The sequence below is a fragment of the Lolium rigidum genome, chromosome 5 (genome assembly GCF_022539505.1).
Source record: "Lolium rigidum isolate FL_2022 chromosome 5, APGP_CSIRO_Lrig_0.1, whole genome shotgun sequence".
Classification (NCBI taxonomy): domain Eukaryota; kingdom Viridiplantae; phylum Streptophyta; class Magnoliopsida; order Poales; family Poaceae; genus Lolium; species Lolium rigidum.
Window position 1 is genome coordinate 135,776,311 of NC_061512.1, and position 68,278 is coordinate 135,844,588.

A 68,278-nucleotide genomic window follows, 5' to 3' on the forward strand; every position below is an offset into this window, starting at 1 on the left:
CGTCCTCGAGCTGGTAGTCTGGATAATGCTGCTGGAACTCATCACGCGGTTCCCAAGTTGCCTCTTCGGCCGGAAGTCTCTCCCATTGCACCAACAACTACCAAGCATCACGACGCAGCTGGGCGCGCAGCACCTTGGCCGGGCTGGGGAGCAAACGGCCATCTGCAGTCGGCGGAGGTGGTGGCGTGACATCCGGCGGTGTGCCACGGTAGGGCTTGAGCAGCCCCACGTGGAAGACATCGTGAATGCGCGCCCCGGCGGGCAGCTGAAGGCGATATGCCAGGGTCCCAATACGCTCCAAGATGATGAAGGGCCCCGCATAGCGAGGACCAAGCTTGCGCTTCGCCCGCGGGTCCAGGGACTGGTGGGAGCGGTGCAGTAGGCGCAACCACACCCAGTCGCCCACCGCGTACTACACCTCGCGGTGGCGGCCATCATAGTAGTGCTTGGCGAGCTGCTGGGCCTGGATGAGACGCTGCCGTACCTCGGCGAGCATCTCGTCGCGGGTGCGGAGGAGCTCGCCTGCAGCCTCCGTTCGCGCCGTCGCCGGGTCCACCGGAATGGGTGGAGGTGGCCTGCCGTAGACCACCTCGAATGGCATGGCGCGCAGGGTGGAGTGGTATGAAGTGTTGTACCAGTACTCCGCCCACGCAAGCCAATCCACCCAAGCACGAGGGCGATCAACTGTAACACAGCGCAAATACATGGCGATCACCTTATTGACCACCTCAGACTAGCCGTCCGTCTGGGGGTGGAACGCCGTGCTGAACCGGAGTTTGACCCCCGCCATGCGGAAGAGATCCCGCCACACATGCCCCGTGAACACCGGGTCCCGATCATAGACATCGACGAGGGGAACCCGTGGAGGCGGACGATGCCGTCGAAGAAGGCGCGGGCCACCGATGAGGCCGTGTAGGGATGGCCGAGCGGGATGAAGTGGGCGTACTTGGAGAAGCGGTCGACCACCGTGAGGATGATGGACTTGCCCCCCACCTTAGGGAGGCCCTCGATGAAGTCCATGGAGATGTCGGCCCACATCTGCGAAGGCACATCGAGCGGCTGCAACACGCCGGCTGGTCGCAAAGTCTCCGTCTTGTTGCGCTGGTACGTCTCACACGAACGCACCCAGTCCTGGACCATGGCCCGATCACCAGGGTCACAGAAGTCGGCGCGGAGGCGGTGGAGGGTCTTTTGGAAACCCTCATGACCCGCGGAGTGAGCCATCAGCAGCACCTGATGACGGAGGTCGTCGTGGTCGAGCACGAACAACCGGCGCCCATGGAGGAGGAGACCGTCGACGAGGTGCCATGGGTCGTCCAGCTCACCCGCATCAAGCTGCTGCCGCAGAAGCTGGGAATCCGGCGCGGTCGTGGTAGCCTGACGGATGAGGTCGAAGAGGGCGAAGGAGGGTCGCGCGCGGATGCATAGCAGCCGCCCCTCCGAGGCGACCTCAGCAGTGTCAGGCTCGGCGTCGCTGCGAGACAGGGCGTCGGACACGGTGTTGAGGCGCCCAGGGCGGTACTCCACCGTGAAGTCGAAGCCGAAGAGCTTGGTGATCCACTGGTGCTGTGGCACCGTCGACAGCGGCTGGTCCAGGAGGAACTTAAGGCTGTAGTGGTCCGTGCGCACACGGAACGAGCGCCCCCATAGGTAGGGTCGCCAGTGGCGCACTGCCTGTACCAAGCCAATGAGTTCCTGCTCGTACGCCGCGAGCTTGAGGTGACGTGCAGCGAACGGCCGGCTGAAGTAGGCGAGCGGCCCGTTGCCCTGGTGTAGGACATCACCGAACCCCGCTCCCGAGGCGTCGCAGTCGACGATAAATGGCCTGTCGAAGTCCGGCATCTGGAGCATGGGGCCCATCGTGAGGGCCCCCTTCAGGGCCTTGAAGGCAGCGGTAGCCTCGTCGTCCCAAGCGAAGGCATTGCGCCGCAACAGGCGCGTGAGCGGCGAGGCGATGAGGCCAAAATCCCGGATGAACTTCCGGTAGTACCCGGCGAGGACCAGGAACCCGCGTAGGGCGTGCAGTGAGTGCGGCGTCGGCCAGGCGGCGACGGCCGCCACCTTGTCCGCATCTATCGCCACCCCGTCGGCGGAGATGACGTGGCCGAGGTAGGCCACCGAGGTCGTCCCGAACGAGCACTTCGAGCGCTTAAGGTGAAGACGATGCGCTCGAAGCTCGTTGAAGACGATGGCGATATGCTGGAGGTGCTCCGCCCATGATGTGATGTAGATTAATATGTCATCAAAAAAGACCAGCACAAACCGGCGTAAGTATGGGCGGAGGACGTCGTTCATCAGGGCCTGAAAGGTCGCTGGCGCGTTGGTGAGGCCGAAGGGCATCACCACGAACTTGAAGTGGCCATGATGGGTCCGGAACACCGTCTTGGAGATGTCCTCCGGGTGCATGCGCACCTGATGATAGCCCGACCGGAGGTCGAGCTTGGTGAAGAACCGCGCTCCGTGGAGCTCGTCGAAAAGCTCGTCGACCACCAGGATCGGGAACTTGTCCTTGAGTGTCAGGGCGTTGAGGGCGCGGTAGTCGATGCAGAAATGCCACGTGCCATCCGACTTGCGCACGAGCAGCACCGGCGCCGAGAACGGCGACGTGGAGATCCTGATGATGCCCGCGGCAAGCATGAGCACGCACTGACGCTCCAGCTTGTCCTTCTGCAGCTGCGGGTAGCGGTACGGTCGCACCGCCACCGGTGTCGAACCCGGCAGGAGGTGGATACGGTGGTCACACTCCCGTGGGGGCGGCAGGGCTTGAGGCTCCTCGAAGATGTCACCGTGCTGCTGCAGGAGGTGGGTCAGCAGGGGGTGCTCGGCGTCGTCGTCCCCAGAGACGAGCTGAAGCTGAGGGGCTGGAGCGACGCCCCGAGGCCCTCCCAACGGATGCGGCGGCCCTGGCGCCAGAACGTCATCGTCAAGGCGTCGAAGTCCCATAGGATGGGACCGAGCATCCGCAGAAAATCGACGCCAAGGATGAAGTCGAAGCAGCCCAAGTCGATGCCGGCGCACGTGATGGTGAAGTGCTCGTCGCCGATGGTGAGGGGCACATGCTGGGTCAAGCCGTGGCAGTGAAGGCGGTCACCATTGGCCACGGTCACGCGAAGGTGATCCCCACCTGTCGGCTGTAGAGCGAGGCGGCGCATGGTGGCGGCGGGCAGGAAGTTATGCGTGGAGCACGTGTCCAACAACGCCACCAGGGTCTCGCCGTGGATCGTGACCGGCAGTAGCATCGTGCGCTCGTGGCGGATGTCGGCGAGCGCGTGCAGGGAGACAACGAAAGCCTTGGCAGCCGCGGGAGTCGACTCGGCCGGCTCTGGTGGAGCCGTCGCATCGGCTGTCTCGGGTGTCCCGTCCGCGTCCGCGTCGACTGTCTCCAGGTAGAAGAGGCGCGGGCACACGTGACCGGGCGCGTAGGGCTCGTCGCAGTTGAAGCAGAGCCCAAGGCGGCGGCGTTCGACCTGCTCCGCCGGGGTAAGTCGGCGGAACGTGCGAGTAGCCGCTGGTGCGGGGCTTGCCGGCCCGGTCGGGATGGAGCGGTTGGCGGCCGCGGTCGTAGGTGGAGGACGAGTGGTGCGTCCTCCATGGGCCGGGGGCGCCTGCTGAACCGCCTGGGCGCGAAGCGCGCGCGTAGTGCATCGCCGTCTGAAGGTCATGTGGGGCCTGGAGTTCCACGTCCACACGGATGTGGCCGGGGAGGCCGCCAACGAAGAGCTCGGCGCGCTGCTGCCCTGTCACCCCGGGAGCGTGGCACGCGAGGGCCTGGAAGCGGTCGGCGAAGTCCTGCACCGTGGTGGTGAAGGCCAAACGCCCAAGTTCCGCCAAGCGACTGCCGCGAATCGGAGGACCGAAGCGTAGAAGGCAGAGCTCGCGGAAGCGGTCCCATGGGGGCATGCTGCCCTCGTCCTGCTAGAGGGAGTAGTACCATGTCTGGGCGGCGCTGCAGAGGTGGTACGAGGCGAGCCAAGTACGGTCCGAGGCGAGGGTGCGCTGCCCGCAGAAGAACTGCTCGCATTGGTTGAGCCAGTTGAGGGGGTCCTCTACGCCGTCGTACGTGGCGAAGTCGATCTTGGCGTAGCGTGGGGGGTTGGTGCGGCGGTGCCCTGTCCGGGGTACTCCGCACGACAGGCGTAGGGCTCCGCAAAGCGCGAGTATGCCGGCTCCGGGAAGGAGGGCCTCGGAGGGTCCCCTGCGGTCGTGTAGACGGGAGGAGGCACCGACACGGTCGGGTAGACGGGTGGGGCGCCGTCGCGGTCACCCAAGCCGAGAGCCGCGAGGGCGATGGCGGGAACGGCACCTGCTGGATGGGTACGCCCTGGGGAAACGAGGCGGGCCCGGCGCTGGGGGTTGGCTGCCACGGCGACCACGGCGCTGGGGGCGACGAGGCCGGGGGCGGGGCGGACACGCCTTGGAAGGGTGGAAACGCCGACGCGGCCGAGTAGGCGGCGATGGCCGGTGGCTGCGGCGGCGTGGTCATCCCCTGGGTGCCGATCAGGTACAGGCGGATGCCTTGGACCGCAGTGGCGAGATCTCGGATGGCCTCCGAGAGGAGGGGAGCGACGTCGAAAGCCTCCGCCATGGATGCCGCGACTCCCATGGAGGGAGGCGGCTGTGAGGGCGGCGGTGCAGAAGTGGGCGGTTTGGGCGGTGAGGTGGTGGTGGTGGCTGGAGAAGATGACATGACCGAACGAGGACAATCTGATACCAAATTGGTAGAATCAGATAATCTACCCGGTCTAGGACGGAGGTTATAGGGGAAGGAAGGGATTGTGTGCGTGCGGAGGCGAGAGCGCCGGCGGCAGGGCGCCGGCGTGCGAGCGTGAGGGAGGCGGCGGCGGCTGAACAGAGGCGGCGGCTAGGGTTGTAAGTCCGACTCCTTGAGGAGTCGGCAACAAATATATGTTTATTGCTTAATCTTAGAAATCCAATTACAACTCTTATTTATAATGGAAATAGATAATTGGGCTAAGCCCCTAACTAGGCCTGGCCGGTGGGCCTCCTCCGGCGGTAGACCAGGCCGGTCATAACAGCGTGCTTCTATTTCTTTGGTGTATCGATATCCAGTGTCCTTTCTGTTTACGCAAATACATCCTCTTGATCCAAAGAATTGATTTTATTTGTTCTAAAATGCCTTTCCCTTTTTGTATTGATACAGGTGCTAAAAAATAGTAAACATTGTGGAAGCTGTGACAAGTGCGTTGATAGTTTTGATCATCATTGCCGTGTAGGTGTCCTATTGAAGCTTGTGTAGAATTTTGTCCCTTTTTACTCTAACTTAGTTCTTGGTGTGGGCTTTTCCATTCTTTGATTTGATACTTTTGATGCAGTGGATGAACAACTGTGTTGGAAGGAAAAACTACGCCACATTTTTTTGCCTTTTGTTTATGACACTTGGTTGGGTATGTAGAAATGATGATAATCATATGTTGACTGTGAATTTGATGTTTCGAAAGCATTCTCATGTTACTAATTGTATTTTTTCATTATGTATAAAGTTTGCAGTTGAGTGTGGGGTTGGCATAGCTGTGTTTGTCCGTTGCTTCACCGATAAAACAGCCATTGAAGACAAGATAGGGGAAAAGCTTGGTCATGATATTTCAGGAGCACCCTTTGAAGTCATTGTGGTATGTTTAACCTTCTTGTTGATCTTGTTTTGAGGCATATCTCTGCAGTACTCCAGACTATTTTAACTTATCTAGCACAATCTTAACTCAATACATCCTTGACTTCAGGCCTTGGGTATAGCTCTTTCTGGGCTAGGTTTCTGTTTTGTGGGGCAGCTGTTCATCTTTCATATCTTATTAATCCGGAAGGTTGGTCACTTTGTCAGCCTTTGTCAAAATTGTACTCTCATTTTTACAAGGAATGGATTATGATATTGCATAGTTGCACCATTTTTCAGGGCATCACAACTTATGAGTATATGGTGGCAATGAGGGCTGAGAGTGAGAGTGAATCTCCTGGTCACAGCCTGGCATCTTCTTCCATGGGTTCTGCAGCGACTGCTTTCAGCGGGAGCTCACGACACTACAAAGGTGCATGGTGCAGTCCATCAGGCATCCTCCTTGACCAGGTATGTTTTGCATTTCCAAAGAGAAAGTTTCAGGTTCTGCATAACATGGTGACAAATAATGTGACCAGAATTTTGGAAAGCACCTTCACAAATCTTTGCTCATGTGCTGAAGATGAATTATGGCAATGCTCCTTTGCTCTCGCAACACATGCCCGCTGTATTATCAGCTAAGTATGTTTAGTAGGAGTGCCATTCCAAAGCATAGATTGTAATGAAATCAAGTTTCCAAACATGTCGAACTTGACAGAATAATTAGTAAGTCAGAAAATGTAACGATTTAATGGAAGACATAAAATAGATATAGTCTGGATTATAAACTGATGAACGCCATGTTTACCGAAAGTATACCACTTGTAGAGGGCAATCTATCACTACATGTCACTAATAAGTGGAAATCTCTAGCACCAGCCTTGACGGACATACATTTGAAATTCGTTAACCTGCTTGTAATAAATTTAGAAATTGAACTGCATACTTGTTTTATCAACTAATTACAAGAAATTTGCAATCTAGAAGCACAAAACATAAGCATCAGATATGAGGCGTTCACCTCTGGTGCTTTCCCACCTTTTTTCCATGTAGATCACACCACAACTTCCTAGAATACAGCAATGGAATTTATTAAATACGCCATATTTAATTCAGGAAGTTTAGTAGCAGCCAAGAGAGTGAGAGCGATAGAGTGATAGAACCCACCTGTAGTCGAAGACGGAACAGCTCTGTGATAGGGCAGCCGGACCTGATCCTGGAGCCGAGGTTGATGAGACCAAGCAGCACCCCAACCTGAAATCCAAAAACAGAGAGCAAATTAGAATTTCGAGATGTAACTAAATGGAAATATTAGAGGATATGTTCAAGAGAGAGGAGGATTCAACTTCAAGAGACAGTAGTAGCATTAACCCGTGGACCGTGGTTGCTGGCGGCGTGCTGGATGAAGGGGACCTAGGCAAGAAGAAGCAAGGAGCTTGTGTTGTGCGTGTGTGCCTTGTGTTCCCTCCGCCAGATAAGCCGGCGGATAATCTTGAGAGGCGAGGCTGGCCTCATAACCCTGTCTGTGCTCTCTGCCAATCAGCCAGGGAGAACTGTACCCACTGTCGGTTCACACATCAGGTGTGGCATAGGTTCAGGGATTGGTCCAAAGCCGACTTCCCCATTATTTTCGCGATCGTGCTAAGTCTAAATCATCAACCGCCTAATTTATCGTGGCTCACGCTTATTAAACTCTTTATTGGATCCCGAAAAAAACTCTTTTATCAGAGTTTTACTGAACCTAGTAAGGGAAGTTTCTAGACATGTTTTTGGCATATGCAACAGAACATTGTTGCTAGATGTTTTACATTTTACATTTTCACCTATTTCTCGGGATTTATCTTATGAAAGTTTCTTCTACATCACATAACTTTACTTGGCAAACTTACACCATCATATATTTGAAACTTCCAAATTTTTCTTCATGATTGTCTTATACTGCATTTCACTTTCAAGGCATTATGCAATGTGTCCATATCAGTAAAAGAAACACACATATTTGTTTCATTTTTAATTTGAATCTTATCTACCTATATTTGATCTTGTCCGCATCACATCGCAGGATGAAATTACTCCGTACTTGGGACCTGAGAGATTGCGCTCTACTGTTGATCCTGACCTGGTGGAAAGAACCAGACATGCTAAGCGCCAAGTTGGTATTAACCCATGGAAGCTTGCAAAGCTGGATTCCAATGAGGCCATGAAGGCAGCAGCCAAACACAAGGCCTCTTCATCCATACTGAAACCGATCAGTAGAGTGTAATCTACAATTGGAATGTCATGATTAGTATTAGACTGAGAATTTAGTCGGTGAGGTCTTATCTTGCTCTGCTCAGTGATTGGATAAAAATACTTGATGTTGCAATATGGGGACAAACTAAAACATCAGATTTTCTAGTGCTTGTGTGGAGTTTGAGTTGCTGTTGTTCTCTACATTAAAAACATCTGCAGGTTGACCAGCAATGAGAAGGCACAATGCTCGCAAAGGTGACCCAGATATAAAGCGGCAGTGAGCCACTTTTTCACAGTATCCACATAGAACTGCACCACCAGTCAAATGGAGGATTAAGAAAACTGATTTAGGGAACGAAAACCTGGCAGTTAGATCAAGTGAACTGTTACAAACAAAAGAAAGAATTTTAATTAATTTTAAGCATACCTGATCACCAAGTTGTAAAGTGTGGAGATCAAGGAGAGTTGAGAGCTGATGGGAAAGGTTGGTTATTAGAGTAGTTAGGACAGGTCCTATATCACAAGTCGATGGATGTTTGGTTGCTTGTAGTATTTTTAAACAGCCAATAGTGCATCCTTCTACTAATTAGTAATTTTGCAAAAAAAATCTTTTCACTGGTGATATATTTCTGTTTAAGCTTAGTACATTGAGTAGTTATATACTTATATGGTCCTTGCACCTGTGGTTTGGTAGCTGACGAAACTTCATTTTTTTTCTTTTCTTTTGCAAATGTGAAAATAGAGAACTATATGCCTGCTAGTATATCCTTCTACAAAGTAGCCCTTTTTTTGGAAAATAATTCTTTTCATTGATGATATGTTTATTACATTAATATGGACCGGAGGGAGTACACGCTATAACTCCTATACCACAAGCTTATTACATCAGATGACGCATTTATTACAACAGAAGTTCTTTTGGATTGGATAGAGAAATACTACTCCCTCCATTCACTAATGTAAGACTGTTTAGATATTTTAAAGTGGACTAGATACTAACCAAAATGAGTAAATCTACACACCAAAAGTAGACTAGATAAGAAACAAAATGAGTGAATCTACAAAACGCTAAAAAGTCTTATATTAGTGAATGAAGGGAGTATTGCAATCTTCTGGTTTTCTTATCATTCTGATGCAAAATGGTATAACCGTATAAGGTCTTTAGTTTCTGTTATATAAATGGACATTTTCCAGTTGAAGTTGTTTTGGTGATGGGGAGTTGTTTGAGAACTACGAAGTACTCATGGTGCTAGGTACATACAGAACATATGCTGGAGTTACAGCGGTATAAAAGTTCGATCACTAATTTTCTTTGTGCTTTTTTAAGTGTACAGGTACAATGCTAAATTGATGGGAAGTATATATGCCTATACTGAGGTTTTTTATAGATGCCTATACTAGTTAATGACTCAGCAAACACTTTATCTACACTTTACTTCACATGAATAGCTCGTGGTATGAGCTTGTGGTATATACTAGTTAATGGCTCAGTAAGACTACCCATGGTCACACTTTCTATTTGGCCAAGGGGATCCATTATCATTGGATGGATAATCCATATCTTACACTATATATGGAATGCATTATGATGCATTCCAATGTATTGGAGCATAACCGGATAACCCCAGAGAAAAATCATTATGATGCATTTTGGCAGTTGCACCAATGATAACCCAGGGATACTGGCCAGAGAAATAACACTTGAGACACCTGCATCTGATCAAACAGCATGTTGGGGAAATCATGAGATATGTTCACACGAGGTTCTCCGGGACGAAGTTCCTTTATCTAGCCGAAGATGTAGTCACAAGATGGTGGGGATAAAAATTAACATCGCTCAAACTTTCATGGGGATGCAATGGCAACAAAAACGGCAGAACGAGCAATAAACAGGTTGAGATTCTCCTTCTGTTTGTTTCATTTTGAAATACTCCGTGTCTCTCTTTCCATGACAATCACTTGGCCAAATAATTTGACATTTTTCTCCATGTCTCTCTTTCCATGACAATGGAATGGATACCTTGGTTTCAGATCTTACTGAAGTGGTAATCCCGGCCACAAACAGTACAGTACTTTTCATAACCAAACCTAACTCCAACTCAGTTCGTGTTCTTTGTGCTGAAATGGTCAGGTGCGTTCTCTTCTGTCTCGCGGCACTAGTTGCTAATCTTACTTCCATGTTTATGTGACTCTTATCTGTGAACATGTTCAAGAAGAATGTACTGCATCTTTCTGAACATCGAGGTTATGTTATTATTTATTCACCAGTACAAGAAGCACTTGTCTTCAGTTATGCATTTACTCATCCAAATTATCCAGTTAAGACTGATACAAGCGCTGATTAGATAGTACTAAGGTTTTGTTCCTTTTTATGTAGTGGACACATTTAGTTATACGTTGGTTCAGAATGGCTAAAACTACTTAGCAAACTTGAGAACCATGGAACCATGCAAATTGTAGATATGTTAAACCGTGAAGTGATTAAGATGTTTCTAGGGAGTAGTCATCAGTAGTTCTGTGCATATTTTCCTCTTCGTATGCAATATCTTCTTAGTATTTCACTCTAAGATCTTCCCACTTTTTATCTCCTTTTATTTATTCCAGAGTTGATACATGTTGGACAAAAGCAGGCAGCGCTGCATGATCTCATTACATCAAAAAGATACAGGTCATTGCCATGTCTTTCTCTTCTGTAGTCTGTCTAATGAGAGTAAGAGGTCTAATAGTCTGTCTACTACAGTTTGAAAATATTTCAGCAAAGCAGCACATTGTGTGAATCTGATCTCTTCAGAAATCATTTTCTTCTTGCAGAGGTCATGCCCCTATGTAACCGCGATGCATTCTTTTTTTCGAGAGTGATTTAAAAAAATTCGAGAGTGAACTGCCATGCATTCTGATCCAGGGAAGAGCTTTTCAAAGATTTAGTAGCAGATGTAGCCTTTGGTTTCTTCATATAATGGAAGGATTCCAATTCTCTCAATTTTTGGTCTATTTTTGACCTCTCACATGGTGACACGTACATAAGATGGTGCTAGGTGTCTTCACCCGGTTGGTTGCAGCTTTTTTTGACTTGATCTATTTGACTTCTTCCTCAATCTTTTTTTTTTCCTTTACTTGTTTGGGAAACCGGTTGCCTATTTGTGTTTAGTTCTAGGTAGGACCGGACACGCTCCTTGTGCTTTTTTTTCCTTGCATCGGTTGGTTTCCATTGGTATTCCTATTTTATGTTTCCTCTGCTGCAGCCGGTTGTGAGTTGGTCTTCCAGTCACTCATTGTATTTTTTTTCTTCTTATCTTTCTTTGATAGCTTGGCCCTTACGTTTGCATACTATATTAGGTTTTTGTTGTTCTTATCTTCTTTCTTTGAACTTGAGCCCTACGTTCCTTCTTCTATGAAGCTTGGCAACCACGGTTTCTATTCTTCTCTCTATATCTATATATGTTTCTCAGCTGAGTTTCTTGTCTATTTTCCCTTCCATGATCACTTACCAGTTTTCTTCTTTGATTCTTTCTTTTTTTTAAAATAGAAGGCCCTCCGGCCCAGCTTTATATATAAAGCCACACACATGGTAAGGTTTGATACAACTCCACACCCACAAATGATATCAAATGTTCTGAGACAAGACCACACATAAAGCTCCCAGCAGTACATAACATGACAAAGCACACACATCCCGGACCCCTCGCATGCCCCAAGGGTCGTCGTAGATGATCAAGGTCGAGATGTCGTCCTCATGTCGACTCAGACCGCGTCCGAGCGTAGAGCCTCCTGACGTCGCCCACCGCCAAATCCAGCAAGTTCCTGTCCCTCGGTCTGACCAACCCTCCAACACTGCATATGTAAAGATAATTGGTAGAAGATGATCAAGGTCTTTGATTCTTTCCAGGAAGCTGAGCTCCACTGCAGTGAGAGAGGAATCTCAAGGCGGCTTGCCTGTGCCTCCGAGACGGCGGAGGCCATGGTGGTGGACTGATGGATCCGGAGACGCTCCAGGAGGCTTGAAGTTGGGCATGTAAGGGAGCGGCGACGATGAGGAATGCTCAGGTAAGCTGGCTCCAGTCACGTCCAAGTTCATGACGACCCACCTATTCCCCCGCCACCATCCAGCACGCCACACTGGGATGCACCTGGAGTAGGCTCCGGAGCTGACTCCTGTGGCAGCCGAGCTGTGCAGTTCGATTTTTGTTCTGCGGCACCATGAGTGTTTCCTGCCAGGGGATCGGAGTATCGGAGCAGACCACGGGATGTCCTATCGTGGCAGCGCAACAAGTGGCGGGTATACCATGTGATCTTTTACTGTCTCCTTCGTCATCGGATAATATATATGTTATAATTGATAGTGTATGCAACAATTTCTTGCAATATTATGGTCACAGATCAGACTGAGAGTGACCTACAATTGTTCTTCCTACTAATACTGCAGTGGAGAATATTAATATTGTTGTATTTGCTCGTGTCCTGGTTAGCTTACAGAATATATCAGCTACTACACTATCTCAAAGTGTTGGATTATGTTGCTGATGCTTATCCTTGTATACTCCTGAATGTTTGCACACCATTGTGCTCATCAATTTTCCTCAACAGAATCAGAAAATCCAATGGAAGATTGGTGTGGCCATCATGTTGCTGAGGAATATCAACGAAATCTATGGGTCTCTGTAATGGAACATGCCTGATTGTAACAAGGTAAGGAGAATGCGTACTAGAAGACTATCTCAAAGTGTATGGGTTATGTTGCTGATGCTTATCCTTGTATACTCCTGAATGTTTGCACACTACTGTGCTCATCAATTTTCGTCAACAGAAAATCCAATGGAAGATTGGTGTGGCCATCATGTTGTTGATGAATATCAACCAACCTAGGGGTCTCTGTAATGGAACACGCCTGATTGTAACAAGGTAAGGAGAATACCTACTAGAGGCTCGAGTTCTTACTGGCAACACAATACTGAAGCGTTTTTCTAGGGTTCCCCGGGCTCCGGCGACGGCGGCTCCCAAGAAGCGATTCAACAGTGAGGTATCGATCTAGATCGATTCCCCGTGTTTTCCGGCGCGTTTTCTCCTCCTTGTGCTCGCCCTCTCCTCTCTGCCGAGGTAGCATCCTTCCTTCCTTGTCTGGTTCGGGGTGACTAAGGGGATCTCGAGCAGATCAGCCCACCCTTGGCCTGACTCGGTGAGGAAGTGCTGCTGGCGGCAATGGCGGGGCAAAAGGAGGACGCGGGGAAGAAAATGGCGGCGGCTGAGTCGGCCCTGGAGCAGGGGCAGGTGCCGGCGTCGAAGGGCGACGGCGGGGTCTCAAGCTCGTCCAAATCGGGCGAGAAAGTGGAGCAGATGATGGCGAGGCTGCGGCTTACGGCCGCGGAATCGACCGCGGTGGTCATCGACGACAGGGAGGATCTGGATCTTGTCGACCCGGATCGCGCGCTCGTGGGCAAGGTGCTGGCCCCGAACAAGCTCCATGTCCAGACGATCTCGTCGGCACTGCGGCCGGCGTGGGGAAATCCTAAAGGTTTAACTTTTAACCCTTCTGGTGATAACCTCTTTGTTGCTGAGTTTGACTCTAAGGCGGACCGCGACCGAGTGATGGAGGGCTCGCCGTGGACAGTGGGAAGGCATGCTGTGCTGATGAAGAAGTATGACACGGAGGTACAGCCGCAGATGGTCGTCTTTGACCGTTTTGCTATCTGGGCACGAATCCTGGCTCTACCAAACAGACTGATGAACTCGACACATGGCCTGGAGATTGCTAAACCAATTGGGCTGGTAAGAAGGGTGGAATGCGATGCTCTGGGGAGGTGCTGGGGAACTTTCATGCGGCTGAGAGTGGAAGTCAAGGTGGACGAACCGCTAGTCCGCATTGTTACGGTTTTCTCGAGCAAATTGCAAGCTTCGGAGTGCTTTGCTGTGCAGTATGAAAAACTGCCTATCTACTGCTTCTCGTGTGGGTTACTGGGACACTCTACTTTGTTGTGCTCGACTCCGGCTGAGCGTGATGAAAATGACGACCTCCCGTACTCTGCAAAGAAGGTGATGGCCCCGGAAGAACACAAGAAATCCGGGGGTTCGTGGTCTGGTAATGCATCCGCCGGGGGTGCTCAGTCTGCTTCAGGCTCCAAAAATTCCACTGCTGGGTCTGTGTCGGCTGGCAGGGGCCGCCCCAGGGGAGGCTCGTCGGGACAGCGTCATGGCGAGGAGCAGGAAGTCTCCTCCCCATCCAAGGGTGGGCAAGGAACGGGCCGTGGAGGTGGCCGTGCGAGCCGTGGTCGTGGAAGGGGGAGGTCGACGGCTCCAGGGCGTGAGCTCTTCCCGACCAATACGCCTGGCAAGCACATGTCTGGACTGAAGCGCAAGGCTGCGAAGGCTCAAGGGGTGCAGCTCCCTCCTACCCCTGTTGCGGAGGAAACCGTGGACAACTCCCGTGCCCTGGTTGTTTCGGAGCATGGGGGCAAAAACCCAGAAGTGGATGAAGACTCTCTCAGCACTGACTCAGTCAAGAAGCAGAGGCTCACTTCATCGCGATCGGCGGATCAGGCGGCGGCTGCAGAGCAGCCCCGCCAAACGCAATGAGTTTCTTGTTCTGGAACTGTCGCGGTCTCGGGTCTGACGCGACAGTTGGAGAGCTTCGCTACCTGGTGAAGAAGTTCAGACCCGCCATCCTATTTTTGTCTGAGACAAAGATGGAGGATGGAAAGGCTAGGGGTTTTATGTGGTCCTTGGGATTCACAGGCTCCTATGCGGTGAGTTGCGTAGGCCGCAGTGGCGGCCTTGCGCTTTTCTGGAGGCAGCCATACTCTGTTTCGGTCCGCGGCTACAACTCACATTGCATCGATGTGAGTGTTAACGAGGGGGAGGCGGAGGCATGGAATGCCACCTTTGTCTATGGGGAACCAAGAAGAGAGCTGAGGCACATTTTCTGGGACCTCCTGCGTCGTCTGAAACAGAACAAAGACGGGGCGTGGCTGTGTGGTGGAGATTTCAATGAAGTTCTCTGCTTTGATGAGCATGTTGGCGCCAGGGACAGAACATCCAGTCAGATAGAGCTATTTCGAAGCTGTATGGAAGAATGCGGCCTATCGGACATGGGCTTTTCCGGCCCTAAGTTCACGTGGAGTAACAGGCAGGATGCCCAGTCAAATGTGCGAGTTCGCCTCGACCGAGCTATGTGCAATAATCTCTTCGCAACTCGCTTCACCAATTCCTATGTGGAGAATGTCATCACGACATCGTCAGACCACTATGCTGTTGTTCTCGCTTTCGAGAACCAAAGTGACCAGGTCCACCGGCTGCCAGTTCAAATGGCTTTCCGCTACGAGGCTATGTGGTGCAGGGCGGAGGACTATGGTGCCACCGTGGAACATGCGTGGGATGCCAGGCCGGCGGGAGCTAAGCCGATCCACTCGGCTTGGGATGCTATGCTCCATATGGCTGGCTCCTTGCAAAAGTGGAGCAAAAGCTCTTTCGGTGCTGTCCGCCGCAATATTCAGAGGTTAGAGAGAAGCCTCAAAATGCTGCGCCAGTCAGCTATATGTCAGGAGGTCCTAGAGAGGGAGAGGGACCTGGAAAGACAACTCTGTGAGCTCTTTGAGAGGGAGGAGATCATGGCTAGGCAGAGGTCGCGTGTGGAGTGGTTAAAAGAGGGCGACCGAAACACTGCCTTCTTCCATGCCCGCGCCTCTGCAAGGAAAAAGAACAACCGCATTGATTCCCTCGTCCGCGATGATGGCTCTAAGTGTGATGACGCAGAGGGCATCAAAGGGATGGTCCATGAGTTTTATGAGCAGCTTTTTACCTCGGAGGTGATCCCCTCGATGGAGGAGGTGCTGGAGGCTATCCCAGCCAAGGTCAGCGACCAGATGAATGAGCATTTGTGCTCACCCTATTCTGATGAGGAGATCCGGTTAGCTCTGTTCCAGATGGGACCAACCAAGGCTCCAGGGCCCGATGGCTTCCCGGCTCTTTTCTACCAGAAGCACTGGGACCTGATCAAAAAGGAGATTTGCGATGCGGTGCGGGGTTTTCTCAATGGTGCTGAGATCCCGGAGGGTTTCTGCGACTCCGTTGTGGTCCTAATCCCCAAGGTGTCGCGAGCCAAGCACTTGTCTAAATTTAGACCCATTAGCCTTTGCAACGTGTTGTACAAACTGGCTTCTAAAGTTCTTGCCAACAGGCTCAAAATTCTGTTGCCAGAGATCATCTCGGAGTACCAAAGTGCCTTTGTTCCCGGAAGGCTGATCACGGATAGTGCACTCATTGCCTACGAGTGCATCCATACGGTCCGACGCCAGCAGAATAAAAGCCCCTTCTTTGCTCTAAAGCTTGATATGATGAAGGCCTACGACCGCATTGAGTGGGAATACTTGCATGGCTGCTTGTCTAAACTGGGCTTCTCGGATATCTGGATCCAATCGGTCATGAGATGTGTGACTACGGCTAGATATGCTGTCAAGGTCAATGGGGAGTTGACCCCTCCGGTGGTTCCATCCCGGGGCATCCGTCAAGGGGACCCTATCAGCCCCTATCTATTTCTTCTTTGCACTGAAGGACTGTCATGTTTACTGCAGAAAAAGGAGGGCCTTGGCGAGCTACAAGGTCTAAAAAACGGGAAGCAAGGCCCTCCTATATCCCACTTACTGTTTGCAGATGACAGCATCTTCTTTTGCCGGAGCGATGATAGGAGCGTGGGCACTCTTAAGGGAGTGCTGAGCAAATACTGTAATGCATCGGGACAGAGGATAAATCTCCAAAAATCCTCTATCTTCTTTGGCAACAAATGCCTGCTGAGTGTGAAGGAGGCTGTCAAGGGGACACTGGATGTGCATAATGAGATCCTCCAGGACTCCTATCTGGGGATGCCCACCGAGATTGCTAGGGCAGCCTCCTCCTCCTTCAATTTTTTGGCAGATCGTGTGTGGCGAAGTGTGGCAGTTGGGGCAGACCGCCCTTTGTCTCGTGCGGGCAAGGCTGTCAAGCTCAAATCCGTCACCCAGGCCATTCCAAACTATGTGATGAGTTGCTTCCAAGTGCCAGTTGGGGTCTGCAACAAAATGAAGACCTCTGTGGCTAATGACTGGTGGGGTCTCGAGGACGGTAAGCGCAAGCTGCACTGGAGGTCTTGGGACTGGCTCTCAGCCCCAAAGGGCCTCGGTGGTTTGGGTTTCAGGGATTTTGTCCTCTTCAACCAAGCTATGTTGGGCAAACAATGCTGGCGTCTGTTGACAGAGCCGGATTCCCTATGCGCCAGGGTGCTGAAAGGGAGATATTACCCCAACTCTGACTTCATCTCGGCGGTGAAGCCCCGGAGTTCGTCCTACACTTGGAGATCCATCCTCTTTGGCAGGGAACTCCTGCTGAAAGGCATTCGCTGGTGTGTGGGGAATGGAGAGCGTATAAATGTCCTCATGGACAACTGGATACCGGGGCTGCTTCCCGGTACTTTCAAACTTGTGGAGGAGCTGCCAATGGACACAAAGGTGTGCTTCTTCCTCAACACTGAGTCCAACTCATGGAATGTGGACAAGGTTTATTCTTTCTTCACGAATGAGATGGCTGCGGTGATCTTGCAGATTCCTGTGAGCCGCCATGGGGGCGACGACTTCATCGCGTGGCCGGCTGACAAGTCTGGCATCTACTCGGTGCGATCAGCCTATTATCTTGCAAGAACAGGGTCCTTCTTTGCCAAGCGCTGCGCCAAGGCTCGGGGGAGCTCCTCCGATGGTGCGGCCCAGGAAAAATGGTGGAAGATGATCTGGGCAATCAACTGCCCAGAGAAAATGAAATTTGTCATCTGGAGGATGACACACGATTGCCTCCCTACCGGAGTCCAGCTGCGGCAGCGATGCATACCGGCGGAGGACGCCTGCGTCTTCTGTGGGAGGTCGGAGGGGGTGGAGCACATCTTCCTGTTCTGCCCCTTTGCGAGATCGATTTGGGATGCTGTGAAGACCAAGGTGCACCTCACACTCTCCCTCAAATCCTTCTCCAACATGAAGCTTTGGGTTTTTGCTTTCCTTGAAAGAGCCTCAGCTATTCAAGCCACCACCTTTGCTGTCACATGTTGGCAGATTTGGGAGGCTAGAAATGATGCCAGAAATGGGCGTGTTTGTCTCCAGCCGGCTCGCCTGACCTCTAACATTTTGGTCTATGTTGACAGCATTGTCAAGTTCTGCTACAAGTCGTCGCCGTCCAAAAGGTGTGTGTCTCCTTCTGCCCCTACTTGGAGTCCGCCACCGGTCGGCACCGTTTGTGTGAACGTCGATGCTGCTGTGTTCAAGGCGGAGAATCTGGACGGCTGGGGCGCTGTGTTCCGAGACCACCTGGGCAGCGTCTTGCTCGCCGGCCATGGCACAGTGCGTGGCGGGGCAAGCCCGGAGATCGCGGAAGCCTTCGCGATGCGGCAGGCGCTGGAGATCGCGCGTGAGGGCGGATTCCAGAAGATCGTCATGGCGTCTGACTGTCAATCCCTTGTCCGGAAGGTTCAGGCCACGGCTCTGGATCGATCGCCGGTGGGTTCTCTGGTTGCTGATATCAGGAAGCTGGCCTCCGTTTTTAGTGGCTGTACCTTTACTTATGTGAATCGTGTGTTTAATTTTGGGGCTCATAATCTTGCTCGAGCTAAGGAGCCGTCTGTTTGTAAGCTGTACCTTGCTGAGATCCCAGACTTTGTTAGGGATGGACTTGCCTTTGATGTTCAGTAATCAATAAAGTGTAGTGATTATCAAAAAAAAAAAATACTGGAGACGTAGTGTGTATTACATGAATTGTATTTTTTTTTCGAAATGGGGTGTACCCCGGCCTCTGCATCGGTTGATGCACACAGCCTTTTATTGAAACATTCCAAATTCAAAGTTTACAACTCATGGATCAACGAGGGTCGATACAAAAATCAACCATCGGAAAAAAGAAAAAGTACTAAGCGAACTATGCATCATGTAATCTCTTAACATGCCGCCAAGTAGCCTGGTAGAAAATATCCTGGGCAACCATGCGAAGGCGGTTGCATCCGAAACCATGCATTCCCGCTGATCCTCCGGGAGCAAGAAACGCCAAAGCTGGATCCAGTGGACCATAGTGTGGATAACCTGCAAAAAATTGGTAGAGTCTTTTTGTTAAAAATCATATCATTCCTGCAATTCCAAATTGACCAACATAAAGCCGAAATGCCAATACGAATTCTAGCTTTATCATCTTTGTCAACTCCATTAAGCCAATTTCCAAACATATTTGTTATATTGGATGGAGATGGAATATTATACGCAGCGAAAAGAACCCGCCAAATAAGTTTAGCAAACGGACAAGAAATAAACAAATGTTCAACTGATTCCTCGGCATCACAGAAAGAGCATTTTGTATTTCCATTCCAATTCCTCTTTGCTAAATTATCACGGGTTAACAAAACTTTCTTACTAAGGAACCACATAAAGATTTTTATTTTAGTGGGATTTTTATTTTCCAAAGATACTTGCAGAGATATCGTGTGTGTCCATTTAACATATCATTATACATCGATTTAACCGTGAATTTCCCTGTGGAGGTTAGACCCCAAACAAATTTGTCAATATCATCATTTAAATTTATCATCATTAAGCGTTGACAAAGGTGTGTCCATTGATCCCACTTATCCCCAATTAGTCTTCTCCGAAAACCAATATTTAAAGGAGTTGACCCCATAACATTCGCCACAGTATCATGTTTACGGTGGACAATATCGTATAGTTGCGGATACTGGGTTACATGAATTGTATTAAATGCCTTCCAGTTCAAAATGAACTTTCACATTGTAGTGTTGGCAATATCCTATTCGTGTATGTTACGCAATGACCATCAGCAAAAGTTAAGGTCAGACTCCTTATTAAATTAAGATGACATTAAAAGGCCATATGCTTTAATTTACAAGCCATGGCAATCCTACATGATTATTAAGGTAACCACCAACATGTGCATCATAGAATCCAACAAGCCTTTTCTATTCCTGGGAAGCGTTCAAAACATTAAAGGAAGCAGATTGCCAAGACCCAAGTATTAGCCTAACATCAAAATATTGCTTAGCCCATACAAAAAGCAGGTTACAAGATCCGATGAAAGATAACCTAGCACCAATAAATTGGGATGGAACACATGAAGATAAAAACAATCATAGGTTAATATCCAAACGATACGAACCGTGCACATTCTAGACCAAGAAGAATGGGTAGGGTACTGACGAGAGAGATTAATTATACCTTGAAGTCTCCAATGCGGTGGACAGAAATGGAAGGTGATGTAGAGCCCCAACGAGGATGGCAAAGTCAGGTCCTGGTTAAGCTCAACTTTCGGCAAACGATATGTCCCAAGATCCGCCGCCATGAGCCTCCAGATTCGATTTGCTGCTGCTAGCAAACCATTCAACACTCCTGATTGCGGATGCTGCTGCCAGTGAACAACACACCTAGGTGTGTCAACCTATCTACTTTTTGTGCACACTATAAAACTGTGTGATGCCCCTGGGTTGCCAAACTATCCCTGGATCAGCTATCCGTTTAGTGCACCAAACAAGTAGCTCCACTCCACCAGTCCACTGGTTCCTATTAACATCTTGGCTTGCTAAGATTTTATAGCACCTGCACAAAACGTGAAGAGTGGCTCGAATCAGTCACAACATCCTCTGCATATACCATAACAAAAATACTAACACAAACAATGTAATCTCCCACTATATTCCACAGCTAACCTCCAGTAGAGAGAATTAATATGAAGGCAAATTATCAAAAAAAATAACATGGACAATGGTGTCAATGCGGCAATATAATATTTTGATGTTAGGCTAATACTTGGGTCTTGGCAATCTGCTTCCTTTAATGTTTTGAACGCTTCCCAGGAATAGAAAAGGCTTGTTGGATTCTATGATGCACATGTTGGTGGTTACCTTAATAATCATGTAGGATTACCATGGCTTGTAAATTGGAGAGGTCAAACTAATGTTGTGAGCTTGTAATGGTGAGGTTTTATAGGAGGTCGTGTGTTGTTTCTTCCCAATACACACTACATGTTTGTCTTTGTTGTATATCCTTCTGCCCTTCAATATTAAACGAAGGTATGCTGCCTATACTATGAAATTATAAATCTTTGCCCACATTCAGGTTATATAAATTCCCTATGTTTCTTCAATTCAATTGTGTACAAATTATTTTTGGAAGATCTGGTATTGTGATCAGATTTAAGAACTGTAGCCCATGCAAAATTAAACCAGATGAGTATTTGAGCTATTGAAATTCGACACAAAAATGTTCAGATGTGTTTCTATATTGGTATTCTCCTGGTTTTTAATCCATAAAGTGAGTCACTATGATAAATCATGCAATATTTTTTATATTATGAACCTTCGTTTCTAAATGATATTGTTTCTATAATGAAGGGTGTTTGTTCCTTAGCTTTGTCCTTGATTTCCATTATTGGTAAGATCAATTGAAACAAAGGTATTGTTCATGTTTGGTAAGTTCAGATCAAACTGCTTCATGTTTCTAATAATGTCTTTCCAATTTTCATTGCATGTTCATTTTCTCTACTATGCAGGTTCCTCAGGGAATATCAGAAATGATTCTTTCCATGCTCTTTGAATGACACATAAATTCCTCGATGTTATTCATCTCAATGCATATCCATCCGATGCAACAAGAGAATAAACCCTACTATAATAAAGTTGGAAGTTTTCCAATTCTCTTAGTTTTTTGCCTTTTTTGACCTCTTGCCTGGTGACACGTACATACCATGGCGCTAGGTGTCTTGAGCAGGTTGGTTGGACCCTTTTGACTTGTTCTGTTTGACTTCTTACTTAATATTTTCTTTTTCTTCCTTGTTTGGGCAACTGGTTGGCTATGTGTGTTTAGTTTTCTACATGAGCGGACGAGCTGTCAGCCTTCCGCTGTTTTTTTCTTGCATCCGGTCACGGCTAGCTCCCCGTTGTTTTCTTATTTTGTTTCTCTCTGTAGCATGTGATGAGTTAGCCTTTAGCCGTTGATGAGTTAGCCTCCCGGTGACACCTTGTTTTTGTTTTGTTCTTATCCCTATTTGACAACTTGGACTCTACATTTGCATATTATAGCACTAGATCTTTGTTGTTCTTATCTTCCTTTTCTGAACTTGGCCTCTGCATTCCATCTTACCTCTAGGAAGCTTGGCTGCCATGGCTCCTCTCCTTGTCTATATATATGTCGGTTCCCTCGGTCTCCTAAGTTTCTTGTCAAATCACACCAAGAACTTCAGTGCATACTACCTTTGATATTATAGTTGCTTCTCTCATATCCATGATCGTCGAGTTTATTTTCTCACAGGTCAGATTTATTGTCATGATTGTTTTTTTGGCTTCCTGCTTCTGTTCTTAATCGGTGCGTGCAAGCAGAACTTTCCTATGGGATTGGAGCTACCTTATGTCAACATACTGCAAGCACAAAGTCTAATGCTTAAGTTTCAGATACCGAGTGGTATTTTCTCATATTTTTCTTCATTGTGGATATTGGTTGGCGTTTAGAATATATGTAATTCATCTGCTTCCCATTTTTGTGTTTATAGTTCAACTGGAAGGGTGATTGATGTATTTCAAGTGTATCTATGATGGACTGAGATCAACTAATTTTGCTGCGTAAACCAAATCAAAGGAGAGGATAGGTAGAAGATAAAATTGTGCACCTTTTTCACTCTCTTTGCTGCTACATGCTATCATCACAGACTGGAAAAGAACTTGCAACTTGAGGACGCCAGCGGTGCAGTTAGAAACAACTTGCTCGCGTGGTTGCCGTGAGCGCCCTGCCAATGCACCTACCTTTGAGCTTCATTGTCCTGGGCGAGATAGCCACACCATTGCTTGGCACTCCAGGTACATCATTACTGCAAAACGAAAGTTCAGGTTTGATCACTAAAAAAATCATATTGAAGATATAAGTTCGTGGTTTACTTATATTTCTCATGAAAAATTGTATTCAGTTCAACCTGTATGGGGAGATCTTGTATTTCTCATGAAATATTCTATTCAATTCAACCTTTACGTACGGGGAGATCTTGGGAGATACTAATCCTGTACGTGGTTCTCTTGGAGATGTTACCAATAACAATTTACAGTTGTCCACTTTAATTGAAGGTACTTTACAAGGTTCAAATTGTTGATTCTATGTTGCCTTGGATTTGAGGATTGTTTTTTTGTTATCTACATCTTCCTTTGAAACTCGCTGTATGAAAGACAATTAGTAGTATCTTACCCTACTACTTTACTGAATCATGAAACGATGACCCACTTACATGAGTACTCCATTTCGAAAAAAACTTACATGAGTACTAACTCTTTTTAGCAGCCCAGACACTATGGTTGCAGTATATTCAACTCCTGAATCACATGGACAATAGCAAAAATTTTAAACTGAAGGCCTTAGCCCTGCTTTAAATTAATAAAGCAACATAACCATACATAGTTGGGATACATAACGAGCCATCGCTCCCACATAGCACATAAACAGCGTACAAGGTCCCCAGACCTAACAAAGTCTAAAGCTCAAGATGCAAATAGCAGACTGATAACAGGTTCAAACATAGCATCAGACACCATCCCCCAGGTACATGGCGGAGATGAAGACATGGCGACATCGGGAGCCCATCGACACCGCCAGGTCCGTATGCATCCGCCGTAGAGAGTCCATCGCCGCGTCCACGAGGCCTCTATCCTTCCACTTCACCAGCATCCTCCATTGCTGCATGTAAACGATCATTTTGAATAAGGCGTCAGCCGGTTTGCCAATAAGAACCCCTTCCATAGTTAGCTTATTGCGAATATTCCATAAGGCCCAAGCTAACGCCGCGAAGGAGTACCAAACTACTCGTCTATACGCCCCAGCCAAGCCGTGTGAGATAGCCAGGAAATCACCTGCCCTCGCAGGGTTCCAAGAACAATGTAGGAGCTCCCTAACTCCCGCCCATAAGAAGCGGGCCAAAGCGCACTTGAAGAAGATATGATCGCAATCTTCCGGTTCCCCACGCAGTGCGCACAACCCATTAGACGGACCTTTCCGTTTGGCCACCTGCAAGGAGCAAGGCAGTTTGCCCCAAAGGAGTTGCCACAAGAATACCCTTATCCTAGGTGGCACCCGAGTCCGCCAAACCTCCCTAAAGTGTGTGACCGCCGCCCCCGCGATAGCCGGCAGTAGAGAGACTTAGCGGTGAAGTCACCGAAGCCTCCAAGCGCCAAGAAACCAAGTCATCCTCGGCGCTAGCCTGAGTGAAGTCAAGCTCCCCGGTAAGGTTGTCCCATTCAACCGTCTCAGCCGGGGAGAAAGGACGTCTAAACCGCAGACGCCAACCCGGGCCATCCCTAGCCCCCAACACCGTAATGAAAGGTGAAGTGCAGCAGCTAAAAAGCACCGGATACCTGTCCCTGAGCGGAGAGGTACCTAGCCACCAATCAAGCCGAAAAACGTCCGCTTCCCATTGCGGACGCTATGTTTCGCGCCAAGTTTGAAATACCACTTGACCTTCCGGATAGAATTCCAAAATTGCGAACCCTTGGTAGGCACCGGGGAGAGAAAAGGTCATTCTCCCCAAGGTACTTAGCTCTAATCAGCTCAGCCCAAAGCCCATCAGCATTGTGGTAGAGCTTCCAAACCCACTTAAGCATAAGCGCGATGTTCATATGCCTAGTGTTGAGGATACCCAAACCCCCCGCCTCCTTAGGCCGGCACACCGTTGCCCAATCAACCATGTGGTATTTGCGCTTATCCCCCACTCCTTCCCAAAGAAGCGGGAGCGGACCTTGTCAAAGGCCGCGTGCGTTGAGTCAAATAGCATGAACGGACTCATCGCAAACGAGAGGAAGGCTCGACAGGCAGGAGTTCGTCGGCTCCAGGCGGCCGGCGAAGCCAAAAACTTCCCCGCCACGGGTCGACCCGTTTTGCTACCTTGGCCGTAAGGAACTCCCGGTCCGAGGCGCGTAGCGACTTGTTGCTAAGGGGCAATCCCAGGTATTTAATGGGGAATGTCCCCAAGCGACAATTGAGGAGCCGAGCTACCCGCTCCTCGCTCCAAAGGCGTGGTCCCTACCACAACCACCTCACTTTTGGCAAGGTTGATCTTTAGGCCAGACATCAGCTCGAAACTAATCAGGACAAGCTTGAGATTGGCAATACCCTCGTCTGTCGGCTCAATCATCACCATCGTGTCATCTGCATATTGCAGGTGGGTGATTCCCCCTGGAATCAAGTGCCGAACCAGACCCAAAATGTGTCCAGCCTCCCTGGCTCTCGACAAGCATGGCTGCCAAAGCGTCAACCATGAAGTCAAAGAGAATAGGGGACAGCGGGTCACCCCGCCCGACCCCTCCGGCATTGCGGAAGAAGGGGCCGATTTCCCCATTCACATTCACCGCCGTTTGGCCGCCCGAGACCAATTGCATTAGGCGATGAACCATCGTGGCGGAGAAACCCTTCCGGCGAAGAACTTCGCGCAGGAAATCCCAATCAACCCGGTCATAGGCCTTCTCAAAGTCTAACTTGAGGAAAAGGCCCCCTAGCCTTTTAACCCGCAACTCATGAGCGATCTCGTGCAAGGCCAACACTCCCTCGTGAAGGGCCCTGCCCTTAATAAAAGCAGATCCGTGAGCGGTCTATCGTCCTATGAGCTAACGGAGCGAGGCGAGACGCATAAGCCTTAGACACAAACTTAAAAATAACATTGATAAGCGCTATAGGGCGGAACTGCTTAATAGAATCTGCCCCTTTTACTTTAGGAATCAAGGAAAGGATCCCAAAGTTCAGCCGGGAGATATCCACCCTCCCTAGGGCAAAATCATTCAGAATCTGGAAGACAAGGGGTCTCAAAGTTCCCCAGAACCTCAAGAAAAAGGCCACCGGCATGCCATCCGGGCCAGGGGCCGAATCCACTTTCATATCATGTAGAACGGCATCTAGCTCCTCTAAGGTGAAGGATCTTTCCAGCTCCAAGTTTTCGCGTCGGATACACGTTTAGAGGATGGCCAAAGGTCATGAGCCAGGGTGAAGGCCCTAGCCTCGCCCGCCGAGCCCATCAGCTGGCGGTAGTAGTCATACACATGTCCCATGATGGCGGTCCGGTCCGAAAGCTCACCCTGTTCCGACACCAGACGGGGAATCCCACATTTCCGACGGCGCCCGTTGGCAATTGCGTGGAAGTACGCCGTACAAGCATCCCCTTTGAGAAGCCATTGGATGCGGCTCCGCTGACGCCAATACTCCTCTTCTAAGGAGTCTAGCAGAACAACCTGATCCTCCAGGTGATAGCGGAATGCCCAACCCTCCTCGTCTAACCCTGACGAGTCAGCAAGCGCATCCAGCGCCTCGACCTGAGCCAAGAGCCCAGCCTTACGGTCACGTTTCTCCTTCCCAAGGTTGGCCCCCCAACCCTTGAGGAACTGACGTGACAACCTAGCCACGCATAACCAGTGCTCAATCGATCCCCTATGAGGACCGAAGTCAAGCAAAAAGGAGCCCAGTTTACCCTTAACTAGGTCCAAGAATCCCGGGATCCCAAACCACCAAGTTTGGAACATGAATCCGTGCAGGCCCACACCTCTCCTCCTCTCCACTTTTAAGTAGGAGAGGAGTATGGTCGAGCCAATACGAGTGATCGCCGTCGGGGAGCATAGCGGAAACCAAGCCTCCCGGGCCGGGGACACAAAAACTCTATCCAACACACACCTCACCGGTGACAGCTCGCTTGTTCGTCCAAGTGTATCGCGCCCCTACCCTAGCCACCTCCCTTAGTGACAGAGTTCGCAATGGCGTCATTAAATCTATGTACCCCGGGCCAATTAATGTTGGCATTATTCTTATCCCCAGCCCGGCGGATAAGGTTAAAGTCCCCACCCGGAACCACCGGGTCCCGATACGAGCTAACTTCCCTAGTAAGCTCGCCCAAGAACTCGTCGATACGTTGGTGATCCGCTGGTCCGTAGACCAGCACGAACCACCACTTCTTGTTGGTCCTCCGCTGGAGGACATGAGCGCCGAGATAGAAGGTACCCTTCCTCCATACTCCCACCTCAAAGGTCTCATCCCGGAAACCCGAGCAACAGGCCCCGGAGTGCCCTCGTCGCCGGCAGCCAATTCCAATTGAATTGACCACCGACCTCAAGCTCGCGAAGCTCGGGGCCGAAAAATCCTGCCTAATTGTCTCTTGGAGCCCAACAAAATCCACCTTCTCGGAGCGCAGATAATCAAGCATTTGGGACCGTCTCCCAGAGGCCCCAAAGCCCCGAATGTTGTAAATGAGGCCTTTCATCGCTACCCGGCGCGCTTGCCCCGTCCCTTACGGGCCGACAGCATTGGCCGCTTGGCGCACGCACGCTTGGGCTTGCTTCGGGTCGAAGGGCCTTCCCCTCCGGGTCCTCCGACACCGGCGGGCCCTCCGCCGGAACCTCGGCTTGCAGGTCGGCCTCCCCGGCCGCCGCTAGCTGTTCTTCCTTTTCCTTCTTAAAGGCCGCAGCCGCAATGGCTGCCTTGGGCATGCTCCCTTGCACGCACCAGGTCGAGAATCTCACACGGAGAGCCCCTGCTCGGGTTGAAAATAATACAACTATCCACTAAAACATTGGAAAGCCTCGCGTCAGGAAGGGAATCAAGAGAAGTGGATTGATGTGTACCTGAGTCCAGGTTCTTGTCCGCAGTCGGTCTCTTGGCCTTCTCCGGCGCTGAAAGGTTGACCGACACCTTGCCGTGCTCGGAGCTCTTCCTCACGGACAGCGCCTTGTCCGTCTTCTTGGGCGCCCTCGAGTAGGTCGCCGCCGTCTTGGACTTCTCGCCCTCCGCAGCCACCACCGGAACCACTGACCGACCTCCGGGAGCGACACCTCAGGCATCGGCGAGGATCGCTGCACCCCGTCGCCCCCCCTGGGCCTCTCCAGCGTGGCAGCAGCCAACTCCCCAGCAGTCAGGCGCTCTCCCTGAGCAACCTCCATGGGCGCGGCCATCCCCAGGCCCGACACCATGGCCATGTCAACGCCCCCCTCCAAGGCGGGGTCACAAACCTGCGAGTCCGTCGACCCCTCCGCAGCCTTAGGAGGGGAGGCCACAGGAACCATGAGGGAGCGGGGCTGGCGGAAGGAGGCCAGCACGCCCCCGTCCGCCAGGTTGGACCCGTACTCATCAAGGAAACGCAGCCGCGACTCCGTGTCACCCAGCGGCGGGGCGCTGTGATACCCCCCGGCGCCCGTCCCACCGCCGCGCGCCTCCGTAGCATGCTCCTTGCCCTTGGGCGTCTCCTGCGGCTTCTCAGCAGCCGCTTGGTTCCTCTTTTCCTTGTCTTTCTTCCCCAGGTCATTCCACTCCTCCTCGGACGGAGACGGATCATCATAGTCTTCATCATCTTGATCATCGTCCCTAGGCGGCGACGGGCCGGCCCCGCCCCGAAGTGCCCCCGCCCCTCCCGCCCAGCTCAGCCTTCACAGCAATGTTGTAGCCTTCCCCGTTCACCACCAGCTGCACCGTCCCTTTGATCCGCTCCGGTACCGGCACCGAAAGCGCATACGGATAGGTTCGAGTGCGACATTTGCGCAGGGACAGCTCATCCACCTCCAAAGGGCGGCCAATCGGAACCATAGCAGCCATCGGACGGTCCACCTCCATGAGGTCATCCGGGACGCCGGACAGCTGGACCCACACCGACGGCGAGGCTCGGTGAAGGTTTGGGGCTAAGAAACGCCTCCCGAATCTCCACCTCTACCTTGTTGATAGGTAGGAAAAGCTTGCCATGCCTCGTTCCCATGCGAAGCGTGGCCTCGCGAAGGAAAACACACCGAGAACTCCGTCTCCGAGAGACGACACACCTGCCAATCCCACTCGCTCGTCAACCAAATCCTTGAGTTCATCGAAATCTGCAGCGGCGACAGCGGGGTGCCCTTGAACTTGATCACCGCCGTGAAAGCCTCCCGGTGCTCTTGCCCTTGATCGGGTCCACCTCAATCGCAAAGAAACCAGCCCCCGCAATGGCGTGACCCATAGTCCGTAGCCGGAGGAACTTGCCGCGCGATGTACAATTTGCGGACGCGTGCCCCTCCCCTCCACAGATCACACAGATCGGTTCAAAGGTGCACGTCGACTGAAAGTGTCCAGGGCGCCCACACTTGAAGCATTCCGCATCTGCCACAGCGCCCGCCGTAGCTGCAGGCCCAGCCTTGCCCTTGTGCTTACTCGCGCCGCCCTTTCCTGCTGCCGGCCCCCGCCGCCCAGCATTGGAAGACTCGGCGCGGCCCTCGCCGGCCGAACGACGCGGAGCCCTGTCCTCACGCCGCTGTTGGGCATGCCACCCAGCTGAAGGCTGAACCCAGCCCTCTTGAGACTGGTGGTTCCCGCCACCTCCATGACCCTCGTCACGGAAGCCGTTCTGGCCACCTCCTCCCTGGAAGTGCCCGGCCTCACCATCCGGCCGAAAATGGCCAACTTGCTCTTGGCGGTAGGAGCTGCCGCCACCGCTCCCCTGGCGGTAGGAGCCCCCACCTCCGCTGCCCTCCTGACGAAACGGACCGCCGCCGCCACCGCCACCCTCCTCGACGGAAGGGCCGCCGCCGCCGCCGTTGAAGTTGCCGCCACCCTCCCGGCGGAAGGAGCCCCCGCCTCCGCCCCCGAAGTTGCCCTCCTGGCGGACAGGACCGCCTCCGCCGCCGCGCTCCCGGCGGGAGGAACCGCCACCGCCGAAGTTGCCGCCCTCCTCGGCGGAAGGAGCCGCCGCCACCTCCCTCATGGCGGCGACCCCCGTCGAGCCGCCGAGCCGGGCCCCCGCCAGCCTGCTGCTTTCACCGTAGCGGCCGCTACCCTGCCCCCGATTGTAGCCGCCGCCACCACCACCGCTGCCACCCTCCTCGCGAACCCCGCACCGCCGCCGCCCCTCCGCGCGCCGCCCGTCACCGCCCTCACCGTCGAGCCGGCGCTTGTTGCGGCCGTCGCCACCCATCGCCGTCACCTCCGCAAAGGAGCGAGAGAGCGCCGGTGGTTGAAGGGGACGAACAACGAAACGCCTGGAGAAGCGCCGCCGCACCTCCTCTCCTCTTGCAAGAAACCCTAAAGAAGGATCAGAAACCCCTTTTTGCATCCGCAGCCACCTCTTAACCCCGATAGAGGCCCCTTCCAGGCCCGTTGGAAAGGAAAGCAAAAGTGGGCCAAGCCCAACAAACGGCCCGGAGCCCCCGCACGAACTCCGGCAGCTCGGGGAACTCCTCCAGGCCCGGAACAGCCTTGCCGGCAGGCCGGCCCAAGTCCAGCCCAGACAGCCTCGGCACGGACGCTCCCCGCGGGACGCTCCTCCCTCCTCGGTCCCGACCTCGGGCGGCGCCGCAGCCGCCGCCGTCTCCCGCTGGTCGTTCGGCCGCCGATCTCCCGTGACCGGGCCGCAAACCGTCGGGAGGAGCCACCCCCGTGGAGCCCCGACCACGCCGCTTCCAGCCGGCATCCCCAAGTCGCCCGAACCCGGGAGATTGGCCCGCCGAGAACCGCGAGCCCTTGCCTCCCGGCGCAAAGGCCCGTCGTCGACGGTGGCGGAGGGAGCCCCCAAGCTCCTCCGCCCGATGGATGAACCCATCCAGCCGTAACCGGGGTCACCGGCCGCCGCCGGCCCTCCGCAGAGGACGAATCCCCGCACCCCGACTCCGCGGCCACCTCAGCGCGGCAAGGGTCCTCGCCCGCGTCCTCGTCGTCGGAAACCGCGAGCGCCCGTAAGCGGCCAAGGCTCCGCCCCATGCCCTCACCGGGGGACGGAACAGAGCAGAAGGTGCCCGCCCTGGCCGCCGTCGGGGGCGAGCAGGTCGCCGTCGCCCCGCCATCGCCTTTCGAATCGCCCACACCTGTCCGAACCGCCATCTGACAATAGCAAAAATTAAGAGGGTAATAGAGTATTTGTCAATAACTACAGGTTTATAACATCAAGGAATAAACTTCCACAAAGGAAAACCATAATACTCTCAAGCATAATGGTACAATGCACCCATTTTCATGATCAAAGTCCGGATACTATTAATTAGTGATCTGCTAATTCAGCAAATCCTATGTTTTACCACATGTAGAAACATAACCATTAGGATGTGTTCACTGAATAGAAGAAAGGCGAAGAAAGGCCTACGTGTATCAACTAATGGCGTTGAGGCATCTGTTGAGCATTTAACTATCATAAGAGTTGCAGCTTTAACCTATACTGCCCCACATAATCGAGTTGTAAGATAGCAAGATATCATAAATTAAATTTATATCACTGGAGGTAATATATCAATGGTAGCGTGGCGAAGCCAACTCACATTCTTGTGTACTCACGGACTAAGATGTTAGCGGCATAGAATCCGAGCCCAACTTAAGTGTTCTCAATTATATTTAACAAGAGTTTAGATATAACTCCCTCATAGTCTCCCAAAATGTCTTATAATATGGAACAGTTCCTAATTCATTACAACCAGGTAATGCGCACATCCCCGAGGGAACATAAAGAAATCAAATTTTCAGATAATGAGACACATAGTATAACACATTCATATTCTAAGGTAGCTGTTTAAGCATGCTTCAAACTTAGCACATCCATCAGGAAACAAGATTACAAGATAATAAAAAGGATTTCATTAGGATAGATAAAACAACCTAGCGAGATGGTATATTTCCTTCAGAGACAAAAACAACATATCAGTTTATTACAATTGAGGTCCCATTTTGACATTGTTGCAAACTTGGAGTGTCTATATACTTTCAATTTAGACAAACTTGCGACATCCTTTTGTGGACGGAAGGAGCAGTATTTTCATAGTAATGTAGTTTTCTATGTTTGTAGTGTAGCAACGTAGTTTCCTCCCTTTTATGGTACCTTGGTGTATCAGTATAATTTAGCTTCTACAATTTTATTTTGTAGCAATAAATATATGTACCCCAAGCACATTGTACTATATAAAAAATGAGTGAATCTACACAGTAAAATTAGATTAGATACAGCCAAAATGAGTGAATCTACAAAAGGCTAAAATGTCATATATTCGTGAACAAAGAGATTATTAGTTGTGTCAATAAAGGTCGGAAAATAGCGAGCATGGATAGGTAACCCAGCAGCGATACATAGCTCGAGGCCACGACGTATGCCGTCCTGGACGTCGAGTGCTCATGCCGCCGCGGCGCAGCTCAAGGCGACGACGCCGGCCGTCCTGGACGTCGAGTGCTCATGCCGCCGCGGCGCAGCTCAAGGCGACGACGCCGGCCGTCCTGGACGCCGCGTGCTCTGCCGCCGGGGCGCAGCTCAAGGCGAAGACGACGCCGGCCGTCCTAAACGTAGAGTGCTAGTCCCGCCTTGGCGCATCTCAAGTCGACGAAGCTGGCCATCCTGGACGCCGCGTTCTCGTACGTGCAACCGCCGCACAGCTCAAGGTGACGACGCCCGGCCAGCCAGGACGCCGCGTGCAGCTCAAGGCAACGACGTTGGCCGTCCTGGACACCGCGTTCTCATCATGACGCCGTGGTGCAGCTCAAGGTTCCGACGCCCGCTCGTTCCTGGACGCCGCGTGCTCGTGCCGCGACGGCGCAGATCAAGGCGACGATGCCCGGCCGGCCAGGACGCCGCGGCGCAGCTCAAGGCAACGACGTCGGCCGGCAAGGACTGCGCGCCCTGGTGCCCCAACAGCACAACTAAAGGCGAAGACGTCCCGCAGACGCGGCCGAGTATTTAATTATGCGAACTTGCAGGTTCTGCTTCGTACCGTGTGTTCATCGTCCTGCACCCATGCACTCATCCGGTGTTGATTCACTGTGCTGCCGCTCGCCGCCGGTGATCGATCAATCTAAGAATGTACGGCAGAACGACGGTACCCCATTCCTTGCATCCATCCAAGGAGGGGATCCTTGAAGAAGCTGGGGCGCATGATGACGACGGGGATGGCGCTGTGAAGCTCTGCGAGCAACATCTCGCCCATGGCCTCCTGAAGCTGTAGCTTCTGCTTCTCGCACTTTGATGATGATCGTGTCAGATGCTGAATCACGTTGATAGTTATCGTGAGTGAGTGAGCGCAGGGCGACCCTCCCGCCCCTCCGCGCGCCCGTCGTCCGCCCTCCCGGCGGCGGCGGCCCCTTCTCGCCGGCCGGCCCCGCGGCCCCGGCTCCTCTTCCCCCGCGTGGCTGCACCCCTTCTGCCCCGCGATGGATGGTGACGGGTCCTCCAGATCCCGCCGGTGGTATGCCATGGTGGAGGAGGACGAGCAGGAGGAGCTCGCCTCATCCGGATCCTCTTCCCACCGCACCTATTCCGACGTGGTGAGGGACGGCTCGCCTAGCCCCGCGCGGGCGGCCTCCCCTGAAGTGGCGCAGGTTGGTGGTGGTGGTGGTGCGGCGGCGGCGCGCCCGCAACCTGTTCGACGGTTGGCCTCGACGATTTCGCGGCCTGAGGCATCGCGCGTGGATGGTTCTGGCCCAAGCCGTGGACTTGGTGGACGCAGGGGGCCTCAGCCCAAGCGGCAGCGCCGCCGCGCTCCGCTCCCGTCCTTCTCCGTGCCGGCGGGTGTGCCGGCGGGGTTGGCCGGGCTCTGTTTCAACTGCGCGGAGCCGGGGCATGTGGCGGGCTGCTGCTCTGGCCCTCGGCGATGTCTCACCTGCAAGAGCGAGGAGCATGTGGCGAGGCAGTGCCCCATGTCGGTTCCGCCCGTCGCCGGCGCTGTGGCTGTTGGCGCGCCGCCGCCGCCTCCTCGGGCGGCCCCTCCGCCTCCTCCTCCGCCCCAGGCTGCTCTTCCGCCTCCTCCTCCGCCCCAGGCTGCCCTTCCGCCTCCTCTTCCGCCCCGGGCTGCTCCTCCGCCACCCCGGGCTGCTCCTTCGACGGCCGCCGCTGCGGCGCTAGCGGAGCCTCGCCCGGTGGCGCCGGTTGCGCCTTACCGGCTGCCGCCGCATCCGCGTCCGGGTGCGGGTGCACGCGGCCCGGTGCCGAGGCCCGGCCTTCCATCAAGGACCGCTTGGGTGAGGCTCGGGGCAGACGTGCGGCGCGCGGCGGTCGCCGGTGGCTCGCGCAGCGCGACTCCGTGCGAGTGCTCGGTGTGGGCGAAGAGGTGGAGACGCCGTACTCGCGTGGTCTTCGGCCTGGAGCGGGCGATCCGGGAGGGCCCCGCCGTGGGGGAGCGCGGGGAGTCCTCCTATGCCGGGCGCGCGCGGCAGGAGCAGGAGTTGCGCGAGGCGGCGCTCGGCTCGCTGTGGTGGGTGACCGCCCTGCCGTGGACGTCGCCCGGAGTTTGGGGCCGCTCGTCCAGCGCGGGAGCGCTGCATCATCTATCGCACTCGCGAAGTCGATGAGGCGGAGCGTGCCCTCAAGTGGGGGCTGGTGGCTTTCGTCTCCGGCACCAGGCGCGCCGTGAGCTGCTCCGCTGCGTCGGCGGCGGTGCTAGAGCGGTTCCCGGCTCTCGAGGGCCACTTCTCGGTGCACAGGTTTTGGCCGGCGGACCTGCTCGTTCGTCTTCGACTCGAGGGCCAAGCGCGACACCTTGTTGGCGGCGGACCCTTTCGACGGGCGCGACTTCTCCTTGCGCTTCGGCGTGTGGAACCGGCAGCTCCAGGCCACTAGGCGCACGATGCGCTATAGAGTGCACCCGGAAGTGGTTGGGGTGCCGGCGGTGGCGTGGAACCCGGCCACGGCCGGGATGATCCTAGGCTCCTCTCGCTTGGGTGGAGCGGCTAGGAACGGAGACGGCCAGCGAGGGAGGATATGGGGAGTTTCAGGATCACGGCGTGGACGGATGACCCGGCGTCGATTCCGAAGACCAAGGAGATTTGGGTGGCGGAGCCTCTCCTCTTTGGGGATGAGGACGACGACCTCCTTCTCCCTGTGGAGGCGCTGATTCCGGAGGAGGTCGCCTTGCTCGGACATGAGGCTACGGTGCACCTCATGCGTGTGGAGGAACCGGTTGGGGAGGCAGGCGGCCCTTCTCCCGGGGACGATCGTGGAAACGGCCGTGGTGACGACCATGGCGAAGGTGGTGGCGGCTTTGGCCGTCCTAGAGACTCCAGTGGGGCGCACCCACCCCGCAGAGGCCCTCCCGGCCCGGACCGTGACGCTCGTCCTCCGGGAAGGCGGGCGCTAGCGCGGCGGTGGCGCGGAGGCGCGGAGCGCGAGGTGGCGGTGGGTTTCTGCGCCACCGTTCGACCTTGGCCTCCGCCGGGTGACGTCGACGACGACGGCGAGGGGCGGTTTCAGCGAGCAGCCTGCAGAGGACACTTCCGCAGCCGGTCGGCAGCGGCTGCATGTGGATTGCGAGGAGGACGCACCTGCAGCTGGTTGCCGGCATCAACATGTGGCTTGTTGCGCGCGGCAACAGCCTCATGTGGAAGCAGCGCGTCCCGGAACTAGCTTCTCGGAGCGGCGGCGCGGGGCGTTCTGCCGAGCCCGGTGCGTTGGCCTCCGGGTGGCGCTGGGCGGAGCGCCTCTCCGGCTAGTTCCTCCGGCCTTGGGGTTGTGTGGCAGCCGCGGCAGCTCCGGCCCGCCGCTGTTCCGGCCGGCGTCGCTGCCAGCTGCTACCTCGCTGTGTGCTACGAGCTCTTCTTCAATCCAGTCGACTGACGTGGGTTCGCGCTGGCCCAAGGGGAGCCCAGTTCTTTGGGCCATTGACGACGAGCCACACTCGCCGAGAGGGCCGTTGTCCCCTAGCGGGCCTCTCTCGTCGGCTTCTTCTGTTAGCTCCCGTGGATCAGGTGGCTTCGGCTCACCTCTCTCATACTTCACCGTCGAGCTGTCCCAGGCCGCCGCCGCTGGGGCTGCACTTGAGGAGCTTGAGGAGGGGGAGTTTGTGCAGACGGCACCTCGCACCGCTGCCGTGTTGCCGGTGGTTTACGTGGACGGCTCTCCGGGCGTTGCTACCGCAACCTCGCAGGCCGTGGCTGCCACACCGGTGGGTCGGAGGTCCGGTTCCTCGCTTCCTCTACTTCAACCGGCCTCGACATGCGTCCGGAGTCCTTCCGCGACGGATGTCGCCGGCGTCGTACGGCTTTGCTGCCGAAGCCGGCACCCAAGCGCCCGCGCAAAAAGAGGGCCCCGCCTTCCGTGGTCCGCCGCAGCGAGAGAGTGGCCGGCCGCTTCGTCTGCGAGCACTCCCATCAAGCGAGCGGCAAAAGGCGCTCATGCTGCAGCTGGGGATCGCTCGCGAGGGCGAGGTGATTGGAGACGAGGCGTTGGATGCCTACCTGAGCTACTTTGACAAGACCATGTCGGAGGAAGACTTAACTGCGTGCTTGGCTCTCTTTGGTTGGTTGCCTTCGGCCCTTCCACCGGCCGACGTAGAGGAGGACATAGTGGTTTAGTGGTCCGTGGAGTTGTCTGTAGCTTTCTCAATGTCCGAGTTTGTTTCCTGGTTGGTGTGGAATGTGAGGGGCCCGAACTCTTTGGCCCGTTGTGACTCTATTTACCGGATCGTTTTGCTTTCGGGTGCGAGTGTGGTTTGCTTCCGGGAGACCAAGTTACGGGTGGTCTCTCGGGAAGTCGTGGATAGATGCATGGGCCGCGATTTCGACCAGTTCTTCTTCCTCCTCGCGGATGGCACCCGGGGTGGTATTCTTCTTGCGTGGAAATCGGCGGTGGTTGCCCTCTCCAACCCTCACTACTCCCCAAACGCCATTACGGCGCGGGTGGGAGGAGTGGGCGATAGTGGATGGTGGTTCACTGGAGTGTATGGCCCACAAAGCGACCCCGACAAAGTGCTCTTCCTTCAGGAGCTTAGGGACATTAGAGATCTCCATCCTGGCCCGTGGGCGGTGGCAGGGGATTTCAACCTCATCGTGGATGCTCAGGATAAGAGCAATGCTAACCTCAACCGCCGCATGATGGGCAAGTTTCGTAGGCTGCTTGGCGATTTGGAGCTCAAGGAGCTATACCTCAACGGGAGGCGCTACACGTGGTCTAATGAGAGGGAGCGCGCGACCCTGGAGAGGTTAGATCGGGTCTTCTCCACCGTGGACCGGGAGGCTGCTTTCCCTTCCTCCACCCTCTCGGCGCCGAGCTCTTCCACCTCGGACCACCGCCCGCTCCCTGTTGAACTTGGCGGCGGATTTTCCTACGGGCAAGCGCTTCCGCTCGAGGCCTTCCGGCCCAAGGCGGAGGGTTTCCGGGAGATTGTGGAGGCGGCGTGGGCATCGACGACCGTGGAGGCCAACCCTTTCAAGCGTTTGGCCGCCAAGCTGTCCGCGACCGCCAAGGCCTTGACTAAGCTGGAACGACCGCTTCATCGGTAATGTTAGGCTACAGATTCTGGTGGCGAACGAGTTGATCCTGCGACTGGATGTGGCTATGGAGTCGCGGGCGCTTTCCCGCGGCGAGCGTGGGTTGCGGAAGCTCCTTAAGAGGAAGTTGTTGGGTCTTGCATCGCTTGAGAGGACGATCGCACGCCAGCGATCCAGGATCACGTGGTTGAGCGAGGGGGATGCGTGCACCCGCTTCTTCCACCTCCACGCCAACCATCGGCGGAGGAAAAACTTCATCGCTCACTTCAAAGTGGATGGGTCTCTTGTGACGGATCAGGAAGGCAAGGCCAAGGCGGCGGACACCTTCTATGAGCAATTACTTGGCTCCTCCCCTGATCGCGGTTTCTCCCTCGACCTCGATTACTTGGGCATGCAGTCGCACGACCTTGTGGAGTTGGACGCTCCCTTCTCGGAGGAGGAGGTGTGGAACGTGGTCAAGGCTCAGGAGCCTGACAAGGCGCCCGGGCCCGACGGCTTCACTGGTCGATTCTACACGTCATGTTGGGAGATCATCAAGCATGATGTGATGGACGCCTTCCGGGCCATGTGGCTTGGGGACTACCGTGGGCTGCATGTGGCTAATCAGGCGTTGATCACGCTGCTCCCCAAGCACGCCGAGGCGGTGGAGGTTAAAGACTTCAGGCCGATCAGCCTCATTCACGCGTGTGGCCAAGTTATTGGCGAAGGTCCTCTCGGTGCGCCCGGCGCCGCGTATGCCGCAGCTCATCGGGCCTCACCAAAGCGCGTTCATCAGAGGTAGATGCCTGCACGACAACTTCCAGTTGGTCCAGTGCACGGCGAGGCGGCTGAACGCCCTCAAATCACCGGCCTTGATGTTCAAGTTGGATATCACCAAGGCCTTTGACACTGTGGATTGGGCCTTTCTCCTTCAGATTATGATCAAGTTGGGGTTTGGCCCACGTTGGACTGCGATGGTGGTGGGGTTACTTAGCACGGCTTCTACCAGGGTCCTGGTGAATGGTGCCGCGGGTGACTTGATCTACAACAGGCGTGGACTGCGGCAAGGGGATCCCCTCTCCCCCCTGCTCTTCGATTCGGTGATGGAGGCACTTCACCTCCTCCTTCAAAAGGCCACTTCTGAGGGGTTGCTTTCGCGGCTCGCCCCACGTGGTCTCCTCCACCGTACCTCTATGTACGCGGACGACGTGGTGACCTTCATCAAACCAGAGAGGGCGGATTTGCTGGCCTGTGCAGCGGTGGTGGAGGACTTTGGGGAGGCCTCAGGCCTCCGCACCAACCGAACCAAGTGCTCCCTCCACCCTATTCGTTGCACCGTGGAGCAAGTGGAGTTGGCTCAGTCGATTTTGCAGTGCTCGGTAGAGGGTTGGCCCTGCAAGTATCTGGGCCTACCCCTTGGGCTGCGCAAGGTTACCGCGGCTCAGCTGCAACCCGTGGTGGAAAGGGCAGCAAGCCGGCTGCCCCTGTGGAGTGCCCGATTGCTCAACCGTGGGGGGCGGACGATTCTGGTGCAGACCACCCTCAGCGCCATTCCGGTTCACGCGATGATGTCGCTGGACATCCCCCCCAAGACGATGCAGGCTCTCAGGAAGATTTGCCGGGGCTTCATGTGGAAGGCTAGGGCGGACGTGAGTGGCGGCCACGCGCTCGGTGGCCCGGGACAAGGTGACCTCTCCTAAATCCCGTGGGGGTCCGGGCCTTCCCAACCTTCGGTTCCTCAATCCGGCGCTACGTTGCCGGTGGGCGTGGCTACAGAGAGTGGACGCGACCAAGGCTTGGGCGGAGTTTGATCTCAAGGTTCCCCCCCTGGCCCGGGCCCTCTTCGATTCCGCCACGGCGGTGGTGGTTGGCAACGGGGCAAGAGCTTTATTCTGGAAGGATCGCTGGCTGCAGGGCGCTAGGGTGGCGGACCACGCACCCAATTTGGCGGCTTTGGTTCCGATCCGGAAGGCCAAGGCTCGCTCGGTCAAGGATGGCCTCGCCGGGGAGTGGCTGCGCGATTGTGGGCCGGACCTGAGTCCTGCAGCGGTGGCGGAGTTCTTCCACCTATGGGGCATCCTCGCTGGTGTCACCCTGGACCCGGAGCGAGAGGACTCCTTCGTGTGGCGGTGGTCGGCGGACCGGAATTTCTCCGCGAAGTCGGCTTACGCGGCCTTCTTTGCGGGTACTACGGTGGCGCCGGTTGCTTCGGAGATTTGGCGCTCGAGGGCGCCATACAGCTGCAAGTTCTTTGCTTGGCTTGTGTCCCGTAACGGATGTTGGACGGCGGATAGGCTCCGGAGGCGTGGCCTGCCGCGGCCGGCGGCCTGCCCCTCTCGCGACCGGGAGCAGGAGACGCTCCAACACCTCCTGCTTGGTTGCGTGGTTGCCCGTGAGGTCCGGGCGTGGGCGTTGACGCGGTGGAACAGGTTGGAGTGGATGCCTGGTGCGGGCTCGAGATAGTGCACCGGTGGACCTCGCTTCATTGCCCCGGTGCCGTGCGCGAGGGACTTGTGGACGGCGGTCATCCTTGTTTTCCGGTGTATCCGGAGGCATAGGAATGACGTGGTGTTCAATGGCGCCACCCCGGCGGTGGAGACCATTCGGCATAGGATTAGGGAGGAGTTTCGGAGGTGGCGTGTAGCTAGGCTTTTCCGCTCGGAGTCCTTCGGATTTCCCGAGCCTTTTCCTTTTTCGTGGCGGGACGGAGATTAGGCTTTCGTTTTTGTAGGGGAGCTGCCACCCCCTGTTGGCAGTAGCACTCGTGGTTCGGGCTTTCTTGCCCTTTCTTCTATATGATTAGTACACCTTCCAGGGTGTATTCTCGAAAAAAATGATGATCGTGTCCATCGCTCCGCACCTATGCACAGCTCAACCGTTAGTTAAACATGATGCTGCTCACGAGCCGCCGCAATATCAATCTAGCGAATATCAGGCCGACCGGCCGATCGATGATCGTTCCTTGCATCAATCCGAGGAGATCATTGAAGCTTTTTTAAGGCGCATGAGATGAGACGATGATGGCGTCGTGGACTCATGGCGCTGGCATAGCAGCACCTTGTTCACACGTTCGTGTTGTAACAACCGAAGTGCTGCCTGTAAAAGATCAGGTAGAGAGGATCTACTCGGATACCCGAGCCCTCCTTGAGCGTTTCCTTATATAGAAGATTTACATGAGAGAATACGTGGAGCTCGTTGTCCGCCTTGCCAAGACACGATCGACTTCATCGACCACACCGACGCACGCGGCCGTGCCGCCGTTTGCGGCGTCCACAACCGCCGGCTGATGCTGCCCAGGGCTGGCCTTTTCAGCACGGGATTACTTCCGTGTCACGCCAGAATTGGAGTATCGATCGAGCTCTTTTTTGATTGGGGGGAGACGTATGAAGGCAAGGATCCGGTTTTTCCTTTTAAACAGACTAGGAAAATTGCCCGTTCGTTGCATCGGGAGATCCATTGTTAAAATGAACTAATTTTTTTTTACCATGCATTGCAGGTGAACATGCATTGTTAAAATGAATCAGATTTTATTTTTATTTTGGCATGGCGCTATTTCATATAAAAAATTGTCATGTACAATACTTGACCCCGTAGTCAATCGATCCAAGTAACTCTGGCCTTACTTTACTCATTTCTCGTTCTATCCTTTAGTACAGCTCAGTTAGCGGCATCTCACATTATAGCAATTCCAGCTGATAAAGCTATATATCTATATTTATATATGTAATAAAAATATGTCTTAATTTGATCTTCTCTTACGTTTAATTTTTTTTATTACGCCAGAATGATAGATGATGGCAGACTCACGACAAGACGATGGTGTTTCGGTAAACTCAGCAGAATAGCAAGCCAGCGGCGGACCCACGACTCGACGGTGATACTGCACCCACGGCCACGGGCGGAGCCAGAAAACTTTTTTAGAATCGGCAAGGATGTACCAAATGGGGCAAAAAAGATTCTAAGTGGGGGCAAATCACCACTTAGCTATGCATGCTACAAAGAACTACGAGAATTTGGAAATGAGTGGGGGCAGTTGCCCCATGGATAACACATCGGATCCGTCCATGACAACGGCTTGATGGCGAGACCACACGCACGGCTTGACGGCGAGACCGCGGTGGACTTATAGCAACACGAAGGTTCTCGTGGCGGAATGGCTAGACAACAGCCAACTCTCGCAAAGTTAGCAATTTAACATAAATTTCGATTATAGAAGAGAAGATAGAGATAGATATATTAACTAAGTCAATAAAAAATACGAAAATAAACTCATTCTAGTGCATAATTATGAACACCCGCTGACATGTATAAATACAGTCCCAAAATACATTTTTTTTTGCATGGACATAAGTGAACATCTGATAGCCTCATAGCACATTACAGTTTGATAATTCGTCTGACTCCTGAGCCGATCATGAGTCTTTTTCTATGTTGTTCTGCGGCCTCGCAGCTTGCTTTTTCTCATTTCCCCGCTGCTGTTTTTCTCTCGAGCAATCAGAGATATATGGTCATATTCATTCTCAAACTAAGGAAGCATACACTATTGTGCAAGCGCGAGGTCGACGGGAGCTAGAGCTGCAGACCAAGTCAATCTACTGCTAATCACAATCCCCGATTTAGTCAATATCACTCCCAAGTAGATCAATCCAACGACATGTTTTGGTGTAAAACTCGCGGCAGCACAGGCTGCACAGCCGCCATGCCCTCCCGCTCCCGGACCACGGCGCTGTCCCAGACGACGGCGGCGGTCATCCCAAGCACGGTCATCCACGAGGATGGGGAACGGTGCAGGGTGAAGCGGTACCACATGCGTCGATGGCCAGGATGCCATGCTGTCGCGGCCAAATACCTCGAGATCCTGGCTAGAATTTTTCTTTGAATGCCGAATCCATTTACCGACGGGAGGCAGACAGAGGCGTCGACTCCTGGCCGTGCCCATCAGCACAGGCTTGAAGCTGCTCGGGGCAGACGCAGACCCAGGGCCAAGGCCAACTTGGATGCGCTCCTTCTTTCCACCGCGCCCTCACCGGTGCCATGGAGGAGGACGGGTCTGCGCGGCGCCGTGGAGGACGGAGGTTGGCGCTCAATCAGATCCTCCCTCCCTCGTCACCAGCCGTCTTGTCAGTCACGGTACCGCCCTCTCAGCCCGACCCCTTCCCTCTGGCATGGCTCCCTGACTATCCAGGTGCGGCGCCCCGTATACTCCTGTCAGCACCCTCGAGGCGGAGGCCTCGTCGACGGCAGTGCGGAGAGGCGCGGCTGTGCAATTTCGCCTGGTTGGAGGAGGAGAGCCGCCCCCAAGGGTCTGAGGGCCGCGCCGCGCGCCAGGTTCCATCTCCACAGGGAGCACAGGCATCGGGACCGGGACCGTCACGGTTCGGATGGCAGGCTACTCGATCTACAGGAACCGTTATTTTTCACTTGCCGGTGGTATTGACTGTAATTTCCAGGAAAATCAGGGGTAAAAACAGACAGACCAACAAGAAGCTCTTTTGCTTTTATTATTAGGTATAGATGGGCGAAACCGCTCAGATTTCAACGCAAGAAGCCAGTTTGTTGTACGTACCAATGGCCAGTAGAATAGCTAGGCACTCCTTGTCATAAGTTGACAACGCTTGGTTTTTGGGGCCAAGGGCTTTTCTTAAGAATGCAATTGGGTGTTCCTGTTGCATTAGGACAGCTCCTATACTGCTGTCTCAGGCATCTTTTTCCAGGACAAATTCTTTTGTGAAGTCTGGTAGAGCCAACATTGGGGGCTGCCACCAGTGCATCCTTCAAGGCTTGGAAAGAATCTTGCTCAGATGGTGTCCACAGAAATTGCGTGTTCTTGCGCAGAAGATTTTTCAGCGGCTTGCATATGCTACCAAACCCTATTATGAACTTTCTGTAGTATCCCGCTAGGCTGAGAAAGCCTCTCAGCAACTTGAGGTTGATTGGTCTTGGCCTCTGTTTTACTGCTTCGATTTTCGCAGGATCTGTTGCAACTCCTCCTGCACTTATAATGTGTCCCAAGTACTCAAGGGACTCCTGAGCAAACGAGCATTTGCTTTGTTTGGCATATAGGCTGTGCTTTTTCAAAAGGGTGAACACTTCCCGTAGGTGTTGAGCATGTTCTTGCAAGGATTTGCTGTAGACTAGAATATCGTCAACGAACACGAGCACAGTTTTTTGACGCTGTTCTGCAAAATTTGTTGCATCGCTGATTGAAATGTCGCTGGTGCTTTTGATAAGCAAACTGGCATGACATGGAACTCAAAGTGTCCTCTGTGAGCTTGGAATGCTGATTTCACTTCATCATTTTCTCCCAGTCGAATTTGATGATACCCCGATCTCAAATCAATCTTGGTGAAGAACTTTGCCCCTGCTAGTTCGTCAAGCAATTATTCCACAATTGGCATTGGGTACTTATCATTTACAGTGGTGGCATTGAGATGTCTGTACTCCACGCAGAACCTCCCACTGCCATCTTTTTTCTTGACGAGGAGAACTGGGGATGCAAACGGGCAGTGGCTTGGTTTGATGATAACCTTCTTCAGCAAGTCTGTAATCTGTTTCTCTATCTCGTCTTTTTGTTGTGGCGTATACCTGTACGGACGCACACTCACTGGTTTTTCCCCAGGCACCAGGTTGATATGATGATCAAAGGATCTTTGTGGTGGCAATTTGTTCGGTTCCCCAAAGCACTCACTGAATTCCTCCAACACCATTGCTATAAATGTTTGTGTTGCCTTGCCTCATTTGTTTTCTCTTGGACTGTGCACAGTTGAATCACTTGTGCCAGTGAACCATTCTTGATGAGTCTATGTAACCCAGGGCCTGATATTTGGGAACATTTATCCATGCGATTTTTTATTCCTCTGAGCGTGATCCGTTTGCCCTCGTGCCGGAATCTCAAGGGTTTCTTTTCCCAGTTGATCCGCATATCGCCACATGCTTCTAGCCAATCCATCCCTAGGATGATGTCATAGCCAGCAACATCAAATATGCGAAGAGAGGAGGCAAAGACGTTCCCTTGGCATTGCCACACCACCTCTGGTGCTATCTTGTCACACTTGACTTTGCCACCATTTGCGACCACCACTTGGGGGGCTCGATTTGCTTTTCTTTGAGGCCTAGTTGTGCCACAGTTTTGCCCGAGATAAACCTTCCCTGGCTGCACAAATTAGCTAGTACAAGAATTTGCTTTCCCCCAATTGTGCCATGCAGCCGAATTGTGTTTTTGGCCGCCATGCCTGTTGCTGCTGATATGGAAATTTTCATGAATGTTTCCTCTTCAGACGAGTTCTCTTCCTTTCCATCATCAGAAGCAGACTCCACTTGGAGCAGTTCTAGCAATTGCTCCACCACACCGATTGACACCGTTTTGGTGCATTTGTGGCCGGGGTGATACTTGTCACCACATTTGAAACATTCCCCTCATTCCCTACGTTGCGCTTTGAGTGTGCGCAGTGCATCTGACCAAGGGGGTTTTGCATCTGCCTTTTTCTCGGTGTCTTCTGCTGGTTGCTGAAGAATTCCTCTTGCAGAATAATATTTTCTGAACTGAGGTTTGGAGAATTCATTCTTGTATCGAGAGCTCAATATATGTCTTGATTCTTCCAGTATTTCCTCCTGCATTTCAGCAAGAGATAACGCAGCATCAACCGTTCTCGGTTCATGTAAACGTATAGCTTTCTGAATATCATGCCTTAGACCAGCTAAAAACTTAGTAACAAAAATGCCTCATCATAGTGTTTGTTATGAAGCAAAACTTTGTGTCTAAGTGTCTCGAATTCTGTATAATAAGCCTCTACAGTAGTTCTTTGTTTGCATCTCTCTAGGGCAGCTAGGTGTTTCAAGTGCTTGTTTTTCCCAAACTTACAATAAACAGCTACCACTAATTCTTCCCATGTTTCTATTTCATTGACAACCTCATAGTTAGTTAGCCAAAGAGCAGCATTACCATGGAAGTGTAAAGTATAAAAACTAGCCCAAGACTCTCTATCAACATCGTAGGTACTAAAATACTTTGGACGTGGCTAGCTAGCATCCGGTGCTGGTTTGTCCATCCCAGCATCCGGGTGCTGTTTTGTCCAACCCAGCATCCAGGTGCTTGTTAGACCAATTCAGCACTCAACCAAGAAAAACGAGGTTACACGCAAGGAAAAAAATAGACATTAGCGTGTGTGATGCACTTGCCAAACTAATCCGGCTCTACTTCCTTTCTGCAAGACGAGTTACTCCAAGTTTTCTTCCTTTCTGTAAGACAAACTACTCCAAGTCTTCTTCCTTTCTACAAGACGAACTACTCTAAAACTCCATGGAATTGGAAAGTGCGAGTAGATCTCAAAATAACACATGATCTTCTCCTGCATGAAAACAACTTAGCATCAATGTTAAGCAACTTTAATATTACCTAGAAAGCAAGTTAGCATAAATGTTTAGAAAAGTTAAGCATTGCCAGAAATCAACTTAAGAAGGCAGAAGTGAGTAAGTTAATTAAAATAGATAATCAACTTACGTTGCCCAGTAACCACGGCGGGCTTGCGCTCACGCTACACATCGTGGCGCCACCACCTACTCGAGCTAGGCACCATGGCCTCCTCCACTACCGCCCTGGAGATGTTACTAGCTATGTCGCCTTGGATCCACCGGTCCCTGATACAACTATCACAACTAAGCACCTTAAGCACGTTGAGAAGGCAACTTAATTAGACCAGTGACCAACTTAAGCATGTTGCTCAAAAATGAAAACCAAGATAGGCTGTAGATACCCACACAACTTAAGCATATTGGAAAGAATAAGTAAATTAATTTTTTGTTTCAATTTAACCATGTTGACAAGGCAACTAACTAAACCAGTGAACAACTTATGCATGTTGCTCAAAAGGAACACCTGCAAAGATTGCACAAATACACAGAAACTTAACCATGCTGGAGGAATCGATTTAATTAATTTCATTATACTCAACTTAAGAATGTTGACAAAGCAACTAATAAAATCAGTAGACAACTTATGCATGTTTCTCAAAAGAAACACATAGATAGATTATACCAATACCCAGCAACTTAAGCATGCTCTAAGAATCAACTTAATTTATTTCAACATACTTAACTTAAGCATAGTGATAAAACTACTTAATTAAATCGCTAGACAACTTATGCATGTTGCTCAAAAGAAACACCTAGATAAATTGTAGTGATACCCAACAACCAGAAAATAGCCAAGTTAGCAGCTTCTCAATCTGTAAAACTTAGTAGTGCCTGGGGGGCAATTTAGCAGCAATTAAGGTGCAACTTACGAGCTTCTTTGTCAGCAACTAAGCTGCTACTTTGCACACAACTTAACATTAAATAGCGAGCGACTTAACAATAAACACTGAACAACTTAGCAGCAACTAAAAAACAGATAACTTCACTTAAAAAATAAAGTTGGAAACTAGACAACTTAGTTTTGTAGCAAAGTAACGTGTATGGACAACTCCTAAAACTCAGCTCAAGTGTTTCGAAGAATTTAGTTAGATGAGCTGAGCAACTAAATCATTTGCATGATTGTCTACACGGAAAAGTAAAAACGACACATGCATTTACAGAGAAACTGTAATAGAAAACTAATTTTACCAAGGAGCAACAAGCAACTTAATAAAATGGAATAAACAACTTACTAAGTCGAATGATTTGCATCATCAATCAAAAGGAATAACCATCGTCCATGGATATGCAAAAAACAACTTAATAAATGGACAATAAACAACTTAAGGGAATGGGATAAACAACTTACTGTGTTAGCGTAAGTGGGTAAACCAAGCTGTCCGATGAAGCAACTTAGTTAGACTGGAAACTGCAACTTGGTTGACTACATGCTGCAACTTAGGAGAAAGCGTAAAACATCTTAATCTAAAGTGGATAATCAACTTGATGAAACATAATAAGCAACTTAAGAAACAACACGAACCTACAAAGGCCAAATGCATATTTCACAAGAAAAATGCGAAATGCATACTCCAGGTAGATAAAAAACAACTGTGTGTTGTGGAACAACAAATGTAACGTATGCAAATAATTAGAGAAATAAAAAAACACCATGATGAATAGACATTATGTTAAGCGCCTAATAAGAAAAGGGGAGAACAGAACTACAATCAATATGCAACTTAGGTATTTAGCAAAAATAACTTGATCATTATGATAATTCAACTTAAAATGACATTCGCCCACCTTTATGCATATAGTTTTATTAAAAAACAGCTAGCCCATATAGCTTTACGCCGTCGGGGACTCCGCTATGGTAAAGGTGTAATAAAAACATGTATTTAGCAAAAAGCAACTTAAATCATGATAGCAAAAAAGCCCACCTTTATGCATATAGCTTTAACAAAAAATAAGGCAGCCTGTATGCAACTTAGATAGAAAACAAAACGCAACTTAAAATTGATGCCAAGTCAACTTTTATTGCACATAAAACAACTTAGCTACCTAACTAAAAGGTAACTTAACTGAATTCAGTATACTACTTTAGCAGAGCGGATTTTTGGCTCACAGGAGCCACACTCAGTCACTCACCCAAATCACAGTCGCTCAGCCGTACATGGATATATGAACATTTATTGTGGGTAATAATTAAGTGAATTCTTCGAACAGACAATACAGATGCAATACAACACTGTGCCTGAACAAGGCCCCACACTCTAAATGCAGATATGAAGTATAGAACAATACATAATCTCAACATTCAATGTCTAGGCCGTTAGCAAGACTCTTACAACTGTTTCGTTGGTTTAATTGGTCTCACTTTGTGTTTGCCTGCAATTTTTCATGGATGTTAGCCATCAACATAGTGTAAGGTAAGTGTAAGTTAATATATCTCCCACGGCCAACCATTCCCATCTCCAAAACTCAGATTTGCATTGTTCTAGCAAACCTGCTACAATACTGAGTGAAAGCTCAATTCCTGGGTAAGTTGCTTACTACTGATGTAGTTGCAACCTTAGATAGAGTATCATTTATCAAAACTTAGGTTAAGTGATGGGAACAAGTTAAGCATGGTGATTAAAGCAACTTAATTAGAATTACTATAAAATTGAGGGGCATTTGGTTGTTAGTTAAAATTAGGTTAGATGATGGAAAGCAACTTATCCAGACTACAAAAAGCAACCTAGTTAAGTCATTAGATAATATGCAACTAGTACCATCTCTTATAATAAACTTAGTTTGGATGATAAAAATCAACTTAGTCAGATAATAAAAGTAACTTAAGTATTTTATCAAAACCCGCTTAGTTGATTCAGGGGATGCTAAAAATCAGAACAAATCTCCCTCAACAGACATTGCCGATGGGCGACTAATATAACATGCTACAGAGCAAGTATGTGCACATCAAAAAGGTGTGAACAAACACTAAACTGAGATCAGCATCTAACTATTCCCAATACAGGTTTTGGAATCAATTATGAGTGGAGATAGAGGTCCTTGGTGGCGTTACTTCACACATATGTAAAGCCATTCCTGGAGACTTGACCCAAGAACTAGAGCATGGCCAGACTAAGGAAGGATTTATAAAAGACCTCATCAATTCACTTAAAGCTAATATGTATCGTACTGCGTATTATCCTAGACTCAGGAGGGCAGTAGTTAAATAAGCTGTATGCATCATGGAGTATGATCCTAGCTTCACAAAATGTTTCATCAAATCGGATGATGGAAAAATGTTAATGGTAGCACGGACAAACTTAAGGGCTTAAAATTACAGGTACTCCGTACATCATGAAGCACAAGGTACACTGCCCGCGCTTGTGTCCGGATAAAAAGAAGTGATGGGTGGTAACAGTCTATATTGGTATTCTTAAACATCATTTCATAAGTGAGATGGAGGAGCTTACTCTTCATCTACAGCAGTACTGTGAAAGTTGTTGGTGCAATTCAAGAAGATTCCATGAATTGATTGCTTTGTGGCAAGGTTAACATAACAATACCAGCATTGCAGTTGGATTTTACAGTCTTGCAAAATCATGCAATACTTTCAACATGAGAAAAAGGCAGTAGCGCAGCAAACCTGCAGGTGATAGCACTCGCAACGCTGTGACATGACCACGATCAGAACCAACAGTAACAACAACCTGGCTGGTGCGCTACCGTGGTCGGCCACGACCAGGACCAGCAGTAAAACTGCCAGCTCCGGTGGCACTGGATGTGGGAAGCGTGGGCGTGGTGGACCTCTCTGCGGCACCCAGATGCGTGAAGCCCGCGTCCTCGCAGGTCGGCATGCCCGCGCATCGACGGTTGCCTGGGCGGGTGGAGGTGGTCAGCCTCCTCGCCGCCGCCGCTGCGCGTGGCCAACACGCGGTGCTCCATGGCTTGATGCGGACCCGGTACTCCAGGAGGTCGAGAACGCAGATGCAGGTCGTGGGCGGCGACGGACCAGGCAGGTGTGCCTTCTCCTCATCCGCCGGCATGGCCGAACACAACGCAGAATCAGAGCACAGGCCACTCACCGCCGCCGAGAACCCCGCCCTCATGCTCGGGCACCGCGCTCTCCGTCCTCGCGCGTGGATCGCTCTCCGGCGACGAGATTGGCACACTCTCGCGCGCGTCTCCCTCTCCGGCGACGAGATCGACGAACCGCTCACCTCAATGATTTCTCAGCCAAACCCTAGCGCGATTTGACGGGAATGGGGAATGGAAATGGGGAAAGAGAAGGAGGGTTGCGTCTCCCGACAAACAGCTTGGTGGGACCCAAGGAAAAGCGCGTGTCGGAAAAGAGTCGCGACGCGGGCGTGATCAACTCCATCCGACGGTCACGGAGCGAGTGCTGGACGTGACAAATAGCATCCGAGCACTTTTTAGCAGATGGGAAATACTTTTCACAAACTTGCTTGCACCATTTTGGGTTGTCCCCATAAAAACATGGGACGTCTGTCTTAGGCATGCGAGAATGATTTCTACCATCACTACGTGTGGAATAAGAGCTGTAACCACTATCATGGACCCTATTATCATTATGATTTCTATGATTATCTCTACCAGAATTTTCTCCTATCGCAAAATGCACAGGTGTATGGTGACGGACGCGCTTACCCTTGACCAGGGCATGATCTGGTGCTGGGGGAGCATCCAAGTCAGTACCCTGGATGTTGTTTCTCGAGTGGCGCCCATCGGGCCGAGGCGTTCGGTCATCTTCTGGCAGCCTCATCACGTCCAACGCTGCAACACACTTGTGCGTCGCGTCGAGGGATTGTTGGATGGTGGAGATGGAGGTTTCCACCTTGGGCATCCATGTGCCCAAGCCCTTGAGCGACTATGACATGGCCTTGATGGAATCCGCGACCAAGGGGCCCTGCGCTTTGAGGTATGCGAGATCCTTCTCCATGGCCGCGCCCGTCTGCTTGCCCTTCACACCGTTGCTCGGAACGAGAGCGAACCACCGCCTGTCCGCCGCGCTGCCGGTGGAGCACAGTTGCACCGCCTCACCGGGATTCTACACCCACGAAAGTTCCGTGAGAAACCGTGAGACTGCCGTGGTATCTTCTCCCGAATGGTGTACCGCCGCCACGTACGCCGCCATCGTGCCGATGGTGGTTGACACCTCTCCGCCGCCGAGAGACTCGATTGGCCGCCCGCCGCGCTCTGATCGAAGCCGACCCTTGACAATCTAGGCCCTAGAGGTGACGCCGGAGGAGATCTGGTGGGAATTTTGTGGAATTGGGGAAATTTTTGGTGGATCTACGAAACCCTAGCCGAGAATCGGTGGCTCTGATACCACATGTGACTTTCTAGATAGGGCAGTGCTAGAAATCCTCCGGAGGCTCCAAACTTTCCAGCCTCCTGCTTGCATGCGTGACACGTGTCCACTTTCACCTGAAATTTAGATTTTGCTTCGTCGCAGCAAAAAACCTCCCGCTTTTGCTTCATTGAAGCAAAAAACGGTTCGACTAAAGAGACTAAAAAGTAAGAGTGCTGCGACTCACTCGAGATATTGTTTCTTCGCAGCAAAAAAAGTCCCACTTTTGCTTCATTGAAGCAAAAAACGGTTCATGTAAATACAAAAAGAAAAAGACATGTCGGACGGAGCAGGCCGGAGACTCGCCGGAGATTCATCGGAGACCTCGTCGGTAGGGAATGCTGCGACCGACAACGGTGGTGCTGCAAGCCGGGGACGGTGATGCTACAAGCCGTGCGACGGCACTACCATCTGGTGGAGGCGGTGCTTCAAGGAGTGGGCATCGATGCTACGATTGTACAATATTGTTGCTTCAATTGTTCCCCTATTCTGTGACTTTAGTAGAAAAGTTTTGCTACAAGGTCTCCGGCGATGTTCTCCGACGAGGTCGTGTTTTTAGTACAAATGCTGCAATGCTATAATAGTATTGCTACAATTGTTCTGTCATAAAGCTACTTTAGTACAAATGTTTTGCTACGAGGTCTCCGGCAACAGTGCTCCGGCGAGTTCTCCGGTGAAGTACGGTGCTCCGGCGAGGTCTCCGGTGAAGTACGGTGCTCCGGCGAGGTCTCCGGTGAAGTACGGTGCTCCGGCGAAGTCTCCGGCGAGGTCCACAACAGAATGGTATTTGTGTTTTTTGTTTTATGTTGAACCGTTTTTTGCTTCAATGAAGCAAAAGCGGGACTTTTTTTGATAAAATGAAGCAAAAGTGGGATTTAAAGCAAAACTGCAGGGAAAACCCGATCTAACGATTCAGAATGATTGGATCCAACGGTGGGAAATCTGGAGGCTGGGAGGTTTGTAGCCTCCGGAGGATATAGAGCATTTTCCTTCTAGATAATCTCATTACAATAGATAAACGAATTCAGTGGTTCAATTTCTCAGCGTCACGCCAAGGGAATAGAATCTAGATGAACACCTGTGTTCATCGGAAGAGAAGGAGAGAGAGTTGCTGCATTCGGCAGCAGATGATTCAAGATGCCTCCTTCCACCCCGCACGCGCCGCCGTCTTGACCTCGTGAGCTGGTGCGGTACTGCGGTCGCACCTATTGGCTTGGTCACGTCTTGCGGGCCTGTAGGTGGGTCTCTCTGATGTCTTGCCTCTTCTTGGCCCGCCTGGTGGTGGCCAGCGCCGTCTTCAGGTAATGTGCCGGCGAAATCTATTCACCGCTCATAGCGGGCGCTATTTGGCGCTCCGCTCAGAGCGGGATGGTTTGGGCCGGCCAATTAGCGATGGCAGTGGTGTTCCTTCGTTTTTTCTTTCTTATTTTCGTCTGGTTTTTTCTCTAGTTCTTCTGGTTTTTTCTCTAGCTTCTGGTTTGTGGTCGGGTTTTCTGAACTGTTCATGATTTGAACTTTTTCGAATTTGAACTTTTGTATGATTGATTTTTTTAGATTTGAACTTTTTTTGAATTTGAAAAAAATTAAGTTTGAACATTTTATTGTTTTGAACATTTAAAAATATGAACATTTTTTGTGTTTGAACTATTTTCAGATTTGATCTTTTTTAAAATTTGAATACTTTTACATTTTGAACAATTTTTTATTTCTAACATTTTCATATTTGAACATTTTTGAAATTTGAACTTTTTCGAAATATGAAATTTTTTCGATTTGAAATTTGTTCATTTCTGAAAATCGTTCAATTTTAAATTATTTGGTTTACAATTTGAATTTGTTCAGTTTTGAATTAGTATAACTTTTTAAAACCGAAACAACGAAACAACAGTGCAATATATGAGACTAGCTACACAGTAAATGGGCCTAGCCCGACTAACGTTTCTTTAAGCGGAGCCATGGTCCCTCCCGCTTAAAGCGGGGAATAGGGCGTCCCGTGCCGGCGAAACCTATTCACCGCTCATAGCGGGCGCTATTTGGCGCTCCGCTCAGAGCGGGATGGTTTGGGCCGGCCAATTAGCGATGGCAGTGGTGTTCCTTCGTTTTTTCTTTCTTATTTTCGTCTGGTTTTTTCTCTAGTTCTTCTGGTTTTTCTCTAGCTTCTGGTTTGTGGTCGGGTTTTCTGAACTGTTCATGATTTGAACTTTTTCGAATTTGAACTTTTGTATGATTGATTTTTTTAGATTTGAACTTTTTTTGAATTTGAAAAAAATTAAGTTTGAACATTTTATTGTTTTGAACATTTAAAAATATGAACATTTTTTGTGTTTGAACTATTTTCAGATTTGATCTTTTTTAAAATTTGAATACTTTTACATTTTGAACAATTTTTTATTTCTAACATTTTCATATTTGAACATTTTTGAAATTTTAACTTTTTCGAAATATGAAATTTTTTCGATTTGAAATTTGTTCATTTCTGAAAATCGTTCAATTTTAAATTATTTGGTTTACAATTTGAATTTGTTCAGTTTTGAATTAGTATAACTTTTTAAAACCGAAACAACGAAACAACAGTGCAATATATGAGACTAGCTACACAGTAAATGGGCCTAGCCCGACTAACGTTTCTTTAAGCGGAGCCATGGTCCCTCCCGCTTAAAGCGGGGAATAGGGCGTCCCGAAGCCAGTGGTTGTCATGGCCGGATCGGCAGCCCATAACGTGCGGGCTGCGAGAATGGCTTACGACCTGTGGCCGGCCAGCGTGATCGTGTCGTGGCTGCCACAGTACCACGACTGCGGCCTCATGTTCCTCCTCCTCACCGTCGTCTCCGGCGCCACCTGCGTGCTAGCCTCCCCGGACGCCTTCCTCCGCCGCCCGCGACTCTGGATCGAGCTCATCTCCGAGTTCAGGGCGACGTGCACGCCCGTTCCGTCGTTCACGCTGCCGCTAGTGCTCGGGCGCGGCGGCGAGCGCACGGCGTTATCGCGGCGACCGGTGCAGCCTCGGAAGCCTACGGAACCCGATCCCGATAAACGAGCCGATCTACAAGGCGTGCGTGGACGAGTTCGTGCACGAGTTCAGCCGCGACGGGCTGCACGCCGGGTCCATCTCGCCGTCGTACGGCCTCGCCGAGAACTGCACGTTCGTGTCCACGGCGTGGCGGAGCACCAGCAAGCGCGCGGAAGAGCTCCCATCGTACAAGAAGCTCCTGCCGTCCGCGAGGCTTTCGTCTTCCATGGCGCACGAAGCGCCGGAGATCGAGATCGCCGTGGTGAACGAGGACGGCGTCGAGGGGGAGGTGTGGGTTTCATCACCGAGCAATGCGTCGGGATACCTCGGGCACCCGTCGGCGAGCCTCAAGGCGTTCTGCGCGAGGATGCCGGGGAGGTCCGGGTCATCATGCTTCGTGCGCACGGGCGACCGCGGCGTGATCACGGGGGCGGAGCGGTACACTGTACATTGTCGGCCGGAGCATCGACGTTGTGAACGTAGCACCGAAAGACGGCGGGGCGCGCCGAGTGCACGCGCACTACATCGAGACGGTGGCATTCGGCAGCGCGCCGGACCGCCTGAGAGGCGGATGCATCGCCGCTTTCACAGCGCCAGCGATAGCGTCACCCGAGCAAACAACGTGCGTCGTCGCGGAGCTGCAGAAGGGCGGCGGCCGGGGTGATAACAGGCGATCGCATGAGGCGAGCATTGTGGGAGGCCGAAGGTGTGAGGGTTGGGCGGCTGATGTTGGTCGAGACCGGCGCGGTGCCCAAGACCACATCGGGGAAGGTGCGTCGTGGGGCAGCAAGACAGAAGCTGATCGCCGGTAAGTTTCCGGTGGTTTTCGAGGCAGTGTATGACGACGGTAATGGCGAGGGGTCGGTGCGTGGGGTAGGCGAGGAGGAGAGCCAAATGGAGGAGAGGTGTGCGGCGAGCTGGGTGGCAGGGGAGGGTGGGGATCCAGCCATAGCCACAGCCTTTGGGAGTGCAAGTGGCCGTCTTCGCACGCGATCGTTTCTTTGATGGATCATCTAACGTTGTATATGATGCCCCCCATAGGGGGCCTCACAGCGATTAGCGATTGTGGGCCGTCGGATCTTGTCTGATGTGCATCTTGGCCGTTCGTTTTCTTACCGTGGGGTATAAAAAGAGACATCCCAGGGAAAGAAACCCTAGCCCATTTCCCCCAATCCCCACGCGAGCTTGGTCCTGGCCAATGGCGGCGCCGGAACCCAATCACCTCGCAGGCTTCGTCCTCCCCAATCCCCCTCCTTCCGCTCCACCAATCGCTCATGCTCTCCTCCCTCTTCGCGTCGGCAGCTCAGTGCTCTCTCCTACCACTCCATGGCACCGCGTCCCCATCCTTGTTCGTTGGTATGCGGGAGGCGGAGGGACGGAGGAGGCAGGCAGTGCTCGTCCCTTGGCAACCAGAGCTGGTTGCGGATGGAGGTGCAGCAGTGGGGCGGAGACCAGGAGCAGACCTCAAGAGTAGCGCATCCCACGACCATGCGCCGTGCCCTCGCCAATAGGAGTGGTTGTTGGCCGGCGGGAGAGCACAGCACGCTGCTCACCCCACTCTGCTTCTTCCTCATCTCCTTGCTCAACGGCAGGAAAACGAACAGCCACCAAACCCTACCGAGTGAGACGAGGTGAGCCAGGTTTCTCTGCCTCTCTTGCCTTTTCTCCTTGTGAATTTAGTTGTCTGGGTTCTTTGTTGTTGCTAGTGAGGGATATGGAAAAGGGAAAAACAAAGGGTCAGGGAGATGGAAGAGGATGCAAGAAAGAACTCAGATCTACTCCAATAGGGAAGATGAAAATTATTTCATGATTCTTGGTTTTCTTGACCTGTCATAGTTTGTTGGCGTGCGTTCTTGTCTTTCGCTATCAACTTAAATCAATTATTGTTCTCTAATTTTATTTAGGTGAATGTTTGCCGTTGGTAGTGCCTTCTCTCGTAGGTTTGGTCTATTTTATTTGTCTCACTAATCTGGATTTAGTGAAGTGTTCTAGGTACAAGAAACGATTAAGAAAGATGTAGAAGAGGATGAAGAGCAAGGGAGTGTAAGGCACACATTTTTTGTACCTAATGACACTGGCGATTTCTTCTACCTGATGACAGTGATGCTTTTGATATTTGTATTGAGCAGAAGTGAAGAGGTCCTTGCATTTAATAAATATTCAGGTTTCTTCATCTAAATTGCTTCTCTCACATGTGCTTCCTCAGTATTTATTATCCCTGTATCCACTTCATCTAAATTGCTTTTTGTGAGATCGCAACCAAATCTAATATGTGTTGGTGTTTGAGTAGGACCTTTTATCTCAACTCAGATATATGAATAAACGGCTATTTTCTGGGAGATTGTACATGCTATCTTAAATGTTATATTCCAATTTGTCTATTCTGAAGATTAGAATTTTTTACATCTGAATGTGTTCATTGTCTTGACCCACTTATGTTTTGCTTATATACCATGTCAGTCAAGGCCCATGGCTGAAACATCTGGATATTTATGTTAACGTGTTGCTTGATTTTAAATTTCAGATGCTCACATTATAGCTACAAGAGATGTAAAACACATTGGCCTTGACCTGGAGCTTCTAGAGGGTTCCTGGTAAAATGAACGGCACATCCATGATTTACTGGGAACCCTCTAGAAGTTGTGGATGTGTCGTTTAGGATGCCTTCGTTGCTCGTGGGAGTGTAATACGCTTCAGAGTCTTGATGAGGTAATAACACGACTCTAAACTTGTGTATGGATGCAGCATCATGAGCTTACTTCTCGAGCACAGCCATGGATTGCGCCTTCATCTGCGGCTCTGCGTTTGTGGCATGGCTCAACGCCCACTCCTCCACTAAAGAAGCAGGTAAGCAATGGTTACCTGTTATTTTTTGCAGCTTTGTTTTTAGCTTTTATTATCTTTTATTGAACAGTTAGGTGTATCAATATAGCCTCTCATTGGATAGTAAGGCATGTCAGCCTATTTGAGTTGACTAAGGATGGCACACCTAAGCATGTTTATTCTGTAGCTGTCTTTTTCGTTCATTCACATGTTATAACATCTCACTCAATGCAGTTTTGACATTTATTAATATTTTATCTGCTAATTCTTTTACGTAAACTTAGTGGTTTGCCCAGGTGTTATGGCTGAATGTAGTTCTTGTATTGAAGCTGATAAATCTCTATATATCATGTAATGTTATCGAATACTAATCTTATAAAACAAGGTTATTTTGAGAGACACTGTTATTTAATGCAAACAACAAAGCTAACAAGCTAGGAGGTAACCCATAAATTATGTGCTTAAAACAAGATAAACGTAACTTAGAGTATGGAGAGCATTATGCATTGTCTAGGACGTATAAAGGGAAGTGAATGGTGTGTATTTTAGTTTTTTTACACTGAATAGAGATTGGTACCCTAGGTTAAGTTTACGGGGACCAGGGCTGGATCCTGGATATATGGAAGGATCTGAGCCTGGGCAAATTGCGCTGATTATTAGGCAGGCATGTGAATTTCCTTAACTTGAAAGCTTCAATCCTACTGGCCAACCATATATGACAGTTTTGTTAGTAGTTTCTTTACCATTTCCATGGCATACATTTGTTACTTCTTTCCACTAAAAACATTTGCTTCTTTAAGTCTTTGGTGTTCTTTGTTAACTGATATTTTCCTTCAAAAAATAGTTATACTGATGTTCTTTCCACGTTGGTTTATCTACACATCTATGTTGTTCTTACATATGCATTATTCATAAAATAAAATGGACAATGGGAAAGCCTAGAATTGAAGGATTCCTCTATTGATAGTTCTGATGAATGTCTTAGTTTGTCTTAGCTAGAGGAAGTCGGACAATAACCTGAGAGGATCACCAATTGTTGTCCATCCTGGAAAGTGTAACCTCTGTAAATTTTGCATTATGGAAAATGCTTATGCTTTGCCTCGTGAACTTTGGCATAATTTTAAATACATAACGAGCATAATTCTTATCCTTCTCGATCGTTTGTTCCGCCGGTGAAGCAGAGCAGCTATTACTCTATATACTGTAAATTGGGCTAACCGCCTCATTGCCTCGTGAACTTTGGCATAATTTTAAATATATAACGAGCATAATTATTAACCTTTCCAATCGTTTGTTCAGCCGGTGAAACAGAGCAACTATTACTCTATACTTTAAATGGGGCTAGCAGCCTCAGTTGTAAGGGCATCTCTGCAAGCCCTATTTTACAACGCTGGATCTAGGCTAGAAGCAATCCATACAATTCATTTGGACTGGTTTCACAATCAGGCCAATAGAAAGTCTACTTCGCTACTTGCAAAGGAGAAAAACAAAGACCTTTCAAAGGATGCCGTTGGGCTAGACATATAACTGTATTGTGAGAATTAACATATAAGCTGTACAAAGAGAATTATTTCCTAACTATTGCCATGGTTGCGAATTTTCAGCTCTATTATTTTCCTTCATGTATTATTTTAATTTATTTTCTTTTGCTTTGACCCGTGGGAAGTACAACAATGCAATATTGTGTACACGGAGAAAGAGCATCCGTCCTTGATGGCAAAGCACTCCTGGTATGTGCTTTTTTTTTACTATTGTTCTGTTAATAATAGAACTCTAGATTTATCTCAATTTAAAATTATCCAGCCTAGCTAGGGCCTCAAGTAACAACCTTTAGATATAGGATTTTCAATTTTTTGTTTATTTGTTAGGATTAACAGGTCTATGTTTTATAGGAATAGGAACATGATTAGTTAAGGATAAAGAATCCTAGGAATTGTACGAGGCTGAATTTGTATTGCAGGTTGGATCTGAAAAAATAGTTCCTTTAAGAGGGTCATAATGGTTTCTGCATCCTTATTATGCTTCATGTCCTTCGTATGAAAAATATACGGTGCTTGCCTTGCATCATCATTTTTCTCAGAGGTACGACTACTTAGCATTTAGGTAGATAAGCGGGGTTGTACAATCGTTTGTTTAGCTTTAACCGAACCCGTATATTCTCGCTTTTGCAGTTTACGTATTCGCTATTCTTAATTAAGGTGTTTTGAATCAATAGAAATGGTGGACCCTATGTCCTTTGTCCTCCTTAATGCCAACCCCAGTGGTGTATTTTTTATGTCTAAGATTTCTATATGGTTATTTTAGTGTTCATAGGTAGGCTCACATGCCCCCTTTTTATTTCTACTTTACCCTTGGGATTATCTACTCACAGGTCCCCTCTTTATTTCTACTTTACCCTTGCCATTATCTACAAGGACTAAGAAGTGATGATTTCTTGCCTTATGACTAATGATATGTATCTAGGGTGCGGTTCAAGTGTCGAAAAGTTGAGGTGAGGTCTAAATTATTCATAACCTCTGTATTTATAGCTACTTGTTTATTATTCATGATCATTAAATTAAATTGGCCAACTTTTCTTTTATTAAATGTTAAGCAAGGTCCTAGAAATGCGATTTTGTAATCAGGCTGTGAAGAAACTGAAATGTGCTGCTTGATGTTCTTTTTGTTCTTTGATGCAATATATATGCTACTGCTGTTATGTCAAGTTAGCCACATCTAAGTGATGTATATGTCGGTGTTTCTATGAATCATATAATATGTAGGTAGTTTTCTTTAGTCTTATTTGTGCTTTGCACCTTTGTAAGTATATTGTACACTAAATGATTTTTTTCGTATTCAGATTTCTTATTCTGCACTACAGGTGAGTATAGACTAATTCTGCTTAAGTATAAACTTTTTAGAAAACTGATTCTTCTACTTTGGACACTATACTGCCTAATCGTCTAATCTGCATTGCAGGTACAAGGTTGAGTCGAGAGAATTTGATTCAATTATATTTGCGGACGTTTGATCTGTAGATATTTAGTTTTCTACCTCCGAAAACAGTCAATGAAGTGCGAGAGATGCTTTTGAGAATTAGACTCAACTACTGCTATATCATGTTAGGCTCTGTGTTGTCAGTTTGTCACTCTGTATTGTTGCAATCAATGTACTAAATGGCACCCTAAGTCTTGCGCACCTTTATGTTACATCAGAGGCAGCTGAGACCGACGATAACGAGGTCCGAGGAATACGTGACTGAGATTTAGGAAAAAGCCTAGGCAACCATGATGCTATTTTATCCTTTGTCCTTTGATAGTTAATTAATTATTGGTGACATACCATTTTGTGTAAGGATTGAACAATTCCCGATGATTCAGTATTTCAGATTTCTTGTCACCATCGAATTTATTTCTAGCTTTCTCTGAATTTAGTCTACGGTGTTTGCATTTATTGTTGAGATTACAAAACTATAGGTTGTTGGTGACTTCAAAAAAAGAAGAGTGTGGGTACTACAAGAGGATCTGATCCTGTATGGGCAATTAGTTTGGAGCGGACAGACAGTGAACTTGTCCTCACATTTGGAAAAACTATGAGGCGCCATCATTTACGTTGTATATGATGCCCCCCATAGGGGGCCTCACAGCGATTAGCGATTGTGGGCCGTCGGATCTTGTCTGATGTGCATCTTGGCCGTTCGTTTTCTTACCGTGGGGTATAAAAAGAGACATCCCAGGGAAAGAAACCCTAGCCCATTTCCCCCAATCCCCACGCGAGCTTGGTCCTGGCCAATGGCGGCGCCGGAACCCAATCACCTCGCAGGCTTCGTCCTCCCCAATCCCCCTCCTTCCGCTCCACCAATCGCTCATGCTCTCCTCCCTCTTCGCGTCGGCAGCTCAGTGCTCTCTCCTACCACTCCATGGCACCGCGTCCCCATCCTTGTTCGTTGGTATGCGGGAGGCGGAGGGACGGAGGAGGCAGGCGGTGCTCGTCCCTTGGCAACCGGAGCCGGTTGCGGATGGAGGTGCGGCGGTGGGGCGGAGACCGGGAGCGGACCTCAAGAGTAGCGCATCCCACGACCATGCGCCGTGCCCTCGCCAATAGGAGTGGTTGTTGGCCGGCGGGAGAGCACAGCACGCTGCTCACCCCACTCTGCTTCTTCCTCATCTCCTTGCTCAACGGCAGGAAAACGAACAGCCACCAAACCCTACCAGAGTGAGACGAGGTGAGCCAGGTTTCTCTGCCTCTCTTGCCTTTTCTCCTTGTGAATTTAGTTGTCTGGGTTCTTTGTTGTTGCTAGTGAGGGATATGGAAAAGGGAAAAACAAAGGGTCAGGGAGATGGAAGAGGATGCAAGAAAGAACTCAGATCTACTCCAATAGGGAAGATGAAAATTATTTCATGATTCTTGGTTTTCTTGACCTGTCATAGTTTGTTGGCGTGCGTTCTTGTCTTTCGCTATCAACTTAAATCAATTATTGTTCTCTAATTTTATTTAGGTGAATGTTTGCCGTTGGTAGTGCCTTCTCTGTAGGTTTGGTCTATTTTATTTGTCTCACTAATCTGGATTTAGTGAAGTGTTCTAGGTACAAGAAACGATTAAGAAAGATGTAGAAGAGGATGAAGAGCAAGGGAGTGTAAGGCACACATTTTTTGTACCTAATGACACCGGCGATTTCTTCTACACTGATGACGGTGATGCTTTTGATATTTGTATTGAGCAGAAGTGAAGAGGTCCTTGCATTTAATAAATATTCAGGTTTCTTCATCTAAATTGCTTCTCTCACATGTGCTTCCTCAGTATTTATTATCCCTGTATCCACTTCATCTAAATTGCTTTTTGTGAGATCGCAACCAAATCTAATATGTGTTGGTGTTTGAGTAGGACCTTTTATCTCAACTCAGATATATGAATAAACGGCTAATTTTCTGGAGATTGTACATGCTATCTTAAATGTTATATTCCAATTTGTCTATTCTGAAGATTAGAATTTTTTACATCTGAATGTGTTCATTGTCTTGACCCACTTATGTTTTGCTTATATACCATGTCAGTCAAGGCCCATGGCTGAAACATCTGGATATTTATGTTAACGTGTTGCTTGATTTTAAATTTCAGATGCTCACATTATAGCTACAAGAGATGTAAAACACATTGGCCTTGACCTGGAGCTTCTAGAGGGTTCCTGGTAAAATGAACGGCACATCCATGATTTACTGGGAACCCTCTAGAAGTTGTGGATGTGTCGTTTAGGATGCCTTCGTTGCTCGTGGGAGTGTAATACGCTTCGAGTCTTGATGAGGTAATAACACGACTCTAAACTTGTGTATGGATGCAGCATCATGAGCTTACTTCTCGAGCACAGCCATGGATTGCGCCTTCATCTGCGGCTCTGCGTTTGTGGCATGGCTCAACGCCCACTCCTCCACTAAAGAAGCACGTAAGCAATGGTTACCTGTTATTTTTTGCAGCTTTGTTTTTAGCTTTTATTATCTTTTATTGAACAGTTAGGTGTATCAATATAGCCTCTCATTGGATAGTAAGGCATGTCAGCCTATTTGAGTTGACTAAGGATGGCACACCTAAGCATGTTTATTCTGTAGCTGTCTTTTTTCGTTCATTCACATGTTATAACATCTCACTCAATGCAGTTTTGACATTTATTAATATTTTATCTGCTAATTCTTTTACGTAAACTTAGTGGTTTGCCCAGGTGTTATGGCTGAATGTAGTTCTTGTATTGAAGCTGATAAATCTCTATATATCATGTAATGTTATCGAATACTAATCTTATAAAACAAGGTTATTTTGAGAGACACTGTTATTTAATGCAAACAACAAAGCTAACAAGCTAGGAGGTAACCCATAAATTATGTGCTTAAAACAAGATAAACGTAACTTAGAGTATGGAGAGCATTATGCATTGTCTAGGACGTATAAAGGGAAGTGAATGGTGTGTATTTTAGTTTTTTTACACTGAATAGAGATTGGTACCCTAGGTTAAGTTTCTGGGGACTGGGGCTGGATCCTGGATATATGGAAGGATCTGAGCCTGGGCAAATTGCGCTGATTATTAGGCAGGCATGTGAATTTCCTTAACTTGAAAGCTTCAATCCTACTGGCCAACCATATATGACAGTTTTGTTAGTAGTTTCTTTACCATTTCCATGGCATACATTTGTTACTTCTTTCCACTAAAAACATTTGCTTCTTTAAGTCTTTGGTGTTCTTTGTTAACTGATATTTTCCTTCAAAAAATAGTTATACTGATGTTCTTTCCACGTTGGTTTATCTACACATCTATGTTGTTCTTACATATGCATTATTCATAAAATAAAATGGACAATGGGAAAGCCTAGAATTGAAGGATTCCTCTATTGATAGTTCTGATGAATGTCTTAGTTTGTCTTAGCTAGAGGAAGTCAGACAATAACCTGAGAGGATCACCAATTGTTGTCCATCCTGGAAAGTGTAACCCTGTAAATTTTGCATTATGGAAAATGCTTATGCTTTGCCTGTGAACTTTGGCATAATTTTAAATACATAACGAGCATAATTCTTATCCTTCTCGATCGTTTGTTCCGCCGGTGAAGCAGAGCAGCTATTACTCTATATACTGTAAATTGGGCTAACCGCCTCATTGCCTGTGAACTTTGGCATAATTTTAAATATATAACGAGCATAATTATTAACCTTTCCAATCGTTTGTTCAGCCGGTGAAACAGAGCAACTATTACTCTATACTTTAAATGGGGCTAGCAGCCTCAGTTGTAAGGGCATCTCTGCAAGCCCTATTTTACAACGCTGGATCTAGGCTAGAAGCAATCCATACAATTCATTTGGACTGGTTTCACAATCAGGCCAATAGAAAGTCTACTTCGCTACTTGCAAAGGAGAAAAACAAAGACCTTTCAAAGGATGCCGTTGGGCTAGACATATAACTGTATTGTGAGAATTAACATATAACTGTACAAAGAGAATTATTTCCTAACTATTGCCATGGTTGCGAATTTTCAGCTCTATTATTTTCCTTCATGTATTATTTTAATTTATTTTCTTTTGCTTTGACCCGTGGGAAGTACAACAATGCAATATTGTGTACACGGAGAAAGAGCATCCGTCCTTGATGGCAAAGCACTCCTGGTATGTGCTTTTTTTTACTATTGTTCTGTTAATAATAGAACTCTAGATTTATCTCAATTTAAAATTATCCAGCCTAGCTAGGGCCTCAAGTAACAACCTTTAGATATAGGATTTTCAATTTTTTGTTTATTTGTTAGGATTAACAGGTCTATGTTTTATAGCAATAGGAACATGATTAGTTAAGGATAAAGAATCCTAGGAATTGTACAGGCTGAATTTGTATTGCAGGTTGGATCTGAAAAAATAGTTCCTTTAAGAGGGTCATAATGGTTTCTGCATCCTTATTATGCTTCATGTCCTTCGTATGAAAAATATACGGTGCTTGCCTTGCATCATCATTTTTCTCAGAGGTACGACTACTTAGCATTTAGGTAGATAAGCAGGGTTGTACAATCGTTTGTTTAGCTTTAACTGAACCCGTATATTCTCGCTTTTGCAGTTTACGTATTCGCTATTCTTAATTAAGGTGTTTTGAATCAATAGAAATGGTGGACCCTATGTCCTTTGTCCTCCTTAATGCCAACCCCCAGTGGTGTATTTTTTATGTCTAAGATTTCTATATGGTTATTTTAGTGTTCATAGGTAGGCTCACATGCCCCCTTTTTATTTCTACTTTACCCTTGGGATTATCTACTCACAGGTCCCCTCTTTATTTCTACTTTACCCTTGCCATTATCTACAAGGACTAAGAAGTGATGATTTCTTGCCTTATGACTAATGATATGTATCTAGGGTGCAGTTCAAGTGTCGAAAAGTTGAGGTGAGGTCTAAATTATTCATAACCTCTGTATTTATAGCTACTTGTTTATTATTCATGATCATTAAATTAAATTGGCCAACTTTTCTTTTATTAAATGTTAAGCAAGGTCCTAGAAATGCGATTTTGTAATCAGGCTGTGAAGAAACTGAAATGTGCTGCTTGATGTTCTTTTTGTTCTTTGATGCAATATATATGCTACTGCTGTTATGTCAAGTTAGCCACATCTAAGTGATGTATATGTCAGTGTTTCTATGAATCATATAATATGTAGGTAGTTTTCTTTAGTCTTATTTGTGCTTTGCACCTTTGTAAGTATATTGTACACTAAATGATTTTTTTCTGTATTCAGATTTCTTATTCTGCACTACAGTGAGTATAGACTAATTCTGCTTAAGTATAAACTTTTTAGAAAACTGATTCTTCTACTTTGGACACTATACTGCCTAATCGTCTAATCTGCATTGCAGGTACAAGGTTGAGTCGAGAGAATTTGATTCAATTATATTTGCAGACGTTTGACTGTAGATATTTAGTTTTCTACCTCCGAAAACAGTCAATGAAGTGCAGAGATGCTTTTGAGAATTAGACTCAACTACTGCTATATCATGTTAGGCTCTGTGTTGTCAGTTTGTCACTCTGTATTGTTGCAATCAATGTACTAAATGGCACCCTAAGTCTTGCGCACCTTTATGTTACATCAGAGGCAGCTGAGACTGACGATAACGAGGTCCAGGAATACGTGACTGAGATTTAGGAAAAAGCCTAGGCAACCATGATGCTATTTTATCCTTTGTCCTTTGATAGTTAATTAATTATTGGTGACATACCATTTTGTGTAAGGATTGAACAATTCCCGATGATTCAGTATTTCAGATTTCTTGTCACCATCGAATTTATTTCTAGCTTTCTCTGAATTTAGTCTCTGGTGTTTGCGTTTATTGTTGAGATTACAAAACTATAGGTTGTTGGTGACTTCAAAAAAAGAAGAGTGTGGGTACTACAAGAGGATCTGATCCTGTATGGGCAATTAGTTTGGAGCGGACAGACAGTGAACTTGTCCTCACATTTGGAAAAACTATGAGGCGCCATCATTTACGGTTGTATTCTATCAGTCATACATGTTCTCTACCCATTGAAGGACACTTTAGTTTGATGCCAAGGTAAGTTTGGATCAGCTATTGTTTTTATTGTGAAATGTAGTGTATTTGATGTCCTAATATATTAACTGCCAATATCTTTAGACAAATTAAAGAAGATCGAATGTAGTGCTGGTCATACATGTGAGTAGGAGTTACACCTCCTGCCCTTTTTTTTCTGAAACTGTACAATTTTGTTCTCTCTGATTTTCTTTATACATTGTAAATGTATCAGGTGAATCGCGCGGTAGGTTAGTGTTCTACCAAACCAGCAAATTTTCATATAAGATCTTGAAAGATGAAGCTTGAGGACTGAATGCACACACTGCAGCCTCTGTAATTTGTGTACATAAATTTCAGGTGTTTTATGATCTTGGCATGTCTGTTCATCTCTCATTTTAGCTTCATTCACTGTTTTACATCCCTTTTCTCAGAATATTGAGATAACAATTATATTTTGGCCCCCAATGACCAACATTCTTGTAAGACAATTGATCTTAGATTTCTCTGATCATTTCCTCTAGGTCTTCAGGTTTTCGTTGGCTAGCAATCTGTTAGGTCAAAACATGTCGTTTGATTTTTTGTCTACCATATCGATCATGTATCCGCTCTTTAGTAGTATGAATTTTCAATTCATCATTTGTTGCGTTCCTTTTATATTTTTATTGGGAAGGAAAATATGGCATGCAATGATATTTGTAGAAAAATCACAGATTATACATTCATTGATCAGCTAATTATGCTATTACACAAATATATATTTGAGTTATTCCTCCTGTAAATTTTTGAGTTAAAAGGTAGGTCAGTAGCATCAAGAATTTGTTAGGCACATACTAAAACTGAAATATCCAGTTGGTTCTTTCTTTTTTTTTGTAAGGAACGGATATAGCAGGAGCTGCTATCAATGATAAGATCTATTATTGTGATTGAACTTAAGCAGAAGAAAAATCAAACTCATTTGCATTTGTTGTTTCAGTAGATGTTGTCTCATTAAAAAGAAGGAACCTATATCAACCATCTTATTCAGTAGCTACTGTTGACAATCAAATGAGATAGTGCTACTAATGTTGCCTCTATGTTACTCATTTGCAGCAATTAGATTTAACGACACCTATTAGTTAAGATGTGTCATGTTTTTACAGGGTTCTCAGGCAGAGATTGAAGATTAAGGTAAGAATGATCCTAAGAATCGTAGGTTGCACTTTATGAACCTACTGACTCCGCGGTGTTTAGTCTTCAGTTTCAGTTATCAATGGGACTAGCAATGGGTAATTTCACAGAAATGACTCAAATGAAAGCATGGTTTAGAGTGCAACTATTTTCTTCTGCTAGCCTTCCCTCTTGGATATCTTTGATGTGATAATTTTGGTCTTGATTTAGGCAGTAACTACAGTGGACAGAAACAAGGCTCCCATGGTGTCACACTGAAAGATATTGTCGGCTGAATTTCAACGAATGTTAGTGGCCGTTCAAAATTTAAAGTAACCTGAATTTTACGGGGTCGTGCGCCAAGGCGCACATCTATATCTAGTTTGGTTGAACGGCCGTGTTCAACCATCGATGTAGAGGCTGTCATGTGTGTTTGGCTACTTCTGAAATCTCAAATTGGAGAGATTTGAAAAATATACCCAGCCAAAAGATCTCTAACAGATACATCGATTCAAGATTGTTTCCATGGGCTAAACCATGCATCCTATAGAGATGTTTTGAGTAAATAGACGTTCGGACTTTACATGTACAACACAGTTGAGTTCTTCGAAACCTGATGCGAAAAATCACAGAGCAAATAACACAGTCGAGTTCTTGCGGGAGGACGAGCTCGACATTTTTGGAGCGGCGAGGAAAAGATCTGGGAGGGGGGAGCGGCGGCGACGAGATGGTTTGTGAGCGGAGAGAACTGCAGAGCATCTTTAAACAGCGGCGGCAGCGGGTGGTTGCACGCAATAACGCCGGCGCGGACGGCCACGCGGCCATGCACGACGAGACGCGTCCCTGCGTCGCCTGGAAAAACAGGGACGCCATTAACGTCGCTTGACCAAAGGTAGGCGACGGGGTTTTAGGCTTCCGAGCCGCTGACGCGTCTAAAAATGCCTGTGTCGGTTCGCCTCGCTTTTCGTTGTGTTCGGCGTGCCCGGAGCGTCCCCTGTGGAACAGGGACGGGCTCGGGACGCCGGACACCGTATCGGGGCGCCGGACAAAAATGAGCTTTGGGGGACGCAGCTGGAATGGTTTTTTAGTCCGGCGCGCCCCAATTTCCTTTGGGGGACGATTTGGGGACGAGGCTGGAGATGCTCTAAGGCTTATTCCAAAAGAACATTAACAGATCAAGGTCTGGAGCAACAATCACCACGGAGACTAATAAATCATGAGCTAAGAGAAGCAAACGAGGAGGGGTCAAAGAGTAGGGGGCTAACCTTGAGTGAAATGCTGAAGGTTACCGGCTATGTCTAAACTAGTCCTTAAACTTAGAATTTGCCTTACGTTAGTCCCCCAACTTGCTATGAATGTACATATACGGTCCAAAATACGGATATCCACCGTACGCTGCTGACGTGGCATTGAATCGGCCCATGGTGATGTTCCACGCTGACCCACATCACACAACAAACAGGCAGAGGATTCGAAAGCACGTCCCTATTATTGGAGCCCTCGCCAGCGAACCA

At 49.4% G+C, this 68,278-nt stretch overlaps 2 protein-coding genes, 2 long non-coding RNA genes and 1 pseudogene across 6 annotated transcripts in view; 2 read left to right on the forward strand and 3 right to left on the reverse strand.

Moving 5' to 3' along the window:
• LOC124656456 (protein S-acyltransferase 21-like) overlaps window positions 1-6,189 on the forward strand; it is a 9,294-nt gene extending 3,105 nt beyond the window's left edge. Inside the window, exons 5-10 of the mRNA XM_047195197.1 lie at window positions 5,162-5,230; window positions 5,334-5,405; window positions 5,502-5,630; window positions 5,739-5,819; window positions 5,909-6,079; window positions 6,148-6,189. Coding sequence (XP_047051153.1) covers window positions 5,162-5,230; window positions 5,334-5,405; window positions 5,502-5,630; window positions 5,739-5,819; window positions 5,909-6,079; window positions 6,148-6,189 — 564 coding nt within the window. The remainder of the gene's footprint in view (window positions 1-5,161; window positions 5,231-5,333; window positions 5,406-5,501; window positions 5,631-5,738; window positions 5,820-5,908; window positions 6,080-6,147) is intronic.
• LOC124656457 lies at window positions 5,674-11,915 on the reverse strand. Its single transcript, XM_047195198.1, has 6 exons — window positions 11,774-11,915; window positions 7,773-7,872; window positions 6,980-7,170; window positions 6,776-6,862; window positions 6,630-6,677; window positions 5,674-6,234 (listed from the first exon to the last, which is right to left on the reverse strand). The coding sequence occupies exons 1-6, from the start codon at window positions 11,913-11,915 to the stop codon at window positions 6,197-6,199; spliced, it is 606 nt and encodes a 201-aa protein (XP_047051154.1). The 3' UTR covers window positions 5,674-6,196.
• A 29,362-nt stretch (window positions 11,916-41,277) lies between these two features.
• Window positions 41,278-44,720, reverse strand: LOC124652361. Of its 2 annotated transcripts, none has more exons than XR_006987683.1 (2): window positions 42,575-44,720; window positions 41,278-42,406 (listed from the first exon to the last, which is right to left on the reverse strand). It is a non-coding gene; the product is annotated as an uncharacterized LOC124652361 (long non-coding RNA). The 2 variants fall into 2 exon arrangements; XR_006987684.1 differs by having other exon boundaries at window positions 41,278-42,445.
• Window positions 44,721-45,022: 302 nt separating this feature from the next.
• Window positions 45,023-49,183, reverse strand: LOC124652360. 2 transcript variants are annotated; one of them, XR_006987682.1, is made up of 3 exons: window positions 46,769-49,183; window positions 45,509-45,645; window positions 45,023-45,356 (listed from the first exon to the last, which is right to left on the reverse strand). It is a non-coding gene; the product is annotated as an uncharacterized LOC124652360 (long non-coding RNA). The 2 variants fall into 2 exon arrangements; XR_006987681.1 differs by having other exon boundaries at window positions 45,509-45,654.
• A 931-nt stretch (window positions 49,184-50,114) lies between these two features.
• Window positions 50,115-54,779, forward strand: LOC124656459 (annotated as a pseudogene).
• The last annotated feature ends 13,499 nt before the right edge of the window (window positions 54,780-68,278 follow it).

Excerpts from the sequence above, each read along its gene's own strand:
- LOC124656457 (XM_047195198.1), bottom strand. The coding sequence starts at position 11,915 with ATGAACTTGGACGTGACTGGAGCCAGCTTACCTGAGCATTCCTCATCG. Across the intron at positions 6,863-6,979 it reads CCAGCAACCACGGTCCACGG|GTTGGGGTGCTGCTTGGTCT; the intron begins GTTAATGCTACT and ends TTTGGATTTCAG. Across the intron at positions 6,678-6,775 it reads TGTTCCGTCTTCGACTACAG|GAAGTTGTGGTGTGATCTAC; the intron begins GTGGGTTCTATC and ends GCTGTATTCTAG.